This window comes from Anolis sagrei, chromosome 10 (genome assembly GCF_037176765.1).
Source record: "Anolis sagrei isolate rAnoSag1 chromosome 10, rAnoSag1.mat, whole genome shotgun sequence".
Classification (NCBI taxonomy): Eukaryota; Metazoa; Chordata; class Lepidosauria; order Squamata; family Dactyloidae; genus Anolis; species Anolis sagrei.
Window position 1 is genome coordinate 19,714,294 of NC_090030.1, and position 71,939 is coordinate 19,786,232.

Sequence of the window (71,939 nt, forward strand, 5' to 3'; positions counted from 1 at the left end):
ATTTTTGGGAAACACTCAAGGCCTGTACAGTACCGTGGCCAGGATATTGATTCGGGGGGTGGGGGGGGGGGGTTGAGTTTGATGGGGGGGGGGGCTGAGTCTGAGTGAGAGAGGATCTACCCTAGCAAACCTTTTGTATCATCCCAATACCGCCATGCCTATGGGAGATATTCAGCATGGTGATCAGGTCATGATATGAATAAACATAACAGTTTAAATAATGTACCAGTAAGGCCTTCTCATGGACCACCCTGGGAATTTCGGGTGGGGGGGGGGCTGAAGCCCCTCAAGCTCCCCCCCCCCCCGGGCTATGGGCCTGGGCCTGTAGAAGGTTTTGCCATTTCCTTTCAGAGCAGATTAACAGAAATGGAGAGAGACAGAAGGGCAGGAAGGAGAGCCTGAATCCCGCTGCCCCAGACTCCCTTGCATTTGCTTTCTCTCCCGTCCACTGAAGGCACTCCCCATCCAGCCCAAAAATGAAAAGAAAGACAGAAAGCACAACAGTTTGACACCAGATGACAAACAGGAGAAGGAAATGACCATGTCGTCTTCCAAAAGCTGTATTTGGAAAGTGTAATTTCTTTTTGGGTTAGAAAAAAAAAAAAACCAAGAAAGTTTTCCTGACCAATTCATATTTAACAATTTTTAAAATACAATTTTGTCCATGTACATTGCCATTTGCTTTTTTTAAAAAGGGGGAAAAGTGTGTGTGTGTGTGTGTCTGTGAAGACATTTTCAAAACAAAAAGAAAAGAAAAAAACATGAATGTACACACATTAACATTTTGTTTGGCACTCTTGATCTTTTAAAAAACATTTTGTTAATATTGATCATGTTTTGTACAAAACTGTAAACTATTTTCGAGTTCGTTTTTTTAAACATTCGCTCATTGTCAACTTCCAAAAACTGTTACTTTTAAAGCAACAGGATCACGAAAAAGCCAACGGAAAATAATAATAATAATAATAATAATAATAATAATAATAATAATAATAATAAATAGGAGACAGTTTTTGAAAGTACACCCGTGGCACGATTGGTGGGCCACGCTTCCTGCCTCAGCAGCCGCTTCCCTTTCAAGCAAAAGCAGGGCCAAATTGGCGGCTCCATCGCAGGAAGTGGCTGCCGGGGGAACAGGAAGTGCCTCCCCGCCAATCGCATTTTCACACCTGTAGAGTAGACAAAGATGGCTCTTTAGGTTATTTTTATTTCTATTTTTTTTCTTCTTTTTTTTGTCGCTTGCCTTTTTTTTATACAAAAAATCTACACCTAAATCACTTTGCTAGAAACATTCTTTCCTTTTTTTCTGGTTTGTACACTTTTTAAAGCAGGATCTGATTTTGTGGAGGAGAAGAAGAAGAAGTAGAAGAGACAAAGATCCAGGACTTAATTTCATGCAGAAAAATGCAAATCAAAGAAATAGAACCGAAAAGGGGGGGCATCCTCCCTGCTCCCCCCCTCCCCAAATTTGGAAACACTGTACAAGATGCAAAGTAACCGCTCAGAGGAGGTCAGAAATGATTCGCAGCAGTTCGTTCTGCAACATCAGTCTGTTTTGGGTCAGGGGCTTCCAGGGGCCAGTTCCACATCTGTCCCGGTTTTGTGTCTGAAGCGCTTTCCCCCCTTTGACCGACCCACAGACCAAGAGCAGCGTTGACGCCTCACCTTCTGACTTGAGCAATAGCTGCCCGTTTGACCCACAAGAAAGACTTGGAAGGAAAACTCCCAAGGAACTCAGCTTTTGCCAGCACCATTTGCTGGAGCCTTTTGGCCATCCTGAGCGAAAGAAACCAAAGCCAAGCCACCAGAAAGATGCTGATAGGTTTATATGGGGCCGGCCTCGCTCTGTGCAAATGGGCCCTGTCCTTGCACCCTGAAACCCTTGACCTGACCAGCCTCAAAGAAGGAGGGTCATTCCCCACATTTTGGACTGGGTTAAATGAAGAGCATCCCACCTTGACAAAGTTCAGCTGGGTCAGAGCACAGGAGGAGGGGAGAAACTGGCGCCCCAAAGCCAACTTCCACTGAGCTTTGTGATCTTGTGAAGATGGGTGGGTTGTGCAAAGCGAAGGGGAGGCTCTTCTTCTCCCTGCATCCACAAAAAGTCCTTGTTCCTCTGGAGAAGAAAAGGGAGAAGAATCCTGCTCATGTGCTCCCATGATAGCCTTTGCCTGACTTTATGCTGTATAGCTAATAGCACTCTCCTTTGGATCGTTGTGGAGGCCAGAGGGCTTTGCCAGCCATGCAATTACCTAAACTGCCCCCAGATCTGCCCTTGATGCCATTTCTGTACTGCTGGAGGTGGGAGGGCCAGGGCAGACCCCTCACACAGTTCCCACCGCTGAACACACTTCTTCGCTGTGAATAAAATGCTGAAAAAGCGAGTTTGGGGAGGTAGTGCTGGGAGGCAATGCCATGCGTTGACGTCGCCAGACTGGAGCCAGCCGCTCTCCTTTGCACGTTTCCCGGGTTTGCAGGAGGAGGAATTTGGCAGAAAAGGCAAGAAGCGCCTGTGGGGCATATGATGGGGAAAGAGCAAGGGCAAGAAAGACACTTCCAGGGACTGAACCGAGAATCTTTTGGCTGTCAAGGAGGTCTGCCTCTCTGCTGCCAAACCACCGCTCGCAGTCCTGTAATGAGCTCCTTGCTTTTCGGCCCGAGAAGATGCTCCGGAGAACAATGAAGGCCTGAGGCCAGCCTCTCTCCTTCTCCTTTAACCATGCCTCGCAGTCAGTCAGTAGACAAAGACTGGGTGAGCAGAGACCGGCGTTACTTCAATCTCTTGGTCTTCCATTCCAGCTACCTCCCATAGCAGTCTTTCCAATATGCTACGAACTATATGGCACCACAAACGGGGTGCTATCTCCTCCTGTAGTGTTTCTTAAGGAACTAAAGTGACCCACAGAATGTCTTGCTTCCTGCCATTGCTCTCAAAGAGCTGATGCCTTCCTCCAATTGCCCAGCATCTGGAGGCCTCCACCAATGCCATTGAGCTCCATGTCCACTGCTGAAGACAGCCAGGTACATCTATTTGCCCCGCACATCCGGAACATCTCCCATTTAGTGAATATGTAGGTTTCTCAGTGTTGCCCTGCCCCTGAAAGCATAACATTGCCTTCATGCACCATTTTGGCATTCCCCCTGGCCTGGCATTTTATCCGCACGCTTATTCCAATGTGTTCACCCATCTCTGAGGAGGTTTGTAGTGCCTCAAGGTGGAGGGATGGATTGGATGGTGTCCCCAGTGCATAGAAGTCCCTGAGTGGTGGTGGCGGCGGTGGCTGCGTTTTGTGCCAGCAAAAGAAAATAGAGCATGTGTGTGCACTGTGCTGCCCTGAGATTCCCAGCATGCTCAGCCTGCCATGATGAAAACACAAGGGGCCCAGCCTCTCCTCTCCAATCACCTGACCTTTGCCCCCTTTACCCCCGTGTTGCCTCTGTGAAGAAGCAGTGCCAGAGGAGCAGCAGGCAGCCCTAGCCTGGCTTGAGGAGAAGGTGCAGTGCCCAAGGAGCAAGGAAACAGAGCGGGTCCTCCTGGAAAAGGATGAGGCACCTGCACTCTTGGCCAGGCTCGGCCAGTAAGAGCCACAACTGCTGCTGGACTGGCAAGACATTGGCCAAGCAAATGTTTGACAGAAGCTTTGGGCAAAATAAATGGGGTGCACTTTGGTAGAGGCAGCAAGTGAGCGGAAGCTTCCTCCAGCAGAAGGGTTTCACTGAGGTCTCTGTGAACGCAGGTGGCAGAAGGGGACCCTGCCTTTGGCACTGAGTCGATTGCCTGCCTCCTGACAGGATCGACGCTCTTATTCCACTCCCTCTCCTTAGTCCAAGATGGCAGTAGGGATGAGCGTGTTTGGAGATATATGAAAGCATGGATCTTCTTTGCCTTTATGTGCAAAAGGGTCAGGAGAGGGAAGAAAGGCAGAAGGCAGGCATCGGGGCTCGGTATGCTTTGGACCCATCAGCTTTCTGAGTGAGGAAGCTGAATGTGAGGAACATGTTCTCTTCATTGCAACCTCTGACCAGCAGGCTGTGTAGTCCAGGATTGGTTACCAGCCCTCCGCCTCTAGAAAGCAGCTGCTGAGATTTTGTCCCTTCCTCCGAATAATAAATTCCTCCAACATCTTACTGGGTCTGATCAGCAGAATGTTTGCTTCTGAAAAGTGAGCCACTGAGAAAGAGAGAAAGAGGGTTCAAGAGGGAGAGAGGAAGCAATCTTCCTGCCAGGCAAATGGACTCTGGAAAAAGCTGTCCTCCACACAAGGGTTGAAAAGCATTGGACATAAAGAGCTTGTTCCCAACCTGTTGCCTTGCATCTGTTGGCTGAGGAGGCTAGCTCTAGTTCTCGTCCTTTGGCACCAAGGAGGGTTGGAGGAGGCAAGGGGAACGCTGGAGAGGAGGCAGCAAGCCTTGATGGAGGCACAAAGTGCTGGTGAGCGACAGCAGACAAGGGCTGTAAGGGTCCCTCAGTGTGACTGCGGCACGGCACTCCTCAGTTCTTTCGCACACGGTGCTTGCAGAAAGGCGGGTATTTTAGGTCAGAGCGGCTGAAGCTAAAGGCAGGTGTGCTATGGCTCCCAAAACCGCTGACAGTTCCCAAAGTGCTGCTTTGGCTTTCCTCTGCCTCATGAGGCCTCCTGGATGTTTACAAGACTCTGGATCTCACACGATCTTGCCAGAAGATGGGGAAGAGGCCTGTCATCAAGGTGAGCAATTCTGGTGCGTACAAAACACACCTGTTGTCCCTTTGCTGAAGGCGCTGGCTATAGGATGTCCCTCAGGTGCCGGGCACAAAGTGTCTTTCTTGGCATGCCCAAGTCTTTGTGGGGCTCTCCTTCCCGGACAACCCTGTGATAGGCCCTTCGCTTTTCCCTTTCTATCCCCTTTCCATCCCTTCCCTTTCCTTCCTCTTCCCGTTGCATTTGTCTGCCTGAACCTCTCTGAGACTGGAGGCTCCCTGCATTTTTGAGACTCCCACCACAAATACACACACAGGACTCCCCACACCCCACACCCCTATTAGCAGTTATACCTCACAGAGAGAGAGAGAAAGAGAAAGAGGGAGGGAGAGACTCTTCTTATAAAAGACATAACAAGCCCACTCTTTCCCTGGAAACAAGCTCACACACACGTCGACACACGGGTTCAGACATTCACACCAGAAAAAAGGGAGACAGCTCTGAATGCCCAGAGGCCAGAAAAGGCAGCTTCCAAATGTGCCTTTGACTCTGGATTTCCCCCCAACCCACCCACCCCCCAAGTCATTGTTCCCTGTTTCTGCCCAGACGGATGATGCAGAATGGACATTTCATGGTTTTTAGACAGACTCTTGTATACATTTGAGGCAGAAAGAGGGATTAAAGAAACGAAGCTCATGCAAGATGGGAATGTTGGCCAAACTTTCCAAAGAAGAAATGGGACAGGGAGACAAATAGGAAGCAGATAAAATGACACCAAGGAGTGGGAAGTGAGGGAGTCAAAGGGTGGTCACTGAGCCCCCACCACCATCACACTCCTGGGACATCTTGCGTCAGCTGCAAAGATGCATGTTTTTGAAAGGAAAAGCCACCCCCCCCCCACCTCCCATGAAGCATTTCAAGCAAAGACTTAAAAAAGAGGGAGAGGGGATACCCCACACTGATCCCTGAAAGCCAGTCCCCCCTCCACAAACCCATGTTACCTCACACCGAAGCTGTGTGTACATCATGTGCCAAAAACAGGAGCAATGGAGAAGAGAAAGACAACCAAAGATGGGGCAGCGGCGTGAGGGGAAGGGAGTGAGAACCAAGCAATTGCCGTAATTAAGAGAAAAACCCAAACCCCGAAGACTGCAGCACTCCTGCGGTGTTGTCATAGTCTGAGTGTCTTTCCCCTTCTCCTCTGCAGCCGACAGGTGTGTCAATTCACATAGTACAACCAGTACACCAGGTTGAAGAACCCGAAGGTGATGGGGAAAATGAACCGCGACCACTTGTCAATGGTGCTGACATCAGCCAGGTCTGGGATCTTGAGCTTCAGCTTTGACGACCGCCGGCGCAGGCGGCAGTTGGCACGGTTGCGGATGGCAGAGGCGGTGTGGTGGTGGTGGGCGGCTAGTGGGCCGTGGCGGTCCAAGGCCGGGTGGTGGCCGAAGCCATCTCGCGGGGGCAGCGGCTTCCGGAACTGGATCCCTGACCCTTCGTAGGACATTACAGAGTTCCGCGAGTCTCCCACCGCGCTCATCATGTCTGCCGCCAGGAGCTCATTGTTCATCTCCAGCGTGCTGAGGAGGATGTTGCCATACGGGTCGACCTGGAAGGTGAGAAGCAGTGCTCAGCTCAGTGTGAAGGCCTTCCCTGCCCCTAGGTCATCCGAGGGGCAGATGTTCTCCTTCCACTAAGGACAGATCCCTGGGAGATGCACAAGGAAAGCTTTGGGGGCCCCTAACACACCCTCAAGCAGAAGGGCTTACCGACTCTAAACAGACAGAGGTCCCCCAATTCTGCAATGGGGCAATTGGGGAGAGGGGAAGGCAGACACCTCCCTCCCTGCCTAGGCTCTCACCCGCTTCTCCTCGTATCGGTGCCTCTCATTGTTGGCCTTGCTGATGCGCTCGCTCTGCTTCTTCTGCTGGCGAGGGCCTCGGCCAAAGAAGATGTAGTTGACAAAGGCGTATTCCAGGAGCGCCAGGAACACGAAGACGAAGCAGCCCATGAGATAGACATCGATGGCTTTGACGTAGGGGATCTTGGGGAGGGTCTCCCGCAGGTGGGTGTTGATGGTAGTCATGGTGAGCACCGTAGTCACCCCTACAAGGAGAAGGATCCACCACGGCGGTTAGCTCCTTGCTCAACACATGCACACAATGAGATGGATCAGTGAATGTAAAATATGGTGGCTTGTGTGCTTGAGTTTCTTTGTGCAGGATATAAAATGGACAGTCATAGTACAAAGAGGCCATTTGGCCTCTTTGGTAATAGACAGAACTGGGTAACGACATAGGCTCTGTAGGCAGGTCTGCCCTTTGACATCTAGTACATGTACAAAGATACTCAAAAGTCCTGAGCCATTCTGCTTTGCCACCCACCTGATCCATCTAATGGAAATGAAAGGCAGCAGAGGCTCAAGACCAGGCATCCTCAAACTGTGGCCCTCCAGCTGTTTGGGCCTCCAACTCCCAGAATTCCTGGCCAGTGAACAAGCTGGCAAGGGCTTCTGGGAGTTGGAGGCCAAAACAGCTGGAGGGCCACAGTTTGAGGATGCCTGCTCAAGACACTTTGTGAAAATGGCTCAGTGGAGCTGGGATCCTGTGTGTCTGTCTGCCACTCTGGGCCAGAGTGAAGAGGGAGGGGCAAGAAGACAGTTCCATCTTGTCTCCTGCATATGTCATCGGTTGGGGACCCTTCCCCCCAGGACAAACTGCTGCTCTGGGCCAGAGTGAAGAGAGAGGGGGCAAGAAGACAGTTCTACCTTGTCTCCTGTGCTATGCTAATAATATAATGTAATGTAATATAATATATTGTATATACATATAATATTATAATGTAATACAATATATTACTACTAATAATATGCTATTATAATTATACATTCTATATTACATGTAATATTACTAATAATATTACAATATAATGGTATAGTACAATATAGTAATATATAATACTGATATTGCACTATGCTAATAATATAATATATTGTATGTATATATATCTTGTAAGCCGCTCTGAGTCCCCTTTGGGGTGAGAAGGGCGGCATATAAATGTTGTAAATCAGGGATCCTCGAACTTTTTAAATAGAGGGCCAGGTCCCAGTTCATCAAACTGTTAGAGGGCTGGATTATAATTTGAAAAAACATGAATGAATTCTTATGCACACTGCACCTTTCTTATTTGGATTGCAAAAAAACACTTTAAAACAACACAATAATTAAAATGAAGAACAATGTTAACAAATATAAACTTATTAGTATTTCAATGGGAAGTGTGGGCCTGCTTTTGGCTGATGAGATAGGATTGTTGTTGTTGTTGTGTGCTTTCAAGTCATTTCAGACTTAGGTTGACCCTGAGCGAGGGCCAGATAAATGACCTTGAGGGGCCGTATCCGGCCCCTGGGCCTTAGTTTGAGGACCCCTGTTGTAAATAAATAAATTTTGCAACATAACTACAGAACTATGGAAGCCTCTGGATACTTTTGGCCCTTGTTTAAAGTCTTCCTTGACCAAGGGACAGAAGGAGAGCAAGCTATGCAGTTCCCTTGCTCACAGAGATGCCTTTCTCAGCTGACCATGGGGCTCCTTCAGCCCCACATGGATGCTATGGCATGTTGTGGGACTGAACCCATTCAAGGGGAACCCCTGGTGGAGTAGTGGGTTAAACCCTTGTGCCGGCAGAACTGCTGACTGAAGGTTGGTGGTTTGAATCTGGGAAGTGGTGTGAGCTTCCATCTGTCAGCTCCAGCTTCCCTTGCGGGGACATGAGTGAAGCCTCCCACAGGATGGTAAAACATCCAGGCATCCCCTGGGCAACATCCTTGCAGATGGCCAATTCTCTCACACCAGAAGTGACTTGCAGTTTCTCAAGTCACTCCTGACATGGGGAAAAAATCTCATTCAAAGAACAGCATTCCCTTTCTCTCTCTGACCCTTAGCCATGTAGACAAAAGACTCACCTAGTGCGACCCGGGCAGCAGAGGCGTCGTAATTGATCCAGAAAGAGACCCAAGAGAGGATGGTGATGAGGACTGAGGGCATGTACGTCTGCAAGATGAAGTATCCGATGTTTCTCTTGATCCGGAAACTGAGGGATAATCGAAGGTAGGAGCCTGACAATGAGAGGACAACAAAACAACAGTGCATTTAGAAAAACCGGAAGTGCTAGCAGGTGGCAGCCCCAACAGACGCCACCTCAGTGCTCTAAAGACAACCAATGTGGAGAAAGCATATATGGGCCAGTGGGCACCATCTCCAAAGAAAGGTCTTTCCCACCCAGTGCTTTGGCAAGCCAGGACCCCTTTCAATGGGACCCCAACACCAGACCCCCTTCTCAGTCAGGCCAGCAAGAGGGCAGGAGCCTTTCTTCTTTGCGATAACACAGTCTTCGTTTTCTCCTACTGCCTTCTGCCTTATTAGTGTTAATTGCTTGTTCTAGTGAATCCTGCCTTCTCATGATGTGTCCAAAGCACAGCTCTGGCCTGGAGCCATATGTGTGTGTGGAGCAGAGGGGAGGGGGCAACCATCCCTCTGTGTGGCCAACCATCTCCAGATAGGATTCTGGGATTCACATCCAAGTGAGGAAGGGCTCTCTCAGCAGCAGCCCCTTGGCCGAGACCCCCAGCCCCAAGGGTAACTTAGGGAACCTGCTCAGGGACTCCAGGCTGACCTGTGGTGAAGACGACTTCCCTGGTGACCAGCCTCTGCTCAATGATGGTGAACTGGGGCAGCTCCAGATCCTTCATCCCAGTCACAGCCGAGTTGTTTCCTTGCCAGAAGAATACAATGTCATCAACCGTGTAGCCATCTGGATGGAAGGAGAGGAGGACATGGTCAGGTCTCAGCTGAGGGCTGAGGCAGGGATCATTGCATTATTAGACCTGGTAGCCCTGAGTCAAGCGGGGTCAAGGGGAGAGCTACTGCACCTGCAATGAGGACTAAGAGGGCAGCCCCTGGAGGGTTGGCACTCATGCTTCTGGTGGGTACGGAGGGTGCTGGGACAAAGGGAAGGGGCTGCCTCTGTATGGGAAAGCTCCCTACGCTCCAGAAGGTGCATGTGTGGTGCACCTGAGAGTCTTGGTTTGTGGCGGCGGTGTGTGTTTGTGGGGGTAATCTGTGTTGGGGAATTTATTTATTTATTTATGACATTTATATCCCACCCTTCTCACTCTGAAGGGAACTCAGAGAGGCTTACAAGTTATATGTTCATACAATATATGCTGTTTTTAGCATAGCACAATATTAGTATTAGGTATTACTATATTGTACTACACCACTATACTGCAATATTATTAGTAATATTACATGTAATTTATAATATAGAATTATTATATTGAATTATTATTCATATTATATTGTATTACAATATTATGATCAACATTATATGTGCATACAATTTATTATAATTATTAGCATAGCACAATATTGGTATTATATATTATATATACAACTATAGAATTAATAATATAGTATGAATAATAATAATAAAATATTATGAATATAATATAATAAATAATATATTATTAATAATTAATAATATATTAATAATATAGTATATATGTCATAGTATATAGTATATATGTCAATATGTTATTTTGTTAGGCGCAAAATAACCCAAATGTAGCTGCATGGATATTTTTACCTTTTACCTCTTTTAGAAGATGAGATTTAGCAAGCTAGTTAGCTCCAAGACCTTTTCTATCAAGCATGTATTTCTTTTACTTTCATAAATACTTTTTGAACCTAAAGTTATGACTCTGCAATCTTGATTCATCCTAAGATATAGAAGGCTATCCTATTTCACCACACGTAAGTTTCTGCTGGTCATGAAACTTACTTCTGGTATTCTGCTATATTTATGGTGGAATCACCCCAACTGGAGGTTATTTTAGGCCCTTGGTGTCACAATGGGTTAAACACTTGTGCTGGCAGGGCTGGTTTGAATCCAGGGAGTGGGCTGAGCTCCCATCTGTCAGCTCCAGCTTCCCATGCAGGAACATGAGAGAAGCCTCCCACATGGGAATATATCAATCTGGGCGTCCCCTGTGCAATGTCCTTGCAGATGGCCAATTCTCTCACACCAGAAGCAACTTGCAGATTCTCAAGTTGCTTTTGACATGGAAAAAAAATTGAACCTAACAGCTCAGATTCACCACCAATCTGGCCAGAATGGTACCACCAGCCACTGGGAAGGTTGTGTACAGAGGCAACGTGCCACCCAGATCCAGCTGCCTGATTTGCAGCCTTATCAACTTCACTTCTGGAAGGAAGAAATCCAATTCTGAAAAGAAGCAAAGGCTGGAAGTGCCTTGGTGTGTGTGTCTAACTTCCCAGCCGCCTCCCTGTTTTATTGGAGGAAGCCTGTTTTCCCAAAAAGGTATAACAGGAATGGCTTCCACGTCATCCAGGTGATGAATTCACTGCAAGGTTTCATCAGCTCCTTGCTCAGCATTGAAGGCGCTGTCCTAGGTCCTGAATCCACAACTTCAAAGACTAGAATGGCTGGAATAAGACTCAGTAGTACCATGCATTGGCCCTTTTGGGTCTAAATTCACCTTACTGAAATGGAAACCAACAGCCTCTGTGTGCGTTTGTGTTTGGCAGGGAGTGCTTTGTGTTCAGACATTGTGGGTCCAGCTCTTGGGGGTCAGAGCCAGGAATGGCCTTTGTATATTCTGTCTGGGGCTCAGTCCCATCGAAAGCAGAGCAGAAAAGGAAGGAAGGGAGAAGAAGGATGGTATGCCTGCCATCCTTTGGGTCCAGCCCAAACCCAACCCAAGCCACCCCACTGAGGGAAGCCCCACAGCAAGCACAACTGCTGGACAGATGGGCAGAATAGTGGGCTGGTACGCACAGCTCTCGATCTCCAGGGTGCAGTTCTGCTGGTCGAGGGGGTACCTCCTCAGGTCCATCATGCAAGCAGCCGTGGTGGTGATTCTGGAAAAGGAGAGGACGGGAGAAGCCGAATCAGCATGATGATGGGCTGCTGTTGCTATGACAACCAGAGCACAGGACTGTAGGAAAGCATGTGTGTGTGTGTGTGTGTCTTGGGAGGATGTAAGTGCTGCGCTCGCCTCAACATCAACTGCGTGGCTTAAATCGTTCGTGACTCACTGCAGCCAGCTCCGAATCTCTGGGAAGAGGGCTCTCCTCTTGTGTGTGCATGCGTGTGCAGGGGATGGAAGGGGCTGCACATGGGAAGCGGGGAAGTAGAGGGACAATCTGTGTGGCTGATGCAGGGAGTAAAAAGGAAGGAAGGAAGAAAAGGAAGGAAAGAAGAAAAGGAAAGAAGGAAGGAAGGAAGGGAAGGAAGAAAAGGAAGGAAAGAAGGAAGGAAAGAAAGAAGGAGGAGGAAGGAAGAAAATGAAGGAAGGAAGGAAGGAAGGAAGGAAGGGAGGGAGGGAGGGAGGGAGGGAGGGAGGAAGGAAGGAAGGGAAGGGAAGGGAAGGGAAGGGAAGGGAAGGGAAGGGAAGGGAAGGAAGGAAGGAAGGAAGGAAGGAAGGAAGGAAGGGAAGGAAGGAAGGAAGGAAGGAAGGAAGGAAGGAAGGAAGGGAAAGAAGGAAGAAAAAGAGGGAGGGAGGGAGGGAGGGAGGGAGGGAGGGGGGGGGGAAGGAAGGATGAAAAGGAAGGAAAAAAAGAAGGAAGGAAGAAAAGGGAGAAAGGAAGAAAAAGCAGGAAGGAAGGAAGGAAGGAAGGAAGGAAGGAAGGAAGGAAGAAAAGAAGAGAAGGAAGGATGGATGGATGGATGAAGAAGGAAAGAAGGAAGGAAAGAAGCAAGTAAAGAATGAAGGAAGGAAAGAAAGAAAGAAGGAAGAAAATGAAGGAAGGAAATGAAGGAAGCAAATGAAGGATGAAAAAGGGAAGGGAAGGTAGGAAAACATCCATGGCTCCCCAGCCTTTTTGGGCTTTGAGGAAAGAACCAGTTTAGTTGAACAGCTTGAAGCAAAATGTGTGGTTTGCTGTTGTTTGCAGCAGAGATTTTAGGACTGTAACACACATTTTCTGCACGTTGACTGCTATCCAAGTGTAGACCACTTCTCCATATGCCGCTATGGTATAGGCGACCCACAAATCACCAACCGTAGATTATATAAACAAGTTATATAATCCCCAATTCATCAGCACAGAAGAGACAATTACGAATTCATGAATAGCAAGTAAGGAATTCATGAATGCCGAAATGGCAAATGCCACAGTACACATCAAGCGCTGAATTAACACACCGAAAGGGGGCCAGTGCCAATCCTTGACACCCATTGCACTCCGGAAACGGCAACAATAGCAGCAGCTGAGTCCCAATTGCAGAGAGGGGGGCAGAGTGGGAGGGGGCTGTTGGGTCTGAAGAGATTTGTGGCAGCTTTGCAGGAGCCTCCTGCTGCTTTGGCCTCTGTCCATGGTGCTGGACTGCAGTGGACAATGAATGACCAGGTTCCAGAGTTGCATGACCTTTCACCCTCCCTTTGAGGCCTAGAAGAAGCCCCCCAATAATAAGATTCCTGAAGAAAGGGGGCTCTTTGTTCCTTATCATTTGGGAGCCAGAGCCGGGAGCCCTTTCACTAAAAACAACCTGAAAGGAGGTAGCCCTATGCGCTTACATGCTCTCTGTGAGAATGAGTGCAACTCAGAGCAATATTCCTTGGAGGGAATATCTGAGGCCACTTGGCCTGCGAGGAGCTGCACGTGTTCAGGTGCATGAGCAGCCCCCCTTCCCACGTTGTGCGCATGCACGGGAGGGGAGCCATGGGCACATGTCCACTTTTTTTCAATTAGCGAACCATAAGGCATTCATCAAGCAGCGCATTTTTCCCCCTGATGCAGTGCAACCAGCCAACTGTTAAGAGGGAAGCTTTGCCTTCCCCAGGGCCAAAGAAGGAGGGAGATCTCAAGCAGGAAGGGGAGCTCTTGGGGTGAAGGGAGGGGGGGTTCCTTATGAAGGAGGGATGGGAGCAACCTGGAGGGGCGGCGCTTGTCTCTTTAAGAACGCGTGAGCTAAATTTATCCCTCTGCTGCCTGTGACGGTTGTAGGGAGCCTTGAGGAGTGCCGGGCTCCTGCCTGACAGGCTATAAATAGACCCAGTGCTACAGCAAAGGGAACACACACTCACTCACTCACTCACAGTTGAGTGGGGGGTGTATGGTCTGCCCTTCTGCTGCTGTGGCTTTTCACATTTTTGCCAAGGCCTGCTTTGCACACAGTCGCCAGGCTCCCTCTGCTGCTCACTGCTTCCTATTTTGGACCCTGTCCCTGCAGACAGGACAGGAACCCAGTGGGTGGCACCTTCCAGGACACTTCCAACCCTCTGAGGGTGGGGGAGGCAAAAAGGTGGCTGCAAATGGCCCCGGCACGTGAAGGAACTGCAGTGTGACGTGCAAAAATACTTTAATGGCATTTCCCCAGTCAAATGTGTTGTTGAAGGCTTTCATGGCTAGAATCACTGCGTTGCTGTGAGTTTTCCGAGCTGCATGGCCATGTTCCCGAAGCATTCTCTCCTGACATTTCACCCACATCTATGGCAGGCATCCTCTGTTGGAAACTAGGCAAGTGGCTTTTATATATATGTGGAATTTGGTTGTTGTAGTTTTTTTCAGGCTATATGGCCATGGTCTAGAGGCATTCTCTCCTGACATTTTGCCTGCATCTATGGCAAGCATCCTCAGAGGTAGTGAGGTCTCACAACAGACCTCACAACCTCTGAGGATGCCTGCCATAGATGCAGGTGAAACGTAAGGAGAGAATGCTTCTGGAACATGGCCATGTAGCTTGGAAAACACACAACAACCCTATTGTTATAGTCTTTGACAGTTATAGTCTCACTACCTCTGAGGATGCTTGCCATAGATGCAGGTGAAACGTCAGGAAAAAATGCCTCTAGACCATGGCCATATAGCCCGAAAAAACCTGTATCAACCAAGTGATTCCGGCCATGAAAGCCTTCGACAATATATGTGGAATGTCCAGACTGGGAGAAAGAACTCTTGTCTGCTTGAGGCAAGTGTGAATGTTGCAAATGGCCACTTTGATTACCATTTAATGGCCTTGTAGCTTCAAAGCCTGGCTGGTTGCTGCCTGATTTTTTAAAATACTAATAGCCAAATTGTGCTCGCTTTCATGGTTTCCTCCTTTCTATTGAAATTGTCCACCTGCTTATGGATTTCAGTCGCTTCTCTATGTGTTCTGACATGTTGACTGTTAGAGTGGTCCAGCATTTCTGTGTTCTCAAATAATATGCTGTGCCAGACCCGTAGCCAGGATTTTGATTGGGGGGGGGGGGGGGGGCTGAGTTTGATGGGGGGGGGCTGAGTCTGAGTGAAAGAGGGTCTATCCTAGCAAACCTTTTGTATCGTTACCCCAATACCCCCATGCATATGAGATATATCAAGCATGGAGATCAGATCAGATCTAAGGAAGTAATGCTACCCCTCTATTCTGCTTTGGTTAGACCACACCTGGAATACTGTGTCCAATTCTGGGCGCCACAATTCAAGAGAGATATTGACAAGCTGGAATGTGTCCAGAGGAGGGCGACTAAAATGATCAAGGGTCTGGAGAACAAGCCCTATGAGGAGCGGCTTAGGGAACTGGGCATGTTTAGCCTGAAGAAGAGAAGGCTGAGAGGAGATATGATAGCCATGTATAAATATGTGAGAGGAAGCCACAGGGAGGAGGGAGCAAGCTTGTTTTCTGCTTCCTTGGAGACTAGGACGCGGAACAATGGCTTCAAACTACAAGAGAGGAGATTCCATCTGAACATGAGGAAGAACTTCCTGACTGTGAGAGCCGTTCAGCAGTGGAACTCTCTGCCCCGGAATGTGGTGGAGGCTCCTTCTTTGGAAGCTTTTAAACAGAGGCCGGATGGCCATTTGTCAGGGGTGATTTGAATGCAATATTCCTGCTTCTTGGCAGGGGGTTGGACTGGATGGCCCATGAGGTCTCTTCCAACTCTTTGATTCTATGATTCTATGATTCTATGATTCTATGATATGAACAAACATAACAGTTTAAATAATGTATCAGTAAGGCCTTTTTGCAGACCACCATGAGAATTTGGGGGGGGGGTGAAGCCCCCCAAGCCCTCCAAGCCCCCCCCCCCCCCCCCCCGGCTACATGCTTGTGCTGTGCCCAAGTTGGTTCATAAGGTGCTCTGCTTTGGCTGACTTCTACTGTATTCCATGCAGCGGTGGACAAGTCTACATAGGGACCACCAAATACAGCTTTGCCCAAACACGAATCAAGGAACATGAAAGGCACTGCAGACTAATTCAACCAGAGAAGTCAGCCATAGCAGAGCATCTAATGAACCAACCATTGGGGCAGTGCAATGAGGCAAAATGGTGTCCTGAGATGGTTTTTAAGCAACTTTTAATCTGAATATAAGTGTTTGTATGGTTTTATGTCCCTGCATTGAATGTTGTGCTCCGCCCTGAGTCCCTTGCGGGGTGAGAAGGGTGGAATATAAATGTTTTAAATAAATAAAATAAATAAATAACCTGGACACAGCATATTATTTGAGAACACAGAAATGCTGGACCACTCTCACAACCACCATGTCAGACTACACAGAGAAGCTATTGAAACCCACAAGCATGTGGACAATTTCAACAGAAAGGAGGAAACCATGAAAATGAACACCATCTGGCTACAAGTATTAAAAAAACTCTAAAATCAGAGTCAACAAAGGATTCCCCCAGGGAAGAAGCTGCCAGGCTTTGAAGCTGCAAGGCCATTAAATGCTAATCAAGGTGGTCAATTGTAACATTCATACTTGCTTCAAGCAGACAAGAGTTTTCTCCCACCCTGGACATTATTCCACATATATATAAACCCCACTTGCCTAGTTTCCAACAGACCGCACAACCTCTAAGGATGCCCACCATGGGCAAAACGTTAGGAAACAATGCTTTTGGAACATGGCAATACAGCCTTGAAAACTCACAGAAACCCATTTCCCCAGTCCCTTTGTAGCCTGGGATCTTCCTGCTTTGCTCAGCACAAGAACAGTAAAGAAAGAACAAAACTCATGACACGAAACAAACACACTTCCCAACAAAGGATTCCCTCAAGCAGGAAGCAGCCAAGCCTTGAAGCTGCAAGACTTTTCAATGCTAATCAAGGTGGCCAATTGCAGAGTTCACAATTGTCTCAAAGAGACAGGAGTTCTTTCTTCCACCCTGGACATTCCACAGATATATAAATACCCCCCATTTGCAGGGCCGTAGCCAGAAAAAAAATTCGAGAGGGGTTGAAATTTTTTTGGGGGGGTTGTAATTTTCACGGGGGGGGGGGGAGGGGTTGAAACCTGCCTCCTAGCTCACGCTGAAGCAAAGAGCACAGCAGGGGGCAGAGCAGCCTTCAATAGCCTGCAACTCCGCCCCTGTCAACCACCTCCACCAAGTCTGGCCTCCTTAATGAGAGCATTCAACACCCCCCCCCCAAACTTGGTTGCTTCGCTACATTGGCTATTGCTGCAAGTAATGATAGAGTGAATAAATTGTCAATATTTGCCTGAGATAGTGCTTGAAGTTCTGGAGGGACTCTTAATTTTTTGCATCTCATAGACTTAGCATGAGGATTTGGTTAACCTGTTAAAATTCTTGAGTAAACCAGGTTTTTTTTTAATCTGAAACATTTCAGGGGGGGGTTGAACCCCTAAAACTACCCCCTCGCTACAGGCCTGCCCACTTGCCTAGTTTCCAACAGACCTCACAACCTCTGAGGATGCCTGCCATAGATGTGGGCAAAATGGCAGGAGAGAATGCTTCTGGAGCATGGCCATACAGTCAGGAAAATTCACGGCAACCCATTTCCCCAGTCCATCTGTAGTCTGGAATCTTCCTGCCTTGCCCAGCCCAAGAAGATCCCCAGCAAAGAATGGTTGCAGTACCGTGAAGGCTTGACCTGGCTCTCAGTGGCTTCTGGCTAGTAGGAAAAGGAGTGTACCCACCCACAGGATGCTCTGGGTCCCTCCTGGCTGGCGACCCCCCCCCCCCCCCCCACACACACACATGAATCTGCTGCCCTCTGATAAATGTGGTGTTGAAATAAAAGAAGGACACCTCAGAAGCAGGACAAATGCCTGTTTGATGTGCTGGCATAGGCAGTTTCCTGGGGAGAGGAGGATGCCCTGCAGCATCTAGTGTTTATTCCCAGCAAAGGCCATTTTCTTTCCATGACCATTGTTCCCCCATCTCTTCCTTCAGCCAAGCTCCTCTCCCTCCTGGAAGGAAGGCACCAAAATGGGAAAGCTAGGAGAAAAGGGTCTGCATGGGGATTAGCACCACTACCCTCCTGGCACAGGGAATCTTGTGCCCCTGAGATGCCCAGTGCTTTGTGGACAGAGTCCTCTGCTGCCATCTTATAGGCCGAAAATGGATGGGAAAATGCCACACTTCAAGGCTTGCCTGTTAAACACCAGGTGACCACACAACATGTGCTTCTTCCTCTCTATATCTGACATCCATCTCTTTCTCACACACAAACAAACCCATCCTGTTGCACTTGGTGTGGCTTTGGTGCCAAGTGGGCAAAACACAAAAGCAAAACTACAACTGCTTCTCATTCACCATGATTTCCTCAGCCTAAACTATCTTTCTGAAGTCCTGAGGTTCTCCTCGTGTGGGTGATTCTTTTACAGACGCCATTCTCACATGAACTGGCCCCAGTCCCAAGCTACCAGTATTAAAAAAAACCCTCTAAAATCAGGCCAAACAAAGGTTTCCCCCAGGCAGAAACCAGCCAGGCTTTCAAACTACAAGAAAGGAGATTCCATCTGAACATGAGAAAGAACTTCCTGACTGTGAGAGCCGTTCAGCAGTGGAACTCTCTGCCCCGGAGGGAGTGTGGTGGAGGCTCCTTCTTTGGAAGCTTTTAAACAGAGGCTGGATGGCCATCTGTCAGGGGTGTTTTGAATGCAATATTCCTGCTTCTTGGCAGGGGGTTGGACTGGATGGCCCATGAGGTCTCTTCCAACTCTTTGATTTTATGATTCTATGAAGCTGCCAGGCCATTAAATACTAATCAAGGTGACCATTTGCAACATTCACATTATTACCTGTGGAATAATGTCTAGGGTGGGAGAAAATGAAAATGAACAAAATCTGGCTACCAGTATTTTTTTTTAAAAAACCTCTAAAATCAGGACAGTAAATAAAGAGCAAGACTCAAAAAGCAAGGGAATTCCAGATAATCAATCAGAGCCAGCTAACACCTCCAAACAAAGGATTCCCCCAGGCTGCAACCAGCCAGGCTTTGAAGCTGCCAGGCCATTAAATACTAATCAAGGTGACCATTTGCAACATTCACATTATTGCCTGTGGAATAATGTCTAGGGTTTGAGAAAATGAAAACGAACAAAATCTGTATATTTTAAAAACTCTAAAATCAGGACAGTAAATAAAGAGCAAGATTCAAAAAACACAGGAATTCCAATGGCTTCAAACTACAAGAAAGGAGATTCCATATGAACATGAGGAAGAACTTCCTGACTGTGAGAGCTGTTCAGCAGTGGCACTCTCTGCCCCGGAGTGTGGTGGAGGCTCCTTGTTTGGAGGCTTTTAAGCAGAGGCTGGATGGTCATCTGTCAGGGGTGCTTTGAATGCAATATTCCTGCTTCTTGGCAGGGGTTAGACTTGAGGTCTCCTCCAACTCTATGATTCTATGATTCTTTCCAGGCAATATCAATCAGAGCCAGCTAACACCTCCAAACAAAGGATTTTCCCAGGAAGCAAGCAGCCAGACTTTGAAGCTGCAAAGCCATTAAATGCTAACCAAACTGGCCATTTGCAGCATTCAGACTTGCTTCAAGCAGACAACAGTTCTTTCTTCCACCCTGGACATTTTACCACAGGTATATAAACCCCACTTGCCTAGTTTCCAACAGACCTCACAACCTCTGAGGATGCCTGCCATAGATGTGGGCGAAACATCAGGAGAAAATGCTTCTGGAACATGGCCCATCTACACCCAGAGGGCTTCCACCCTTTATCGCACGCACCCCTTTGTCACCCCCATTCTGTATTCTCCCCTCAAACCCTTGGAGGGCAAATATGTACTATCTTCCTCCCATTTCAACTCCCAAACAATAAAAACCGCTCTTCCACCAAACAGTCTATATTTAGTCTTGTAACATTATTATTCTGCAACTCTGAGTAGTCATAGTCCTCTGGGTAACAGTTCTGCCACAAACAGGCACACAGCGCAAGTGACTCAAAGCCTTGGATTTGTGAAATGGAGCTCTCTGTGCCTGGGAAAGCCCTCCCAAAATGGCCAGAGCATTGGCAAAGGTTTCCATTCTGCCACTTTCTACAAGGTTGCAAGACTCAGAAGGTAGACAAAGGGAAGGGATTGAGACCAAAGTTGCAGGAGAACCACCAAATAGGAAAGCCACAGCTGGCTCTCTGCATATGTTCTGATGTGCCACTCAGAGGTTATCACAAATAATATATCGTCGAAGGCTTTCATGGCTGGAATCACAAGGTTCTTGTAGGTTTCTTCGGGCTATAGAGAGGTGATGCTCACTACTATAAATATTGCAAAATTACGTTTATTTTTTCTCGAAGTTGACACCCCACTCAAGTTATGGTCAGGCTTTTGGCAAATTTGACACACCAAGCTCAAAAGGTTGCCCATCACTGGTCTAGAGGCATTCTCTCCTGAAGTTTCGCCTGCATCTATGGCAAGCATCCTCAGAGGTAGTGAGGCAAGCATCTTCACTACCTCTGAGGATGCTTGCCATAGATGCAGGCGAAACGTCAGGAGAAATGCCTCTAGAACATGGCTCTATAGCCCGAAAAAACCTACAAGAACCAAATAATATATCAATTCTAAATTCTGCTAGGAATGGAGAAACAAACTTAGCATTTGGACTGGATCTGGAATGACTTTGAGAGCAGCAAGAGCCATTCAGAGTCAGCCATTCAGAGTCAGGCTCCAGAAAAATCATATTAAGACCAGAAAGGGAAATGAACACAACCACTTTCTGGGATACAATATGGTATTCAGACCCCAAAAGTCTGCCGTCGGCTCATGCCTCCCTTGCTACAGAGAGCCGGCTGCACTCCCAGCCTACCAGTATTGAAAAAATCTGGCTACCGGTATTTAAAAACCTCTAAAATCAGGATAGTAAATAAACAGCAGGACTCCAAAAGCAGGGGAATTCCAGACAATTAATCAGAGCCAACTAACACCTCCACCAGCGCTGGACTCACCGCAGGCCGTAGAGGACCGTCCCATCCGGGTGCAGCCGGATCATGCGGTTCTTGACCGTCACCCCATGCAGGAAGGACTTCTTGTCATTCAGGAAGTAGGTGTCCGGGAGCCACAGCTGGTCGGCTACGCGGTTGTCCAGCGTCAGGTTGAGAGGCAGGTCGCTGTAGGCCAAGCGTTTGTCTCGCCAGCTTTGCTGGAAGTACATGGTGATGGTGTAGTCCTGCCGGGCAGAAAGGGAAAGCGGAGGGAGTTACACAACTAAGGCGTGACCCAAGTCCAAACTGGGCCTACCTATTTATTTATTTATTTCAGATATTTGTACCCCACCCTTCTCAACCTCCCCACCCCAGGGGTGGGGGGACTCAGGGCGGCTTCCAGCCGGCAACAATTCGATGCCTCCAATGTACACATAATAAAATCTATATAAATAAAAATGTAATGTTCGTTTGTGGGATTAACACAACTGAAAAACCACTGGACCAATTGACACCAAATTTGGACACAAGACACCTAATAACCCGATGTATGTCCTTCACTCAAAAAATATGATTTTGTCATTTGGAAGTTGTAGTTGCTGGGATTTATAGTTCACCTATAATTGAAGAGCATTCTGAACCCCACCAACTATGGAATTGAACCAAACGTGGCACACAGGACTCCCCTGACCAACAGAAAATACTGGAAGTGTTTGGTGGGCATTGACCTTGAGTTTGGGAGTTGTAGTTCACCTACATCCAGAGACTACCATGGACTCAAAAAATGATGGATCTGGACCAAATTTGGCATGAATATTCCATATGCCCAAATATGAATACAGATGGAGTTTGGGGAAAATAGACCTTGACATTTGAGAGTTGTAGTTACTGGGATTTATAGTTCACCTACAATCAAAGGGCGTTCTGAACCAGACCAACTACAGAATTGGGCCAAACCTCCCACACAGAACCCTATGACCAACAGAAAATACTCAAGGCTATCCAGCCCAATTCCCTTCACTAGGGCAAGAAAATGTAATCAAAGCCCTCCTGACAAAGAGCCATCCAGCCAGAGATATAGATAGATATGATTCACACACAGAGAGAGAGATAGTATCATAAATTTGAAAGGGACCCCTGAAGAAGGAAAATTATATGTTGCATGTTCCAGGTTGGGCAAACCAGACAATCTCCACATCAACACTGACAAAGAAACAGCAAGAAATACTGTTTACCCACAAGCATAAAGACATGACATATATTAGAAACCAACACTTTCTCATTACTTTATTTTCCAGATCAACAGAATGGGCCACAGCAACGCGTGGCAAGGGATAGCTAGTACATAACAAAATTCAATAATTACATACATTTAAAACATTAAAGGAGCCTTCTAATCAAGGTGAAAGAAGAAAGCGCAAAAGCCGGGTTGCAGCTAAACGTCAAAAAAACCAAGATTATGGCAACAAGAATGATTGACAACTGGAAAATAGAGGGAGAAACCGTGGAGGCCGTGACAGACTTTGTATTTCTAGGTGCAAAGATTACTGCAGATGCAGACTGTGGCCAGGAAATCAGAAGACGCTTACTTCTTGGGAGGAGAGCAATGTCCAGTCTCGATAAAATAGTAAAGAGTAGAGACATCAGACTGGCAACAAAGATCCGCCTAGTCAAAGCCATGGTATTCCCTGTAGTCACCTACGGATGTGAGAGCTGGACCTTAGGGAAGGCTGAGCGAAGGAAGATCGATGCTTTTGAGCTGTGGTGTTGGAGGAAAGTGCTGAGAGTGCCTTGGACTGCGAGAAGATCCAACCAGTCCATCCTCCAGGAAATAAAGCCCGACTGCTCACTGGAGGGAAAGATACTGGAGACAAAGTTGAAGTACTTTGGCCACATCATGAGGAGACGGGAAAGCCTAGAGAAGACAATGATGCTGGGGAAAGTGGAAGGCAAAAGGAAGAGGGGCCGACCAAGGGCAAGATGGATGGATGGCATCCTTGAGGTGACTGGACTGACCTTGAGGGAGCTGGGGGTGGTGGCGGCCGACAGGGAGCTCTGGCGTGGGCTGGTCCATGAGGTCACGAAGAGTCGGAGACGACTGAACGAATGAACAACAACAACAAAAACATTAAATCACACTAATCAATTAAAATCTGTTTCTGTTTCAGTAACAGCCTGGTGGCCTTATCTGAGCCGAATTCTGTAATTAGAGACTCCATCAAGCATGTCCATAGTCCATTTCCATAGCGATTGTCATCATTGTCACTGTCATTGTCAACAAGATTACTCGAAGGCCTGGTCCCACATCCACGTTTTTAACTTCTTTCTAAAGGCCCACTTATGCATAGGCCGTGATCTCTCTTTTACGGGTGAACCCAGAAGGTGGTGGAATCTGCCTGTTTGCTTTATTCTGCCAAAGCTTGTTGCAGAGAGATAGTCATTGAATAATAGAGTTGGAAGAGATCCCATGAGCTATCTAGTTTAACCCACTGCCGTACAGGAAAAGCACAATCAAAACAGCCCTGACAGATGTACATACAACTTCGGTTTAAAAGCTCCCAAGGAAGGAGCTTCCACCAGACTCTGAGGCAGAGAGTCCCACTGCTGAACAACTCTTCTCACAGTCAGGAAGTTCTTCCTAATGTTCAGGTGGTCAACTCCCCTGTTTAAGGAGCTCCATTGGCTGCTGTTTATTTTCCGGTCCCAATTCAAGGTGCAGGTACGTACCTGCAAAGCCCTGAATGGTTTGGGACCTGCCTACCTTCGTGATCACATTTCCTTTTATAAACCTACATGATCCCTTCGATCTTCAGGAGAGGCCCATCTCGCGCTCCCGCCTCTATCGCAAGTGCGATTTGTGGGGACGAGGGAGAGGGCCAACGCAAAATACTGGAAGGGTATCTGAGCACTGATGGGGTTGGGGGGCATTTAAGATTCCCCCTGGCACTTCCAAGCCATTAAATGCTAATCAAGGTGGTCAGTTGAAACATTCACACCTAGCTCCAGCAGACAAAAGTCCTTTGTCTCACTCTGGTCATTCCACAGATATACAAACCCATTTTCCTACTTCCAACAGACCTCACTACCTCTGAGGATGCTTGCCATAGATGCAAGTGAAACGTCAGGAGAAAATGCCTCTAGAACATGGCCATATAGCCTGGAAAAACCTACAACAACCCAATAGACATGTACATTAAAACAAATTAAAAACAATAAAACATTAAAAAAAACAATTTTAAATTCACGTCATCCGAGGACATAGTCATTATTGCATATAAGTCTACTTTACTTATTGCATAGCACTATTGGCCAAAAGCTTGGCCCCAGAGCCATGTTTTTACTTGGTCAGGAGGGAGGAGGCTGACCTGATTTTGCTGAGGAGTTCCACAGCTGAGGGGCCACCACTGAGAAGGCCCTGTTCCTCGTCCCCACAAACCACGCCTGTGAAGGAGGTGGGATTGAGAGCAGGGCCTCCCCAAACAATTTTAATCTCTGAGATGGTTCATAGAGGGAGATACGTTCGGACAGGTAAGCAGGGCCGGAACCATTCAGGGCTTTATAGGCTAAAGTCAGCAATTTGAATTGTGCTCTGTAGCAGATGGGCAACCAGTGGAGCTGGCGTAAGAGAAGGGATGTCCTCTCTCTGTACACTGGCTGCCACACGTTGGACCACTTGAAGCTTCTGAACAGTCTTCAATGGCAGCCCATCTTGTACCCATTCTGAGAGACCCAAAATACTCAGCATGTCCAGTTACAAACTCTGCTGGAGACTGGTTCAATTTTAATTGAACTAGTCTCCCTCTTTTCCAGAAAGAGGGGCAATCACCAGGGATTCTATCTATAACCCACCACTTTTGGGTTTTGGCCTCCAGGCTGAATCTTCTCATGTTTTCTGTGAGATGGGGGACAAAGAGTTCCTAGAGCCTACCTGATGAAGGTACAATGGCACTGCTGATCCCAGCCTCGTTCTCAACCAGAAGAAGCTGAAAGGCAGCAATTATAAAACTTGGGCTCGGAATATGGAAATGTACTTAACTACAACAGAGCCCCCGGTGGCATAGAGGGTTAAACCACGGAGCTGCTGAACTTGCTGACCAAAAGGTCAGTGGTTCAAATCCAGGCAGTGGAGTGAGCTCCCGCTGTTAGCCCCAGCTTCTGCCAACCTAGGTCAAGGTATTCCCCTGACATTGTCCAGTCATGTCTGACTCTGGGGGGTGGTGCACATCTCCATTTCTAGGCCAAAGAGCCGGCATTGTTCATAGACACCTCCAAGACCATGTGGCTGGCATGACTGCATGGAGTGCCATTACCTTCCCGTTGGAGCGGTACCTGCTGATCTACTCACATTTGCATGTTTTCAAACTGCTAGGTTGGCAGAAGCGGGGCTGACAGATTCGAACCTGCGACTCTTCGGTCAACAAGTTTAGTAGCTCAGTGGTTTAACCCACTGCGCCACCGGGGGCTCCTGCCAACCTAGCAGTTTGAAAACATGCGAATGTGAGTAGATCACATTGAGTCGCCGAAAGGCTGAGAAAAGCAGTATACAAATACAGTAAATACAAATATAGTAAATAAATAAATAATAGATCAATAGGTACTGTTTCGGCGGGAAGTTAACGGTGCTCCATGCAGTCATGCAGGCCACATGAACTAGGAGGTATCTATGGACAATGCCGGCTCTTCGGCTTAGAAATGGAGATGAGCACCACCCCCTAGAGTCAGACACGACTAGACTAATGACAATGGGAAACCTTTTCTTTACTCTACTGCCTGGCAGTAGACACCGCCTTAATTTATCACATTTGGGATTTAAGCAATGCTTGTTTGCAATATGGGACAAGTTAATTATTGTTTATTTATACCCCGCCACCAGGCCCGTGGCCAGGATTTTGATTCGGTAGGGGCTGAGTTTGATTGGGGGGGGGGGCTGAGGATCTACCCTAGCAAACCTTTTGTATTGTTATCCCAATACCCCCATGCATATGGGATATATTGAGTATGGTGATCAGATCATGATATAAATAAACATAACAGTTTAAATAATGTACCTGTAAGGCCTTCTCATGGACCACCCTGAGAATTTGGGGGGGGGGGGGCTGAAGCCCCTCAAGCCCCCCCCCCCCCCCCACCAGCTACATGCCTGCCCACCACCATCTCCCCTCAGGGATTCAGGGCGTTTAACATGAGGCCAAGCCCGACAAATACAATAAACAAATGAAATACATACAGCAAAATAATAATTCGAATTAAAATTAAATTAAAATAATATACCACCATAAAAATAACAATAACATAAAAACAATAAAGGAAAGATCAACACAGTGGGATATAACATCAGATATGAAATGGAATAATAGTTACGGACAAGCAGAAGCGCCCAAATATTGTGCAGATTATGATTGCAAAATTAAAGAGCTCTCAGTTTTTGAATGAATAGATTAACACGTTTATGCCTATAGAACTATTCTTCAACCTCCTGGACAATCTGTCTCAGAACCCTGGAAACTTGGACTGTTTATGGCCAATCTTCCAAAGTATTCCTCTTCAAATATGGATGCTCCAAGAGACAAAGGGGCTATAACTATTGAAATACCAATGGCTAAACTATTGGGCTATTAGCAGAGGCCGACATCATGGAGACTGCCTATGAACGATTGAAGGCCTCAAAGCACAGAAGAATTTGATTGCCCAGATGAAAAGAATCTGCAGCCAATGATTCCTTGCTCTCCAAGATCATTCAGCATCATAAAGGCTTTTTTTGTGTTAGGAACGATTTGAGAAACTGCAAGTCGCTTCAGGTGTGAGAGAATTGCCTGTCCGCAAGGACGTTGGATGCCTGGAAGTTTTATCATCCTGTGGGAGGTTTCTCTCATGTCCCTATATGAGAAGCTGGAGCTGACAGGCAGGAGCTCACCCCACTCCTTGGATTCAAACCACTGATCTTTCAGTCAGCAGTCCTGCTGGCACAAGGGTTTAACAAGGGTGTCTCCACCACAAAAGGCTAAGAATCATAGAATCAAAGAGTTGGAAGAGACGTCATGGGCCATCCAGTCCAACCCCCTGCCAAGAAGCAGGAATATTGCATTCAAATCACCCCTGACAGATGATCATCCAGCCTCTGTTTAAAAGCTTCCAAAGAAGGAGCCTCCACCACACTCCGGGGCAGAGAGTTCCACTGCTGAATGGCTCTCACAGTCAGGAAGTTCTTTCTCATGTTCAGATGGAATCTCCTTTCTTGTACTTTGAAGCCATTGTTCCGCGTCCTAGTCTCCAAGGAAGCAGAAAACAAGCTTGCTCCCCCCTCCCCGTGGCTTCCTCTCACATATTTATACATGGCTATCATATCTCCTCTCAGCCTTCTCTTCTTCAGGCTAAACATGCCCAGCTCCTTAAGCCGCTCCTCATAGGGCTTGTTCTCCAGACCCTTGATCAACAGAGGCCAGCAAACAACTAACCCTGGCCATCTAAGATTTTAGCTCCGAAGGCAGTGAAAAGAGCAGCCAGGTATTGAAAAGCAGTTGCCGATCACAAACCAAGGCTATCAGACAATGACCAATCACAGCGAATAGACCAGGCAGAAGCTTGGAGGCAAAAATTCAACCAGCAAGAACCTGATCCCATTTGATGGAGGAGCCATGGTTTGATCAAGTAAGGAACAGCCTGCCGATTCTTCCACAGATTGGACAGAAAGCATGTCTGCAAAAACCACTTGTGTTTACAAAAGGAGGGATTGGGGGGGGGGTTGTCTTTGCTCCTGGGGCCAAAGGACTAGAAAGGGTGGTCCCAGGCATATCAGCTCTGGTTTGAGGGGCACACATTGGCACAGGAGCCAGGCACCTTTCCCAGTGGTGTCTCCATCCACTGACGCACTGTAGGGCCGGGTTTGCTTTCGTTTGCAGGTTTTAATTGCCAGAATGAGGTTTCAGCACAGGACAGATTAGTCAATCTTGCTCCTGCTGCTCTTCAGTGGGAAGCACTGGGTGGCCAGCCTGTAATGTGGGCCTGAAAACATGCCATAGCATTGGATGACTGGCCAGCAAGCAATAGTGTTCCTTTCTGAAATGGGCACAAGGTGCCAGTCTCTCAACCCCCTCCTCTCCCCACTTGTGTGTGGCTGCCAGACACCAAGGTCCCCCTGCTTTGGAGGTGCAGAAGGGGCATCTGAGACCCCCCACTTCTCTTCAGTTTGTGTGGGAGAGAGGGCCCCCCTTCCCATTCCTCTATAACAGTGTTTCTCAACCCAAATGTTGGCACACAAAGGCATGGGCATTACTTGTCCCCGGGGCCAAGTGGCCCTCGGAAATGTCAAAAACCGGACCCTAAACTCTAGAGCAGTGTTTCTCAACCTTCCTAATGCAGCCACCCCTTAATACAGTTCCTCATGTTGTGGTGACCCCCCAACCATAAAATTATTTTCGTTGCCACTTCATAACTCTAATTTTGCTACTGTTATGAATTCTAATGTAAATATCTGATATGAAAGATATATTTACATTCCCTGGACCAAATTTGGCACAAAAATCCAATACAACCAAATCTGAGCACTGATGGGGTTGGGGGGGGGGGGGTGTCATTTGGGAGTTGTAGTTGCTGGGATTTATAGTTCACCTACAATCAAAGAGCATTCTGAACTCCACCAGCAATGGAATTGGACCAAACTTGGCACACAGAACTCCAATGACCAACACAAAATACTGGAAGGGTTTGGTGAGCATTGACCTTGAGTTTTGGAGTTCTAGTTCACCTACATCCAGAGGGTACTGTGGACTCAAACAATGATGGATCTGGACCAAACTTGACACGAATACTCATTATGCCTAAATGTGTACACTGGTGGAGTTTGGGATTAATAGACCTTGACATTTGGGAGTTGTAGTTGCTGGGATTTATAGTTCACCTACAATAAAAGAAGATTCTGAACCCCACCAACAATAGAATTGGGCCAAACTTCACACAGAACCTCCATGACCAACAGATGATTCTATATTTTCTGATGGTTTTTGGTGACCCCTCTGACACTCTCTTTCGAACCCCTCCCCCCGGGTTGAGAAAGGCTGCTCTATAATGAAGTGCAGAGGGACTTTGAAATGATGTTTAGAAAGATCAGGCGCAGAACTATAACCAAGTCCCTGGCGAAACCTGGCCCTTGCTCTCCTTCAGCCCCTTTGATGCAGAGAGGGAGGCCAGGACCCTCCCCCCCCCCCCCCCCCCGCCCCACATACACAACTAGGATTGCAGCCATAACCAATACAGCAGGAGAAGCAGGGAGCTGTTCAGCACTGAGCAGCCCCATGATCTGTGCTTGGATTCAGCCTTCCATTCCTACTGTTTGGATTGCTCTTTGGGGTTTTCACTCCCTCCTGGAGTTTGCTATGCTGCAATGTCGACTTTTTCGGCTGATTCCCATTTCAGATTCTTGTTGTGCTTAACAACAACAACAACTACTACTACTACTACTACTACTACTACTACTACTTTATTTTTGTATCCCACCTCCATCTCCCCAAAGGGACTCAGGGTGGCCTATATGGAGACAAGCCCGATCAGACATAGATAAAAAACACAGTGCAATAAAATGTATAAAACAACATCATAAGCAATATCAAACAACATCAGAAACAACCAATAGCCTGAACAGTAATAAATACTAAACTTGGAGGGCAGGTGCTTTCTCCATCTCCTCCTCCAAGATGTCTGAGACCCAAGAGAAATATAAGGTGAGGATCTCCAACTCTGTCAGATTGTTGGACTTCTAAAAGGTGACTAAAATGATCAAGTGGCAAGAGAACAAGCCCTAAGAGGAGAGGCTAAAAGAGCTGGGCATATTTAGCCTGCAGAAGAGAAGACTGAGAGGAGACATGATGAGGGCCATGTATAAATAGGAGTATAATGTTTATATCCAGGGAAGGTATGCTACTCATTCTCTATTTTGCCTTGGTTAGATCACACCTGGAATATTATGTCCAGTTCTGAGCACCACAATTGAAGAGAGATATTGACAAGCTGGAATGTGTCCAGAGGAGGGCGACTAAAATGATCAAGGGAGAACAAGCCCTATGAGGAGCGGTTTAAAGAGCTGGGCATGTTTAGCCTGAAGAAGAGAAGGCTGAGAGGAGACATGATAGCCATGTATAAATACATGAGAGGCAGTCATAGGGAAGAGGGAACAGGCTTGTTTTCTGCTGCCCTGGAGACTAGGACACAATGGAGCAATGGCTTCAAACTAAAGGAAAGAAAGGAGATTCCACCTGAACATGAGGAAGAACTTCTTAACTGTGAGAGCTGTTCAGCAGTAGAACTCTCTGCCCCGGAGTGTGGTGGAGGCTCCTTCTTTGGAGGCTTTAAAACAGATCCTGGATGGCCATCTGTCAGGGGTGTTTTGAATGTGATTTTTCTGCTTCTTCGCAGAGGGTTGGACTGGATGGCCCATGGGGTCTCTTCCAACTCAATGATTCTATGATTCTTTTAGCCAACTAAAACCAACCATTTGGGTCTTGTTCCCTTTACATTTCAGCTGAGCAAAAATCACTAAGTGCCTAGCTTCTCCATGGAGAGGTCCTGGGAGCTGGGTGGCAGCGTTATTCACATCTTCCCTTTTACTTGTGTAGCTTCTGCTACTGGCTTTTGCCTCCCTGGACAAAAATCTCTTTTCCAAATCTGCTTAGAAATAGCAGGCACAACATGCTACCTTGCTTTATGCAGGCAGGCTGTTCTGAACGAACTGGTCATGGATATTTTTGTGTGTTTGGGTGAGGAGAGATACAGTGCTAGGAAGAGCCACCAACCTGCACAAATCATGCTGACCCTCCTCCTGCTACCACCAACCAACATGGCTGATTTGCAATATATATATTTTAATTAAATATCTTATATATATATGCCCCCGGTACAGTGGGTTAAGATGCTAATCTGCTGAATTTGCTGACTGAAAGTTTCAAATTCAGGAAGTGGGGTGAGCTCTCACTGTTAGCCCCAGCTTCTGCCAACCTAGCAGTTTGAGAACATGAAAATGTGAGTAGATCAATAGGTACCGCTCCAGAAGAAAGGTAACAGCGCTCCATGAAGTCATGCCAGCCACATGACCTTGGAGGTGTCTACGGACAACGCCGGCTCTTAAGCTTAGAAATGGAGATGAGCACCACTCCACAGAGTTGGACATCACTAAACTTAATGTCAAGGGGACATCTTTACCTTTTCAAATATACTACATTATATGAACTGCATTATATTACTCAACTGACCATATAATGCATTGTAGATGGGTCCCAAGACTCTGGAAACAAGGGTTCGATTGGGTGACACTCTCTCAGCCTCAGAAATCTTCTTGAAAGGTTCACTTTAGAGTCACCTTTACCTTTACTATAAATTCTTATAAATTATATATTATATTCTTTGTACAAATAGAAACAATAGTGCTAATGCAACAAAACTACAAGGCATCAATGAAATCCAACACAGTAGATGCAATTTTAATACATTATGACAAATTGCAACACAAACTCTCAAACCATCCTATGCTGCAAGAACTTAACACAAAGACGCAGCTCAAGATCCTCCTACAATGGAGCCACAACTCCCCAGAGAGAGAGAGAGAGTTTCTCACTGATGGCTGCACAGCCTTTGCATTGAATGCACAAGTGAACCGAGAGAACCCAACGTGAATGGACGCACAACCAAATCTGCACACGCCTCGTCACATCCGCACACATGAGGCACCGCAGGCCCAGCTGGGCTCCCACAGCCTTCTGCTTAATGCAGCCGTTCCCCATTTGGACGGAAAGGTCATGCTGCTTCCCTGAGGGAACTTACATGTGCGTAAGACCTCACCATAACTCTGGCCACATGTGGTAGGGATGGAAAAAGTGGATTTCCAGTTTTAAAATACTGCTATGGACTGATAGGTTGGCTGAAACAGGCCTGTGGCCTGATCCCACATGGCTCTTTCTGGTGATCCACCCTTCGACTGCTAAAGGCCCATTGAAGAAACTGAGCAGATTGTGTGTAATGTGGCTGAAGCACCTTTGGAAGAGAGGTTTGTGCAAATGGCGTTGGCGCTGGCGAGACCCTCCAAATTCTTGCTCGATATCAGCGTTTCCAAAACAGGGGCAGTGAAACACCTCTAGGAGCTACAGCAAGGCACCTTGGCCAGAAAAAACTGCCACACAATCAAAAATTGTGGCGCAGCTGGCTGAGTGTCAGCTGCATTAAGATCACTCTGACCAATGGAGAAGGAAATTGAAATATACATACTCGGTAGCATTAAAGGAGAACTGGTTAAAGACCTTCCATAGGTGGTATATGACCGCTCATAAGCTGAGTTTAATGTATAGAAAATATCCAAATGTATGCTGGAAATGTAAAAAACAAACAGGAACCTATTTCCACATGTGGTGGACGTGCCCAGAAACTTCCAAATACTGGCGGACTATACAAGAAGAAACCGAAAAAAATCCTAAAAAGAAAGATTCCACGCAATCCAGAGTACTTCATCCTAGGCCTTACAGATAATGAATTAAATCTAAATAATAATGAGGACGTCCTGTTCACGTATATAATTACTGCAGCACGTATAATATTTGCGAAACACTGGAAGGAGGAGCAGATCCCAACTGTAGATCAATGGTTAGAAAAACTATTAGATATAAGGGATATGGATAAATTGACATATCTCCCGAGGAACAGCTCTGGTAGTCCAGTGAAACAAACAGACTGGACATGTTTGGAGGATTATGAGAAGAGTAAAATTGATAGATTATAAGAAAACTAACTAACTAACTAAATAAATAAATAAAATCTGAAAAGGGGAGAGTCACATATGGCAGAAAAAGAAATGGAAGGATCCAAAATTAACTAGGGGTCTCTCCCTGAAGTTAAAGAAAATTAGAAGACACCGTTTTATGACCGTTTGGAAACAAAAAGGAAGTCATCTTTTAACCTGTTTTGTCTTATATGCAAGTGTGTTGGGGTGATAGTTAGTGTAGTGTGTAGAGGTATGTATGTTTTGGTGTAGATGTGATACCTGTTGAAATTGTACCCTCCCCCCCTCCCCTTCCCTCCTCCTCTCCTCCTGTCTTTTTAATGTATTTTGAAAACTTAATAAAGATCATTTTTTAAAAAAGATCACTCTGACCAAAAGGTCATAAGTTCGAAACCAGCCTGGGTTGGAGTGGGTTTCCAACCAATTGTGTGTAGCCTGTTGTTGACCGTTGCAACTCGAAAGACAGTTGCATCTGTCAAGTAGGAAAATTAGGTACCACCTTAAAGTGTGGGGAGGCTAAATTAACTGATTTATGAGGCCATAAAGAAGACTCCTGCAAAGCATTCCAGCGGGGAAGCATGCGGGGAATGCGGAAGTGCTTCATTAGAGTCGCAGATGGACGATGAAAGCGACAGCTCCCCTGGTGGCCAGAAAAAAGTTAAATAGCCTCTGTGTATGTCTGTATATGTTTGTATGTCAAAAATTGGCATTGAATGTTTGCCATATATGTGTACACTGTAATCCACCCTGAGTCCCCTGCGGGGTGAGAAGGGCGGAATATAAAAGCTGTAAATAAATAAATAAATAAAAATGGAAGTGACACCTTTCTGTGAAATGTCTCTCCCCAGAATCTTGTAGAAGGCCTGTGGAGGGGCCATTGGGGGGGGGGGGAGCAAGTCTGACAACCAGGCAACAGGGACCAAAGCCCACCCTTTCTGCCTTTCTCAGAAGATGTCATAGTCCAGAATCACCTCTGACTTTAAATGGCACACTAGCTGGGTAAAATCAGCAAGCAGTTTATTTAGGAATATATGTAGCCGAAGCAGTAAAAAGTAATCCACAGTAAAAAGTAATCCAATTGATATAAAAGAAGACAGGAACAAAGAGACCAAGGAAATCCATGAAACTAGGCACTTGAATCCATGAACAATACAGAAGCATATTCCATCGGCTAAGCATGAGCTAGGCAGACCTTGGTGCTGGAAACTTGGCATTAATCCAGTGTTGCTTCAACTAAAGCAATTGTCCCTCTCAAGGCATTTATAAACCCTTCCCTGACTCCAAAACTGCTAGGAATGGATTCTTCATCAGTTTTGGTTTACTATCTAACTTCTGTTGAAGTCCAGCTGAGCGTCTTGATTGCTGTCTCTGTTTACTTCTTTTCCTATTCAAGATCTTGCTTCCCTCATTAACTCCTTTACCTGGTACCTCAGAATCAACTTCATTCTCAAAGAACTGACTAGATAACTGCGGCAAAAAGCCTTTTGCAAGCCTGGGGCCTTGAGAATTTATTTATTTATGTATTTATGATATTTCTATCCTGCCTTTCTCAAACCCGAAAGTAACTCAAGGCAGCTTACAACCCGGCAGCTATTTGACGCCGTAACAATATACAGTATAAAATTTAAAACATTTAAAACAAATTTATACAATTATACAATAAAACCATTGAAAAACATATAAAACGAATGCCTTCATGGTTCATCTCATTGTCCAAAAACATCGTCTGAACCATTCGACAATTAAGTTCCATGTAGATCCATGTTTGTCTATTGCACTGTGTTTCCAAAGGCTTGTTCGAAGGCTTGTATTTTCCTCTGAATGGTCAGGAGGGAGAGGGCTGATCTAATATCCCTAGGGAGGGAGTTCAACAGTTGAGGAGCCACCACTAAGAAGGCCCTGACTCACATCCCTGCCAGGCATGCCTGTGAAGAAGATGGACTGAGAACAGGGCCTCCCCAGCCAATTTTAAGCTCCTAGATGGTTCATAAGGAGGGATACATTCGGACAGGTAAGCTGGGATGGAACTGTTTAGGGCTTTATAGGTTAAAGCCAGCACTTTGAATTGTGCCTGGAAGCAAACTAGCAGCCAGTGGAGCTGACATAACAGAGAAATTGTATGCTCCCTGAGTGCCGCTCCAGTGAGCAACCTGGCTGCCGCCCGCTGAACCATTTGAAGTTTCCAAACAGTCTTCAAAGGAAACCCCACATAGAACACATTGCAGTAGTCTATACGGGATGTAACCAGTGGCCAAGTCAGACTTCCCAAGGTACGGGCGCAACTGGCGCAACTCAGGCCTCTCTGGCCTCACATCCCCAGACACAGAAGGCAAATCAACATACCCATTCTCAACATCAACATGAACACCATTCCCATCATGAATATTGACATGAACATTAGACACAATCACAGGCTGAACAGCCTAGCATACAGCAAGAGACAGATATGGGATGACTGCACAGGATGGCATTTCACAGGATGGCCACATGTCTGTCGCATCTGCTATCCTGACTCCATCCCTGGATGAGGTGTTTTGGGCACAGGAGGCAAGAGAAGGAAGGATCTCCTACCCGCCACCCCTTGTCAATGCAAACAATGGCCAGAAAGATTGTGGAGGACAGTGGGGTTTCATCTGGACCAGCCTAAGAAAGAGGAATCAAGACCTTCTGAAACTCATCAATCCAAGAGGATCCGATTCATCCCCCTTGAGATCCCAAGCATAGTAGCTTTATGGGGATGGGGCAGGGGTTCAATTGGGCCCAAAGAAAAGGGGTTGCTCTGTGCTGCTCCTTGTTGGACCTCCATTTGTTGAATAAGCCAGATCATTTGGAAGCCCCAGAGCACAAAATCCAGCTTCTGGGCACTTTCCCCTCACAATCCCCCTCACAATCCCCCCACCTAGCCCCCCTGGATTGTCATTTCGCCACTACTTACCATGTTGACTTCAGAGATCTGATCAATGCTTGAGATGTGGATGCTCATTCCCACTGTAACAGGGTTGCCTGAAAGATAAGGAGGCAGGATTAATTCCAGTATATGCATAATTATGCATGTGCATAATGAGCCTATAAAGCAGTGTTTCTCAACCTGGGGGTCGGAACCCCTGGAGGGGTCACGAGGCAGTGTCAGAGGGGTCACCAAAGACCATCCGAAAACAGTATTTTCTATTGGTCATGGGGGTTCTGTGTGGGAAGTCTGGTCCAATTCTATCACTCTTTGGATTCAGAATGTTCCTTGATTGTGGGTGAACTATAAATCCCAACAACTACAACTCCCAAATGTCAAGGTCTCTTTTCCCCAAACTCCACCAGGGTTCACATTTGGGCATATTAAGTATTCATGCCAAGTTTGGTCCAGATCGATCACTGTTTGAGTCCACAGTGCTCTCTGGATGTAGGTGAACTACAAATCCCAAACTCATGGTCCACCAAACTCACCAAACCCTTCCAGTATTTTCTGTTGGTCTTGGGAGTTCTGTGTGCCAAGTGGTTCAATTCCATCATTGGTGGAGTTCAGAATGCTCTTTGATTGTAGGTGAACTATAAATCCCAGCAAGTAAAATTCCCAAATCACAAAACCAATCCCACCCAACCACACCAGTATTCTAACTTGGGTGTATTGGGTATTTGTGCCAAAGTGATCCAGTGAATGAAAATACATCCTGTATATCAGATATTTACATTATGATTCATAACAGTAGCAAAATGACAATTATGAATAATGTTAAGGTTGGGGGTCACCACAACATAAGGAACTGTAATAAGGGGTCGCAGCACTACGAAGGCTGAGAAACACTGCTATAAAGACTATAAAGCTCTAAATGATTCTGGCAGAGGTTTCCTGTCCGAACATATCTCCTCCTACAAACCACCGCAGAGATTTAGATCTTCTGGGGAGACCCTGCTCTCGGTCCCACCTCCTTCGCAAGCACAACTGGTGGAGACAAGAAACAGGATCTTCTCAGTGGTGGCCCCTCAGCTGTGGAACTCCCTCCCTAGTGACATTGGATCAGCCCCTCCCTCCTAGCCTTCAGAAGGAGAGTAATAACCTGGCTCTGGGACCAGGCCTTTGAAGAAGCAATGCAATAATCTATATAAATAAAAATGTAATGTTCGTTTGTGGGATTAACAGAACTCAAAAAGTACTGCACAAATTGACACCAAATTTGGACACAAGACACCTAACAACCCAATGTATGTCCTTCACTCAAAAAATTGATTTTATCATTTGGGAGTTGTAGTTGCTGGGATTTATAGTTCACTTACAATCAAAAAACATTCTGAACCCCACCAACGATGGAATTGAACCAAACTTGGCACACAGTTCTCCCATGACCAACAGAAAATACTGGAAGGGTTTGATGGGCAGTGTCCTTTGGTTTTGGAGTTGTAGTTCACCTACATCCAGAGAGCACTGTGGACTCAAACAATGATGGATCTGGACCAAACTTGACATGAATACTCCATATGCCCAAATGTGAACACTGGTGGAGTTTGGGGAGTATAGACCTTGACATTTGTGAGTTGCAGTTGCTGGGATTTATAGTTCACCTACACTCAAAGAGCATTCTGAACCCCACTAACAATTGAATTGGACCAAACTTCCCACACAGAACCCCCATGACCAACAGAACTGTGTTTTCTGATGGTTTTTGGCGACCCCTCTGACACTCCCTGGTGACCCCCACAGGGGTCCCGACCCCCAGGTCGAGAACCACTGCTCTACACGAATACTCAATATGCTCAAATGTGAACACTGGTGGAGTTTGGGGGAAATAGAATCTTGACATTTGGGAGTTGTAGTTGATGGGATTTATAGTTCACCTACAATCACAGAGCATTCTGAACCCCACCAACGATAGAATTGGGCCAAACCTCCCACACAGAACCCCCATGTGGGCCATAGCAACGTGTGGCAGGCGACGACTAGTATAATATAATTAGAATATGTGCAATGACTACAGAATGGACTCAGACTACTATTTTTCGATGGCGTAATTTTAATATTGAATGCAATTTTTACATTTTTAAAATATGGATTCATTTTAATTCAATGGCTTTTAAGCTTAATGTTGTATGTGTTTAAGGCATTGAATAATTGCCATATGTAAGCTGCATTGAGTCCACTTTGGGGTAGAGAAAGGCGGGGTCCAAATAGGATAACTAAAGAATAAATACATAAATACATAAATACATAAATAACTAGGGTTTTCAAAAAGTTTTGATACATGCTTCTTAGATGATAAAGGTTTTGGGGAATCAGAGCTCTTAGGCTCAGAAATAACCCTCAGTTGGGGTGATTCCACCATAAATATAGCAAAGTTCCAGAAGCAAACTTCATGACCAGGAGAAACTTGCATGTGATGAGCTAGGATACGCTTCTATTCCTTAGGATGGCACAGGATTGCAGAGTCAGAACTTTAGGTTCAAAAATATTTATTGAAGTAAAACAAATACATTCTACATAGAAAAGGTCTTGGAGCTAACCAGCTTATTAAATGTCATTTTCTAAAGAGATAAAAGGGTACCAATTCAAGGTACCCAATTCAAGGGCCCAATTCAAGGTGCTGGTGCTAACCTACAAAGCCCTAAACGGTTCCGGCCCAAAATACCTTGAGTACCGCATCTCGGCCTACGAGCCCACGAGGACCTTGAGATCATCCGGGGAGGCCCTTCTCTCGGTCCCGCCTGCCTCACAGGCACGCTTGGCGGGGACTAGAGAGCGGGCCTTCTCGGTGGTGGCCCCCCGGCTGTGGAACTCCCTCCCTGCTGAAATTAGACAGGCGCCTTCCCTCTTGGCCTTCCGCAAGGGCCTGAAAACCTGGCTCTTTGAAAAGGCCTTCAATTAAGTGCTATGCTTTGGAATGACCACCGGAATGGACTATGACTACGAGATTGATTATGACCCAAACAAGACGAAGCGGATTTTTAGTTTAATTAGCTGTGTGTTAGTAAGATGTGTGTTATGGCTCTGAATTTATTGTAATTGTTGTCTTTATGTTCTATGTTCTGTACACCGCCACGAGTCGCCTTCGGGCTGAGAGTGGCGGTTAATAAGTGCAAATAATAAATAAATAAATAAATAAATAAAAAGTGGAAAAAATCAGTGCAGCTACATTTTGCCTAGAGAGAGAGGCAAAATGCGTCCTCACTAGAAGGAAGGAAAGGCAGAAGAGACAATGGTGGTGAATGGACACATGGCCAGCCCAGGGCAATAAAAATACCTTTAAAAAGGAAGTTCCCTCACAGAGATTCCATTGCTTCATCTCCAAAGGGGGAGGAGACATTGGAAAGGAGGAAGAGTTAAAACAAACCTCTGAGGATTCCTGCCATAGATGGAGGCAAAACGTCAGGAGAGAATCACAGAATCATAGAGTTGGAAGGGACCTCTTGGGGCATCCAGTCCAACCCCCTGCCAAGAAGCAGGAAAATTGCATTCAAAGCATCCCCGACAGATGGCCATCCAACCTCTGTTTAAAAGCTACCAAAGAAGGAGCCTTTATCACACTCAGGGGCAGAGAGTTCCACTGCTGAATGGCTCTCACTGTCAGGAAGTTCTTCCTAATGTTCAGATGGAATCTCTTTTCTTGTAGTTTGAAGCCATTGTTCCATGTCCTAGTCTCCAGGGCAGCAGATATATAGATATATACAAGATATATATAGATACAATACATTATATTATTAGCATAGTATAATATCAGTGTTATATATTACTATATTGTATTATTTATTTATTTATTTATTGACGGTGTTTATATGCCGCCCTTCTCACCCCGAAGGGGACTCAGAGTGGCTTACAAGATATATTTTAAAACAATATATTATATTATTAGCATAGTACAATATCAGTATTATATATTACTATATTGCACTATACCATTATATTGTAATATTATTAGTAATCTTACATGTAATGTCAATATATAATTATTATTTTAATATTGTATTATTATTAATAGTATTATATTGTATTACATTATAAAATTATAAATATTATATGTATATACAATATACTATATTATTAGTAATATTAATACTAGACCATTATATTGTAATATTAATATATTAGTAATATATTAATACTAGACCATTATATTGTAATATTATTAGTACTACATGTAATATAAAATATATATTATAATATCATATTATTAGAAGTATTATATTGTATTACATTATAATATTATAAATATTGTATGTATATAGAATATATTGTATTGTCTTACATTATATTATATTATATTATATTATTATATTATATTATTAGCATAGGTTCCTAGTGTGCTTTCTTAGACACAGCCATGCAATCTGATGGAGGGCGCACCTAGCAGTGAGAGTAATATAAGCCCCTGTTTGGCTTCCTGTGTGATGCATACTAGATTACTAGGTATAAGGCCTGCAAGAGTTTGGGGGGGAAAAATAACTGAAGTGCAATGGGAACGAAGATGGTGACGCTGAAGCTCTGTGCTGTGAACTAATGAACCTCCAGCCCCAGCCTGAGGACTTTCGAGTCTTGCCGCCACAAAGTGTTCTTTCCTTTACATTACAACAAAAAGCTTTTTACTCTAACAGTCCATCTCACGCTTCCAGGACCATGTGGTGGACATAATTCCTTAAAGCTCAGACTTACACAAAGTGACTAGATTCAAAGTCATCTTGGGATATCAGGATGTGAAATACAGGGATGTGGTAGGACCATAACAGACGAAATGAGAGAAGCCAAAGCTTTTGTAGACTTTGGTGGACTCTAGAGCAGGACTGGGCAAACTTGGGCCCTCCAGGTGATTTGGACTTCAGCTCCTACAATTCCTAACAGCCTCGGGCTCTTTCCTTAGTCTAGAAAACTCTACAGAGTAGGAAGGGACCTCCAGAGGGCATCCAGTCCAACCTCAGGCACCACTCAACACCCCTCCTGACAGGCTGTCCAGAAGGGGACTTCACCTTACTCCCAGGCAGTATATATGACTCTTTAGAGGTGGGAGGGACCTCCTGAGGGCATCCAGTCCAACCCCTCTCCCGAAGAAGACTTGACTCCCAAGCAGTCCAGATGACTCTACTAGGGCTGGGCGGTTTCGTTTCGTTAATTCGTAATTCGTTAAAAATTCGTTATTTTTTTGTTAACGGAGCGATAACGAACCATTCCGGAGCAACTTAAAAACGAAACGAATTTTTCAATTCGTTTCGTAAATGCTTCGTATTTCGTTATGTATTCGTTTCGTTATTGGTTTGAGGTCGTTTTGTTATTATTTCCGCATGTCTGGGGCAAGTTTTATAGTTTTTTTTTTGTTTAATTAGTGAAAAAAATTATAATATCACACCAACAGTCAACAACAGAGGGAGAGGGAAGCTTCAGAAGTTTTTTTAGCGTATTGCGCGATCGCGTCCGCCATTAACGAATCGATTCGTTATTGTTTCGTTATTGTTTCATTATTGTTTTGTAATTTTTTACCATTTACGAAATTTCGTAAATATCGAACTTTTTAAAAAAAAAATCGGAATTCTTTTAAATATCGAAACGCAAAAAACCCCAAAAAACGAATCGATTTTAGAAACAAATTTTTCCGTTGTTACCCAGGCCTAGACTCTACAGAGTTGGGAGGAACCCCAGAGGGCATCCAGTCCAATCCCTCTCCTGAAGGAGACTTGACTCTCAAGCAGTCTATATGACTTTATAGAGTTGGAAGGGACCTCCAGAGACCATCCAGTCCAATCCTTCACCTGAAAGAGACTTGACCTGACTCTCAAGTAGTCTTGATGACTCTATAGCATTGGAAGGGACCTCTAGAGGGCATCCAATCCAACCCCTCTCCCAAAGGAGACTTGACTTGACTCTCAAGTAATCTATATGACTTTATAGAGTTGGAAGGGACCTCCAGAGGGCATCCAGTCCAACCCCTCTCCCGAAGGAGACTTGATTCTCAAGTAGTCTAGATGACTCTATAGCATTGGAAGGAACCTCCAGAGGGCATCTAGAGTCTTCTAGACTAAGGTTAAGCAGCTGAGGGGAAAAAGGAAGGGGGCTGAGACTGTTAGGAATTGTAGGAGCTGAAGTCCAAAACACCTGAAGGGCCCAAGTTTGCCCATGACTGGTATAGAGCATTCAGCTCCCATCAAGCAAAAGCAATATAGTGTGGCTGTAAAGAATTCTTGAGCTCAAGGAAGCAAGAATGAAGAGGCAACCTACCCTCCCTGCAGCCAAAAGCATACTCTATGTATGTGAGTGCACACAATGCTGCACAATAGCCTCACCTGGCTCACAGGGTTGTTGCCAAAAGAAAATAAACATGTGCAATGGAATGAATGAAGAAACACGTGGCTGTGACAAAGAGACTCAGTGTCCTTTTAGGACAAATTAGAGAGATGGGCCAAAACTAACAAAATGAAGTTCAACAGTGACAAATGCAAGATACTCCACTTAGGCAGAAAAAAAGGAAATGGGGGACACGTGGCTCGAGAGCAGTACGTGTGAGAAAAGATCTTGGGGTCCTCATGGACAACAAGTTACACATGAGCCAACAATGTGATGCAGTGGCAAAAAGAGCCAATGGGATTTTGGCCTGCATCAATAGGAGTGTAATGTCTATATCCAGGGAAGTCATGCTACCCCTCTATTCTGCCTTGGTTAGACCACACCTGGAATGTTGTGTCTAATTCTGTGCACCACAATTGAAGAGAGACATTGACAAGCTGGAATGTGTCTGGAGGAGGATGACTAAAAGGATCAAGGGTCTGGAGAACAAGCCCTATGAGGAGCAGCTTAAAGAGCTGGGCATGTTTAGCCTGAAGAAGATCTCATGTGCCATCCAGTCCAGCCCCCTGCCAAGAAGCAATTTTGCAATTTTCCTGCTTCTTGGCAGGGGGTTGGACTGGATGGCCCATGAGATCTCTTCCAACTCTATGATTCAATGATTTCTCAACCTGGACATTAGCAAGGCCTGCTCTTTATGGGAAGCGCCCTCCCCCCCAAAAAAAGCACCATCTGCCTTGCCCTATATGTCATTCTAGAGCAGCATTTCTCAACCTGGGGATTGGAAACCCTGGGGGATTGCGAGGGGGTGTCAGAAGGGTCACCAAAGACCATCAGAAAACACAGCATTTTCTGCTGGTCACAAGGGTTCTCTGTGTGAAGTTGGCCCAGTTCCATCATTGGTGGGGTTCGGAATCTTTGATTGTAGGTGAACTATAAATCCCAGCAACTACAACTCCCAAATGTCAAGGTCTATTTCCCCCAAACTCCATCACTGTTCACATGTGGGCATATTGAGTATTCATGCCAAGTTTGGCCCAGATCCATCATTGTTTGAGTTGACAGTGCTCTTTGGATGTAGGAGAACTACAATTCCAAAACTCAAGACCAATGCCCACCAAACCCTTCCAGTATTTTCTGTTGGCCATGGGAGTTCTGTGTGCCAAGTTCGGTTCAATTCCATTGCTGGTGGAGTTCAGAATGCTCTTTGATTGTAGGTGAACTATAAATCCCAGCAACTACAACTCCAAATGTCAAGATCTATTTTCCCCAAACTCCACTAGTGTTCACATTTAGGCATATTGGGTATTTGTGCCAAGTTTGGTCCGGATCCACCATTGTTTGAGTCCACAGTGCTCTCTGATTGTAGGTGAACTACAACTCCCAAAATCAAGGTCAATTCACACAAACCTTTCCAGTACTGTCTGTCTTTGATTGTAGGTGAACTATAAATCCTAGAAACTAGAACTCCCAAATGCCAAGGTTTATTTTCTCCGAACTCCACTAGTGTTCACATTTAGGCATATTGAGTATTTGTGCCAAGTTTGGTCTGGATCCACCATTGTTTGAGTCCACAGTGCTCTCTGAATGTAGGTGAACTACAACTCCCAAAATCAGTGCATACAAACCTTACAGTACATTCTGTTGTTCATGGGAGTTTGGTGTGCCAAGTTTGGTTTAATTCCATCATTGGTGGGGTTCAGAATGCTCTTTGATTGTAGGTGAACTATAAATCCCGGCAACTACAACTCCCAAATGACAAAATCAACCCCCCCCCCCCCAAACCCCAGCAGTATTCAAATTTGGGTATGTGTACCAAATTTGGTCCAGTGAATGAAAATACATCCTGCATATCAAATATTTACATTACGGTTCATAATTGTAGCAAAATTACAGTTATGAAGTAGCAACGAAAATAATGTTATGGTTGGGGGTCACCACAACATAAGGAACTGTATTAAGTGGTTGTGGTATTAGGAAGATTGAGAAGCACTGTTTTAGGATGTCCCATTTCAGTTTTAAACCTGAGCACATTTTCCACGAAGGGCGCCTGACTAAATGCATCAGGGCTCATTGCAGAGCAGATGTGTCTCCTGCAGTAGCATCTTTCCAGCTATGCCAGCAGCAGAAGACCAGAAGTCTCCCTTCCAAGTAGCAGTAAATCTCTCCAAGGCTGCACCTCGGGAAGTTAATATGTCTTTCCCATGGCTCTGTGCATCTTATGTGCATGCAAACTCACACACAATTAGTAAATCAATTGAAGCTGGATAGATAGCAGAACATCAGTAAAACCCTGGACCATCAGATCTGACTAAAGAGCTCCATCACTTTTGCACCTCACAGTTAATTCAGGTATTTTCTAGTGCTGGGCAAGATAAGAAAAAAAAATATGAGGATGGTTGGCAGACAAGATGGGTCCCTGGAAGCCCTCCTGTCCAATCTGCCACTCCTCTTTAATGGTTGGAGGGAAACCCCATTGAAGGGGGCAGAGGAACACCTGATGTGGCCCACTTGGCCAGCCAGCCAGGGAAAGCACCTGACCCAAATGCATTGACTGGCTTTAGCCCAGATGAGTCCTCTCCTCCTCCCCTGTTCACGGCATCGCCATAATATCATAGAACAGCATCAACCTAAAAAAGGAGAACGGCTCATGCTTCATATGTCTCAAAGGAACTCCAGGGAGGTATTCCCTGCCTTTGTGAAATTTTAATGACGAAACCACACTTTGCAGGTGGCCTTTGTTTACATTTCTGCCTGAGCACATTGTTCTGGATCGGTGCACCAGAGGTTGGGTATGGCTGGGAGGAACTCTCAATGCTCCTGTGCGGGACCTCCCAGCACCACCAAAGACCACCAGAGGCAGAACAGGACCCTCCTGGCCCAGGGGCAAGTGGGGAAGGAGTGCATGTGTATGGGGCTGGAGACGAGTGCCGTGGCCCTCTTTATGCGCCTGCCAACTCCAACAAGGCTGGGTCACAGAGGGCCAAGCAGTGGCTCGGGAGGGAGGTCAGCAGATATTGCAGCCAGACATCACCAAGGCTTGTTCTTTATGGGAAGGGCATCCCACAAAACCATCTGCCTTGCCCTAGAGCAACACTGAACCCCTTGGGACAATTGTAAGGGGGTGTCAGAGGGGTCACCAAAGACCATCAGAAAACACAGCATTTTCTGTTGGCCATGGGGGTTCTTCCTATTGGTTGTGGGAGTTTTGTGTGCCACGTTTGGTTTATTTCCATCGCTGGTGGGATTCAGAATCTTCTTTGATTGTAGATGAACTATAAATCCCAGCAACTACCTCTCCCAAATGTCAAGGTCTATTTTCCCCAAACTCCACCAGTGTTCACATTTCAGCATATTGAGTATCCATGCCAAGTTTGGTCCAGATTCATCATTGTTTGAGTCCACAGTGCTCTTTGGATGTAAGTGGACTACAATTTCTGCTGGCAATGGGGGTTCTCTGTGTGAAGTTGGACCAATTCTATCATTGGTGGGGTTCAGGATCCTCTTTGTAAGTGAACTATAAATCCCAGCAACTACAACTCCCAAATGTCAAGGTCTATTTTCCCCAACCTCATTCAGTGTTCACATTTGAGTATTCGTGCCAAGTTTGGTCCAAATTCACCATTGTTTGAGTCCACAGTGATCTCTGGATGTAGGTGAACTACAACTCCCAAAATCAAGGTCAATGCCCACCAAACCATTCCAGGATTTTGTGTTGGTCATGGGAGTTCTGTGTGCCAAGTTTGGTTCAATTCCATTGTTGCTGGAGTTCAGAATGCTCTTTGATTGTAGGTGGACTAAAAATCCCAGCAACTACAACTCCCAAATGACAAAATCAATCCCTCCCAAGCTCATCAGTATTCAAATTTGGGTGTATTGGGTAGTTGTGCCAAATTTGTTCCAGTGAATGAAAATACATCCTGCATATCAAACATTTACATTATGATTAATAACAGTAGCAAAATTATGGTTATGATGTAGCAACAAATATAATTTTATAGTTGGGGGTCACCACAACATGCATTATGGAGTCGCAGCATTAGGAAAGTTGAGTAACACTGTTCTAGAGTTTACAGTCCAGTCTTTCCAAAGGCCACTTGGCTCCAGGGACAAGTAAGGCCCATCTCTCTGTGTGCCATCATTTGGGTCTCACACTCTTTGCCCACCTTCATGCTGACTGGACGTTACAGGCACAGAACTACCAGGATGATAGACCTTTTGGATCAAGATGCTAAGGATAAGGATATTCCTCTCCTCCCCACCCCCATTCCAAATAAAATTATCATTACCATCTATAGATGGATATCTAACTGCACTTGTGGGCACTCTTCACATGCCAAAAGTCCATGGCAAGAGGCTCATGTGGAGGGTGAACCCATGCAAGAGGCTTGTGGCAACAAAAGAGTTGTCCTCTTTTTGGAGTGCATGATGCAGGTGAAGGCATTCCACAGATATAGAGCCAGCCCAGTCCCAAGAGGGCCATATAGCCTTCTCAGGAAGATGTCTCCAGTGAAATTGCTCCATCGTGTACTTGATGTCCCTTCAAAGGTTAAAAGACGATCACTGAGATGATAGTGGAACACTGGATGGCCTCCTTCAAGCATCAGAAGATCCACAAAAAGGACGGAGCACGGCTGCTAACAAGGATTCGTGCGCCACACATCCTTCTGAGGACTTTGTTCCTGGGTCTCTCGCCATCTTTCCTGCGCACCTGAGTACATAATCCAGCTTCTTTGAACCCTTTTTTACGTTTTGATGCTCCAAAAATAGTCAGAGGATGTCACATGAGGCTCTGATCCCAACAGTGTGGGCTGAGGACATGACTTCCAAGGAGCTGGGCTAGCATTGGGCACTGCAGCCAGCATTGCACTGGGACGTGGCAATTGGTCACTCAGCACTTCTGACATGTCCACTAAACCATCTGGTACGGTCTATTAATACTTTGAGGTCCCTTCCATGTGGAGTCACCATGTATTTGTGCCTCTTGAGTATTTTTGCCTCCTTGAATGCAGAACTTAACATGTGGCCGGGTTCAGTTCTAGGTTTTCCAACCATTAGCAGCCTGTTTTGTAGGTTAGTGGCTGGGTCTTCAAGTTTGCTCTTGCTTCAGTCACGCTCAGAGGCGGCCCTAGGTAATTTTCAAGTGTAAGCAAACAGTATTTTGGTGCCCCCCCCCCCCCCAACCAACCAACCAATCACTGATATATTTTCTGTTCGTCGTGGGAGTTCTGTGTGCCATATTTGGTTCAATTCCATCATTAGTGGAGTTCAGAATGCTCTTTGATTGTAGGTGAACTATACATCCCAGTAACTACAACTCGCATATGTCAAGGTCTATTTTCATAGAATCATAGAATCAAAGAATCAAAGAGTTGGAAGAGACCTCATGGGCCATCCAGTCCAACCCCCTGCCAAGAAGCAGGAATATTGCATTCAAATCACCCCTGACAGATGGCCATCCAGCCTCTGTTTAAAAGCTTCCAAAGAAGGAGCCTCCACTACACTCCGGGGCAGAGAGTTCCACTGCTGAACGGCTCTCACAGTCAGGAAGTTCTTCCTTATGTTCAGATGGAATCTCCTCTCTTGTAGTTTGAAGCCATTGTTCCGCGTCCTAGTCTCCAGGGAAGCAGAAAACAAGCTTGCTCCTTCCTCCCTGTGGCTTCCTCTCACATATTTATACATGGCTATCATATCCCCTCTCAGCCTTCTCTTCTTCAGGCTAAACATGCCCAGCTCCTTAAGCCGCTCCTCATAGGGCTTGTTCTCCAGACTTTTTATCATTTTAGTCACTCTCCTCTGGACACATTCCAGCCCCTGGGCAAAATGAACTATACTGCAAATGCTTACTTTGCGTAATGGTTGAGCCGCCCCTGGTCACGCTGCACACCCCAAGACTCACTGGACCTCCCTTCTCCCTTGGCCATCAATGGCGCTGGCCTGTGGAACTTAAAAGGAGGGAGGGCAGAGAGGGACCTGATCCAGACTCCTGGCCAAGGCCAAGCTGTCACTTTTGGTCCTTGAGAAATCCATACTGGCTCCCTGGCTGGCAATGTCTTTCTCTAAATGCTCACAGAACAACTGCCTAAATTATCATGTCTTGTAGATGTACTCCAAAAAAGAACATCATGCTGACCAGTTGGCACCGGCCCAAGCTCTTCTTGAAGGTGCAGCAATTGTTCTCCCACCCCTCCACCTTGGAGGCCTCAAGACCAAGAACTTCCAGAAACAACAGAAAGGGCCTATGGATCATCCCTGAGCATTTAGGACAGGCATGGGCAAACTATAACTTGGGGGCCACATAATGGGCCAGAGCAGGGTGGGCAAGGTGGGAGGGGGGATTTCTCCCCAAGTCCTCTCCCCTCCCTTTCCCCCCTTTCTCTTCTCTTTCGGAAGCAGAAAGTGAAGCAAAGACGGGAAATGTTTGGATACCAAAAGGGTTGGCCTTGGTCAGGGTGAGATGGTGCACGGGAGAGAAAAGGTGTATCCATTAGACCCTGTATTGCCTACTCCTGATATATAATCCTAGAATCCTAGAGCTGGAGGAGACCCCCAAGGGCCATCCAGTCCAACCCACTGCTGTTGTATGTCAGCCTGTTCAGCCTGTGATTGTGTCTGATGTTCATGTTGGCAATTATGTTTATTATTTATTTATTTATTTACTATATTCAGAGGTGGCCCTAGGTAATCTTCAATAGTAAGCAAACAGTATTTTGGTGCCCCCCCCTCCCCCACGATATATATTTTCTGTTCGTCGTGGGAGTTCTGTGTGCTATATTTGGTTCAATTTCATCATTGGTGGAGTTCAGAATGCTCTTTGATTGTAGGTGAACTATACATCCCAGTAACTACAACTCGCATATGTCAAGGTCTATTTTCCCCAAGAGGACCTCAAGAGCGCCCCTAGGCAACATCAACTATACTGCAAATGCTTACTTTGTGTAATGGGTGGAGCCACCCTGACTATATTTATATACCGCCCCTCTCAGCCCGAAAGGTGACTCGGAGCAGTTTACAAATGGCAACAATTCAATGCCTCAACAGTCATAACAATTAAAAAGTAAAACAATCATAAAATACTATTAAAAACATTAACATACAATATAAAAATATAAAACCGTACAATCTTTAAAACTTGATACATGAACATCAACATGTTCATGTTGATGTTCATGATGGGAACAGGGATGGTGGTCCTGATGATGGGTCTGGAGATGAGGGTTTGCTTTGGCCTGAGTTAAGTTCAGAAGATAGGCCTGAGCTGGCTCAGGAAGATTCACAAGGCCACATTCCTGGGAGAGACCTTTCACCGCTTTTCTCAGAACAACTGTCTGAAAATGATGCTGAGATTGATTTGCCAGGTGTAAGAGTTAATGAGGGAGAGGACAGAGAAACCTTGGACAGAAAGCAAAGTTTCGGTAAACAGAGACAGAGCTTTCAGAGACTGAGACAATCAGTTCGTCTACAGCAAAAGAAAGATAACAAACTGTTGTCTGGTGGGAAAGTCAAGAAAGATGCTTTCCTTTCAATTTTGGGTTCTGGAAAAGGTTTATAATGATTCATGGGAGTGAGTTGCCTCATTTGAGTCAACATTGTTATTTTATCACAGTCTTGCTTTCAAGTGCTCTGAGTTTCATGTATCAAGTTTTTGCCAAGCTTAAGTTTTGCCTATGGGATTTTCCTGCTGTTTTGCTTCATGGTTTCAAGTGCCTTGTTTCATGGATTGCTATGTACTTGTAGATTTTGTTTCCCTTTAAAGCTTATGGACTATTTTGGATTTTGGACTTTTACTGCTTTGCCTACATATATTCTACAATAAACTACTTGCTAATTTTACCAAGCAGGCGTGGTATTTAAGGTCAGAGGTGTTTCTGTTCTGGTGTATAATACCTGCCATGCAAGAAGGCACAATCAAAGCACTCCTAATAGACAGCCTCTGTTGAAAAACCTCCATCACACTCCGAAGCAGCCTATGTCATTCTCCAACATTTCTTATTCTCAGGAAGTTCTTTCTAATCTTTTCAGTCAAATATCTTTCCCTGCCATTTGAAACCATTGCTCCCTTGTGGCCTGCTCTCTAGAGCAGCAGAAAATCAGTTTTTCCCTCCCTCCTCATCAATGGGACACCCTTTAAAATCTTAAAACATAGTTCTCATGTTCCCTCTCTACCTGGATGGATGGAGGGGACGAAGGAAGGAAGGAAGGAAGGAAGGAAGGAAGGAAGGGAGGGAGGAAGGAAGAAAGGAAGGAAGGGGGGAAGGGAGGGAGAGAGGGAGGGAGGACAAAGAGAGGGAAGGAGTGTGAGAAGAGGGAAGGAAAGAAGAAAGGACAAAAGGGTGGAAGGAAAGGGAAGAGGGAAGGAGAAAGAGGGAAGGGAGGGAGGGAGGGAGGGAGGGAGGGAGGGAGGGGGAAAGAGGAAGGGAAGAGAGAGAAAATGAAGGGAGGGAGGAAGAAAAGGATGGAAAAAAGGAAGGAAGGAGAAAGGAAGAGAGGGAGGGAGAGAAAAAGGAAGGAGGGAGGGAGGGAAAGAAGGAAGGAAGAACGGAAAAGGATGGAATTGAAGGAAAGAGAAAAAGAGGGAGGGAAGGAAGGAAGGGAAGGAGGAAGGAAAGAAAGAAGAAGGAAAGGAGGGAGGAAGAAAATGACGGAAGGAAGGAAAGAAGGAAGGAAAGGTGGGAGAGAAGAGGGAAGGAGTGAAGGACAAAAGGGTGGGAGGGAAGAGAACAGGAAGGGAGAAAGAGGGAGAGAAGGAAGAAAGGGAAGGTGGAAGGAAAGAGAGAAGGAATGAAGAATAGGATGGTGAGAGGGGGGGCTGAGAAAAGAGCCCAAGGGGCCACATCTGTCCCCTAGGCCTGGATTTTCCCATACCTGCTTTAGGGGCTCCCCTGGGGCCTCTTCACCATACTTGGGCTACAGTTCCTTGGTCAAAATTCTACATCTCTTCAGAAGAGCATTGTGGACCACTAACTGAGCCATGCTGGGATTCCTCTGTGCAATCCTAACCCTTCCCCACAACCAGCCCCTCTGCTCAGAAAGCATCTGAATGGCTCAAAGCGAGAGTTGCGATTCCCCTAAGGCCTGACCTCCTTTTGGAAAGATTGGGACCTCCTTCCCCTCTCCCTCCCTCCCTCCCTTTCCATGGGGTGGGGGCATTTACGGAGGATAAACCCGCATTCCTGTGGGTGCCTCAGGGCTCAAGGGTGCCTTGCCTTTCTTGCCTTGTCTTGCCTTGGGGAAGCAAGCTGCTCCGCCGGAGGCCCTTGTCTTGTTTGCTCCAGGAGCACCTGGCACAGGTTCCTGCACGAAGGGCTTCCCATCTCCCAAGTCCCTTCTCCTGCTTCTTCCTCAGGATCATCAAGGACTATAGGGCTTCCCTCCACCCTAAGCTGGTTCTGAGCTACTTCCAGTCCTCTGCCTGCCCACCTCCCTGGCTCATGTCCCCCCCCCCCCCACACCTGTCCTCCTTCCATGGTCCCTTACTGCAGCACAGTCTATCATTGCTATAAGTTTGGCAAAGCAGGAATACAGGAATCAAGGGGCAAATGAGCAGCTCCCAGCCAAAGGGTGGCAGTGCAGCGCGTGTGTGCGCATATGTCAAGGGTATCCCAGGACAGCTGGAAAGAAGGGAACTGCCGTCAACAATGACACATTACGAAGGCACACATCTTGCCTAAAAAGCAGAAGCCAGGAAAAAGTCACAATATCCCAAGCTACAATCACAATCCAAATGGGGCCATCTCCACCCATCCTCACTTCAATGGCTGCTCTCCTGTCATGTTAAGTAGCCTCCAGAATCATCTCCAGGCTCAGGGTAAATATTTCAGCCATTACTTGGAATTGCTAGCACTCAAGAAAAATTACATATACCACAAATATACAGAATTACAATAACCGCTTTGAGTTGCCTAAGGGCTGAGAAAAGCAGTATATAAGTGAAATAAATAAATAAATTACACTGGGACATGGTTGAGTCCCTCCACCACCAGGTTTTTAGATTCAAGTGGAAGAGTATGAAATGAGGATGGGAGACATGGTGAGTCCATGGGGTGGGTTGGGGGAGGAAGGATTGAGATCTGAAAGAGGGAAAATGGGGGCACAAGAACTGGGAAGCAGGGAAAGAAATGAACCACATTGAAGGTGAAGGCCACTTGCGCAAGTTGAAGCCAGTGGCAGAAATGGCCACTGCAGTGCCTGCACAGTGGTGGCACCATCATAAGCAGAAGCAACCCCAACTCTGACCTCTTCACTGGTGATACCCTTGCCCCCTAAACTGAGAACCCCAGAGAAAGCATACATTGGAAGCAGGAGCCACATACCTCCAAAGTCTGGGCGGAGGCGCACATCGTAGCCTTTCAGCAGCTTGTCCACGATCTCTTTCACCACCGAAATGTTCCCAGTGGAAGGGCTGGAAGGAGAGAAGAGAGCGGCACAGCCAGGTTAACACCATTGTGCCTTCTCTCACATAAGCCCCGCACCCACCCTGTCCCTATGCCCCATGGCAGCCTCCCCACTCTGTCTGTCACAGGACTAGCCTCATAGAAGGACACAGGAGAGTCTTGGGTGGGGTGGGGGGGTCTTGTTTTTTTTGTGTCAGGAGTGACTTGAGAAACTGTAAGTCACTTCTAGTGTGAGAAAATTGGCCGTCTATAAGAACATTGCCCAGGGGACACCCGAATGTTTAATGTTTTACCATCCTGTGGGAGGCTTCTCTCATGTCCCAGTATGGGAAGCTAGAGCTCAACAGACAGGAGCTTACCCCACTCCCTGGATTCGAACCGCCAACCTTTCAGGTGGACCAGTTCAGCCAGCACAAGGGTTTAACCCATTGCACCACGCGGGGTTCCAGGGGGGTTCCTGTGAGAAGAAGCAACCAAAGAGCATGGCAGAGCGGCTTCCTCAGCCTCCATCAACCATATCTCATGTGGAGGGAGAGACAAAACCTGGTACCCTACTTGTGGTCACTAGGGTTTGTTGTTCAGACATGCATCAGGCGCCACTTGGTGTGTGGGGGGGCCTCTCCCTCTCTCCCAACAAGCACGCAGGCAGCCCTTCTCCTCCTCCACCTTCTCCTCCTCCTCCTGCAGGCCCAGGCCCATTCTCCTCCAAGCCCTTCTAGCCATTCATAGAATCATAGAATCCTAGAGTTGGAAGAGACCTCATGGGTCATCCAGTCCAACCCCCAGCCAAGAAGCAGGAATATTGCATTCAAAGCATCCCCGACAGATAGCCATCCAGCCTCTGTTTAAAAGCTTCCAAAGAAGGAGCCTCCACTACACTCTGAGGCAGAGAGTTCCACTACTGAATGGCTCTCACAGTCAGCAAGTTCTTCCTAATGTTCAGGTAGAATCTCCTTTCTTGTAGTTTGAAGCCATAGTTTCCGTGTCCTAGTCTCCAAGGCAGCACAAAACAAGCTTGCCCCCCCCCCCCCCATGACTTCCTCTCCCATATTTATACATGGCTATCATGTCTCCTCTCATCCTTATCTTCTTCAGACTAAACATGCCCAGCTCTTGAAGTCGCTCCTCATAGGGCTTGTTCTCCAGATCGTTTTAGTCATCCTCCTCTGGACACATTCCAGCTTGTCCATATCTCTCTTCAATTGTGGTGCCCAGACTTGGACTCAATATTCCAGGTGTGGTCTAACCAAGGTAGAATAGAGGGGGAGCATGACTTTCCTAGATCTAGACACTATGCTCCTATGGATGCAGGGCAAAATCCCATCGGCTTTTTTTTTGCCGCCACATCACCTTGTTGGCTCATGTTTAACTTGCTGTCCACGAGGACTCCAAGATCATTCACACACAAACAGGGTCCTATGTATTGTCAAAGGCTTTCATGGCCAGAATCAATGGGTTGTTGTGAGTTTTCCGGGCTGTACAGCCATGTTCCAGAAGCATTCCCTCCTGCCGTTTCACCTACATCTATGGCAAACATCCTCTGATGTTGTGAGGTCTGTTGGAAACTAGGAAAATGGGGTTTATATATTTGTGAAATAATGTCCAGGGTGGGAGAAAGAACTTTTGTCATTCCCCCAAGCAGTGAGAAGCCAGACCTTGAAACTGCTGGGCCATTAAATGCTAATCAAGGTGTTTTTTGTGTGTGAGAGTGTCAGGAAGCAACGCGAGAAACTTGGTTTTCTTGTTTCGGCGTTTTGAAAATTGAGGTGTGCATTACACTTGAGTAAATACAGATATAAACAAGTGCCGGGCAAGGCTGTGGCTTCTTTCTGGGTATCTTTTTTTTTTTCATGTCAGGAGCGACTTCAGAAACTGCAAGTCGCTTCTGGTGTGAGAGAATTGGCCATCTGCAAGGACATTGCCCAGGAGACGCCTGGATATTTTGACGTTTTACCATCTTTGTGGGAAGCTTCTCTCATGTCCCCGCATGGGGAGCTGGAGCTGACAGAGGGAGCTCATCGGCGCTCTCCCTGTTTTTGAACCTGCTACCTGTCGGTCTTCAGGAGGGCAAGTGTTTAACCCATTGCGCCACCGGGGATTCTGCTAATTGAGGTGGCCAATTGAAACATTCACACCTACTGTGCCAGCTCCACTGGCTGCCAGTTCAGTTCCGAGCACAATTCAAGGTGCTGGTTTTGACCTACAAAACCCTGTACGGTTCCGGTCCACTGTATCTGTCCGAACGTATCTCCCTCTACATCCCACCCCGGAGTCTGAAATCATCTGGGGAGGCCCTGCTCTCGACCCCACCACTGTCACAAGTGAGGTTGGTGGGGATGAGGAGCAGGGCCTTCTTGGTGGTGGCCCCTCACTGTCGGGAGAAATTAAGGCATCAACATCCCTCATCTCCTTCAGGAGGAAAGTAAAGACGTGGTTGTGGGACCAGGCCTTTGGGCAATCTGACAACTAGATGAGGACAATCAAACGACTAGGACTGACAGGACTGACAATGTGGAATTGGAATTTGGACTATGAGATAGCGAACGCTGACCGTCTATGAGGAGTAATTGGGTTTGTATTGTTTTATTGGTTTTATGGCTGTAATGCGGGAATTGTTGTTTAACTGTACAACTGTTCAACTGTTTAATTGATGTTATTTTGTTTTACTATTGTTATGTGATGCTGGCATCGAATTGTGCCTTTGTCAGCCGCCCTGAGTCGCCTTCGGGGTGAGAAGGGCGAGGTATAAGAAACCGAAATAAATAAATAAATATGGCCATGTTCTAGAGCAGTGTTTCTCAACCTGGGGGTCGGGACCCCTGAGGGGGTCGCGAGGAGGTGTCAGAGAAGTCACCAAAGACCATAAGAAAACACAGTATTTTCTGATGGTCATGGGGATTCCATGTGGGAAGTTTGAGCCAATTTTATTGTTGGTGGAGTTCAGAATGTTCTTTGATTGTAATGAACTACAAATCCCAGCAACTACAACTCCCAAATGTCAAGATCTATTTTCCCCAGAATCCACCAGTGTTCACATTTGGGCATATTGAGTACTCGTGCCAAGTTTGGTCCAGATAAACCATTGCATGAGTCCACAGTGCTCTTTGGATATAGGTGAACTACAACTCCCAAAGTCAAGGTCAATGCCCATCAAACCCTTCCAGTGTTTTCCATTGGTCATGGGAGCCAAGTTTGGTTCAAATCCATCGCTGGTGGAGTTCAGAATGCTCTTTGATTGTAGGTGAACTATAAATCCCAAATTACAAAATCAATCCTCTCCCAACCCCACTAGCATTCACATTTGGGCGTATTGGGTGTTTGTGCCCAGTTTGGTCCAGTGAATGAAAATGCATCCTGCATGTCAGATATTTACATTATGATTTATAACAGTAGTAAAATGACTGTTATGAAGTAGCAACCAAAATAATATTATGGTTGGGGGTCACCACAACATGAGGTACTGTACTAAGGGGTCACAGCATTAGGAAGGTTGAGAACCACTATTCTAGAGGCATTCCTTCCTGACGTTTCGCCTGCATCTATGACAAGCATCCTGAGAGGTAGGAAGGTCTGATTTACAACAACCCAGTGATTCCAGCCATGAAAGCCTTTGACAATTGAACAGACAAGAGTTCTTTCTCCTACCCTGTCATATAAACCCCATTTTCCTAGTTTCCAACAGACCTCACAACCTCTGAGGAGGCCTGCCTACCTTCAGGAGAGAGAATGTATCTGGAACATGGCCATACAGCTTGGAAAACTCACAACAAACAACCCAAAGAGGGTCCTGATGTGGGTGAAGGGAGCCAGGCCAGGGGTTGCCCTTTGCACCTCAGTGTTTTCCAAGGAAGGCAGGACCCAGCCGTCCAAAGTCTGTGGGAAAGGGGCATCCTAGACTCTCAGATTCTCAACCTGGAGCCAGACAGAGAAGGGAAGGGCTCTGCTTCTGGGCGCCTTTGGGGGGAACCCCTGCCCTACTGGCTATTAGTCAAAGGAGGGCCAATTGGGGAGGGGGGATCTCCAGTCCACGAAGCCCCCCATCCCACGGGATCACCCCCTCCTCTGCCCTGCAAAGCCAAACCACAGAGCCGCGGATGGGAGCGATAGACATACACACAGAGCGAGGCGCAGACCCTCCCTCATGCGGCGACGGAGGGTGGGGATGGGGGGGGGGTTCAGGGCCTTCCTCTTCGCTCCCCCGACGGCGCTGCCCCTGAGGGTGGGGGGGGGGCAGTCCAAACGACCTGGGAAGGGTGTGTGGGGCTTTCGGACAGAGTCGCGAGAGGGGACTCTCTGCGCTTGGCGAAAGGGGGGGGGGCAGCGAGATAGGACCCTTTCAACCCCCTCCTCTCATTCTCCCTTCGTGGGGATCCCACAGGGACTTGAGGAGAGGGTGGGGGGCTATGCGAGCTGGGAAAGGGGGGGGAGGTGTGTGGGGCTTTCGGACAACCCGGACTCCTCTTCGTCGCGATAAGGGACTCTCTGCGCTTGGTGAGGTGGGGGGGGGGGGCAGCGAGATAGGACCCTTTCAACCCCCTCCTCTCATTTTCTGTTAGTGGGGATCCCACAGGGACTTGAGGAGAGGGTGGGGGGCTATGCGAGCTGGGAAAGGGGGGGAAGGTGTGTGGGGCTTTCGGACAGCCCAGACTCCTCTTCGTCGCGAGAGGGGACTCTCTGCGCTTGGCGAAGGAGGGGGGGGGCTGCGAGATAGGACCCTTTCAACCCCCTCCTCTCATTCTCTCTTCGTGGGGACTTGAAGAGAGGGTGGGAGGCTCATTCTCCCTTCGTGGAGATCCCACAGGGACTTGAGGAGAAGGTATGGGGCTATGGTGCGGCGCCCTTTCTCTATTGGGGGGCAGTGGGTTGCTGGGGGAGGCTGTGCCCCCCCTTCACCACCCACAGCAACGCAACGCGGTTGAGGATGTAGGCATGGCGCCCGCTCCGCCGAGGAACCAAGCAATGCGGGAGGAGGAGGAGGAAGAAGGCAGCGACGAAGCCCCCCTTTCCCTTCCCTCAGGGCGAGCCCCCCTTTCCTTCCCGCTCCCCCCCCCCCCTTTTACCGCCTACCTTTGAGCACCGCAGACGAGACACAGAGCCGCTAAAGCCGAGACGAGTCCACTCAGCCTCTCTGCCTGGAGTCTCCACATTGCCACCGCCAGAACGGAGGGGGAGGGGGAGGGGAGGGGGAAGGGGGAGGGGGAGGGGCGGCCCTCTCTCTCTCTCTCTCTCTGGATCCAAAGGGAGGGGGCTCCGGGGTGGGCTCTGAGACTGGAGGCAGGAGTGGGGTGGGGGGCGACTGCAGGGGGGCTTCAAAGGGGAGGGGGGAGATCTGCGCTGACGGCTCACCGGCCCCCTCCTCCTCCTCCTCTTCTTCCTCCTCCTCCTCCTCCTCCCCCTCCTCCTCCTCCTCCTCTTCCTCGTGGGGAGCCCTGGCCCCTCGGTGGTGGTGGTGGCTGCTGCTGCTGTCTCCCCCGCTGTTGCTGTTGCTGCTGCTGCCGCCTCCTCCGCCTGGCCCTCCGCCTGAGCCTTCGCGGGGCCTCCAGCAGCATCCTCCTCCTCCTCGGCCCTCAGCGCCGCCGCCGCATCCTCCTCCCCTCCCCTCCCCTCCCTCCCTCCCCCGAGAGACCCCCTCTTCCTGGGGAAGGAGAAGAAGAAGGAGGAAGAGAAGATGAAGAAGGAGGACCAAGGAGCCCGAGACCAGCGACGCCCGACGTTGCGCTGCGGAGGAACCGGGGCCGCGCGCGGGAGACACAGAGGGAGGGAGGGAGGGGCGAGCAAGGGAGGCAGGGAGGGAGGGGAGGCGCACTCAGGGAGGGAGGGAGGGAAAGAAGGAGCCCAATCTGCTGCCTCGCCGCCGCTCGACGGCGCTCTTCCGAGGGAGGACGGAGAAGGAGGCAGAGGAGGGCTCCCTCTCCGCCCCTCCCTCCCTCGCTCCCTCTCTCGAAATCTATTTTTAGAGCGGAGACCCGGCCCTCAGGTTCGGAGGCGAGGGGAGGGGCCCCGAGCGGCCCTTGAGAGTGAAATCAAGGCCCCCTCCTTTCCTACAACCGGGAGGGGCCGGTCGCGGGCCACGAGAAGGGTTTCTAAGGGGTGGGGTGAGGCCGAAGGGCAGCTCCGGGGAGCGGGAGGGAGGGCAATGCCTTTGGAGGGGAGGAAGAGGGGCAAGGGAAGAGATTCCGCCCCAACGTTGGGCTCCGTTCGACGGCGGGACGGGCGCTCCTTCCTTCCTTCTTTCTTTCCTTCCTTCTAATTTCCTTCCTTCTCCCTTCCTTCCTTCCTTCCTTTCTTTCCTTCCTTCCTCCCTCCCTCCTTCCCTCCCTCCCTCCTCCCTTCCTTTTCCTCCCTCCCTCCCTCCCTCCTTCCTTCATTCTTTTTCCTTCCTTCCTTCTTTTCTGCCTATCTTCCTTCCCCCTTTCTTTCTTTCTTTCCTTCCTTCCTCCCTCCCTCCATCCCTTCCTTCCCTTCCTCTTTTCCTTCCTTCTTTCTTTCTTTCCTTCCTCCCTCCCTCCCTTCCTTCCCTTCCTCCTTTCCTTCCTTCTTTCTTTCCATCCTTCTTCCCTCCCTCCCTTCCCTTCCTCCTTTCCTTCCTTCCTTCATTCCTTCTTCTCGTCCCCCTTATTTCTTTTTTCCTCTTTCTTTTATTCCTTCCTCCCTCCCTCCCTCCCTCCCTCTCTTACGTCCTTTCCTTCCTCCTTTCCTTCCTTCCTTCCTTTCCTTTCTTCCCTTCCTTCTCTCCTCCCCCCTCCCTTCCTTCCCTTCCTCCTTTCCCTCCTTCTTTCCTTCTTTCTTTCCATCCTTTCTTTCTCCTTCCCTCCCTCCCTTCCCTTCCTCCTTTCCCTCCTTCTTTCCTTCTTTCTTTCCATCCTTTCTTCCTTTCTCCCTTTCCTTTCTCCCTCCCTCCCTTCCTTCCTTTCCTCCTTTCCTTCCTTCTTTCCTTCTTTCTTTACATCCTCCCTCCCCTTTCTCCCTTCCTTCCTTCTTTCCTTATTTCCTTCCTTTCCTTCCTTCCCTTCCTTCTTCCCTTCCTTCTCTCCTCCCTCCCTCCCATCCTTCCTTCCACCAGTGGCTGGGCGGGCCTCTTTCAGGAGTGCTTGAGTCGGCCCCGCGACTCAATGGTCTCTGTGCCCCCCCCCCCCCCCCCCGCGCGGCCTGGCCCTCAAACGCCACGTTTACATCCAATGCTTTTCCCAGGCCTTTTGCAAGACAACTCAGAAGCAGTTCCTGCCATAACGGGAGAGAGGGGGGGGGCAGTGATCAGCAAAGAGGAAGGAGGAATTGGAGGGGGGGTGAAATTGGGAGATGCCTCCTCCCTTTCCCCTCCTTCCCCTCTTCCTTTTCCTCCTCAGTGGTCCATTTGCAGGACCTCCATCCATTTGATGCTGCGTCGCCTAGCAACGGTCCGGGCTGCTCAGGCACTGATGCTGTGCGGGAGGGAGGGAGGGAGGCGGGGGGGGGGGGGCTGCAGGCTTCTCCTCCGTTGAAGCCGCCTTTCCCCTTCAACCGGGTGCTTCCGCCGCTGCCTCGACCTCGGAGAGGCTCCGGAGCCAGGAGACAGGCCTTGGCTTCGTTATGGATCCCTTTCTTTGCCTCTGGGCGATCCGTTTCAACAGGTCGGAGGAAGGACGTCGGGATTTACGACGAGGAAGGCTTTCAAGTCGGGAATCACTAGGTTGCTGTGAGTTTTCCGGCTGCAGAAGCATTCTCTCCTGACGTTTCGCCCGCATCTATGCTAGGCATCCTCAGAGGTTGTGAGATCTCTTGGAAACAAGGCAAGTGGGGTTGTTATATCTGTGGAAAGTCCAGGGTGGGAGAAAGAACTCTTGTTTGCTTGAATGCTGCAATTGATCACATTGATTAAAATTGAAAAGTGGTTTGTTGTGAGTTTTCCAGAATGTATGGCCATGCTCCAGAAACATTCTCTCCTGACATTTCACCCATATCACACACCAAAACAAAACAAAAAAAAAACCTTGATTAGCATTTAATGGCCCAGCAGTTTCAAGGTCTGGCTTCTTACTGCTTGGGGTAATGACAAGAGTTCTTTCTTCCACACTGGACATTATACCACAGGTATAACAATCCCACTTGCCTAGTTTCCAACAACCTCACAACCTCTGAGAATGCCTGCTATAGATGTGGGTGAAACATCAGGAGAGAATGCTGCCTCAAACAGACAAGTGTTCTTTTTCCCACCCTCGACATTATTCCACAGATATATAAACCCAATTTTCCTAGTTTCCAACAGGCCTCACAGCCTCTGAGGAAGCCTGCCATAGATGGGGTGAAATGTCAGGAGAGAATGCTGCCAGACAAGACTTCTTTCTCCCACCCTGGACATTATTCCACAGGTATATAAATCCAATTTTCCTAGTTTCCAAGAGACCTCACAACCTCTGAGGATGCCTGCCATAGATGGGGTGAAACGTCAGGAGAGAATGCTGCCAGACAAGAGTTCTTTCTCCCACCCTGGACATTATTCCACAGGTATATAAACCCAATTTTCCTAGTTTCCAAGAGACCTCATAACCTCTGAGGAAGCCTGCCATAGATGGGGTGAAATGTCAGGAGAGAATGCTGCCAGACAAGACTTCTTTCTCCCACCCTGGACATTATTCCACAGGTATATAATCCTCGCTTGCCTAGTTTCCAACAGACCTCACAACCTCTGAGGATGCCTGCTATAGACGTGGGTGAAACATCAGGAGAGAATGCTGCCGGACAAGACTTCTTTCTCCCACCCTGGACATTATTCCACAGGTATATAATCCTCGCTTGCCTAGTTTCCAACAGACCTCATAACCTCTGAGGATGCCTGCCATAGATGGGGGTGAAACGTCAGGAGAGAATGCTGCCAGACAAGAGTTCTTTCTCCCACCCTGGACATTATTCCACAGGTATATAAACCCAATTTTCCTAGTTTCCAACAGGCCTCACGACCTCTGAGGATACCTGCCATAGATGGGATGAAACGTCAGGAAAGAATGCTGCCAGACAAGAGTTCTTTCTCCCACCCTGGACATTATTCCACAGGTATATAAACCCAATTTTCCTAGTTTCCAAGAGACCTCACAACCTCTGAGGATGCCTGCCATAGATGCAGGTGAAACGTCAGGAGAAAATAATGCCTCCCCTCCCTCCAAAAGGCATTTCTTGGAAGCAGGACAAAAGCTAAGCATGAGCTCACCAATGCTGTTCTGACTGCACTAACAGGAGCTCCTATTGAAGAAGGAGCAGATGAGTGTCATCAGGATACCTCATTTGGTTTTGAGGTTCCAAACAGGACTGTGTAATGGGCATGGCACTAACAAATGGACCGAGGCCTGTGCAATGGCCAAACGGCAGGAGCTGCAATGTTTTATTGCCATGCCATAAAAGTCAATGCCCTTGTTCTGCGGGAAAGGAAACCTTCTAGTTCCTGGGGATCAGTGTTGGGGGTCAGTGTTTTATGACTGGGTACAATTAGTGTATGGGTCATATATATAAATAGGAGTCCCCGGTGGCACAGTGGGTTAAACCCCTGTGCGGGCAGGACTGAAGACCGACAGGTCAAAGGTTTGAATCCGGGGAGTGCGTGGATGAGCTCCCTCTGACAGCTCCAGCTCTTCACGCGGGGACATGAGAGAAGCCTCCCATAAGGATGATAAAACATCAAAACATTCGGGTGTCCCCTGGGCAACGTCCTTGCAGATGGCCAATTCTCTCACACCAGAAGCGACTTGCAGTTTCTCAGGTTGCTCCTGACACACACACACACACACACACACACACACACACACACACTAGCTGTACCCGCCATGCCTTGAATGGCCAACCTTCCCTCCCTCTTTCTCTCCCCCTTTCTTTTCTTTCCTTCCTACATTCCCTCTTTCCTTCCTTCCTCCTCTTTTTTTCTTTCATTCTCTCCTTCCTTCCTTCCTTCCTTCCTTCCTTCCTTCCTTCCTTCCTTCTCTTCCTCTTCCCTTCCTCTTTCTCCCCTTCCTTCCCTACCTATTCTTGGACTGCAGCTCCCAGCAGTCCTCCTGATCAATCTATTTACCCACCTACTTATCTATCTCTATCTAATCTATTTATCTTATCTATCTGGAGGATTGCTGGGAGCTGCAGTCCAGCAATAGGAAATTGGAAATATGCATGGATTGGGTTGCTCTCAAAGAAATCTAAGCTTGGAAGTAGTGCATTTGGATCATCCTCCTCTCCTAAATGGCCTGGTCTAGGAGATGCTGGGAGCTGTAGTCCAGAAGTCAGTGTGGATATGCTATTGTGTGTTTTGTTTGCAAGGGGGAGTCATTTTTCGCATGCACAGTAGCATCTTTCTGCTTTTTTTGGCTTTTTAAGTCCTTTCTGTGGTGTTTTTCAGTGTTTTTATGACTGATGGAACTCATTGACCTGATAGGTGTATTGTCCAAATTTCGTGTCAATTCATCCAGTGGTTTTTGAGTTACGTTAATCCCACAAACGAATGTTAAATTTTTATTTATATAGATACTAGCCGTCCCCTGCCATGCTTTGCTGTGGCCCAGTCTGTGTATTTGTAATTTGTGTGTGTATATATTTGTGTATATGTGTGTTTGCGTATATGTGTGTGTAGTTTTGCGCATGCATTGGAATGTAATTTTTGTTTTTTGGCTTTTAAAGTCTCTTCTGCTGTGTTTTTCAGTGTTTTTATGAGTGATGGTCACTCATTGGCCTGATAGGTGTCTTGTGTCCAAATTTGGTGTCAATTCGTCCAGTGGTTTTTGAGTTATGTTAATCCCACAAAAGAACATTACATTTTTCTTTATATAGATACTAGCTGCCCCCTGCCATGCGTTGCTATGGCCCAGTCTGTGTATATGTGTTTTATGTGTATATATATTCGTGTATATATGTGTTTGCATCTCTGTGTGTGTGTGTGTGTGTGTGTGTGTGTGTATATGTTTGTGCATGCGTTGTAATGTATTATTTTTTGCTTTTTAAGTCTCGTCTGCTGTGTTTTTCAGTTTTTTTTATGACTGATGGTCACTCGTGAGCTTGATAGATGTATTGTGTCCGAATTTGGTGTCAGTTTGTCCAGTGGTTTTTGAGTTGTGTTAATCCCACAAGCAAACATTACATTTTTATTTATATAGCTATGGCCTTAGAGCAGTCATGGGCCAACTTGGGTCCTCCAAGTGTTTTGGACTTCAACTCCCACCATTCCTAACAGTCTCAGATCCTTCCCTTTCCCCCTTCAGCAGCTTAAGCTTACCCTTGCCTGCCTTAGACTAACGTTTCTTTGAGTCTGAACAATAAATGTTTTGGTATCAGCATAGCTTTTGTGTTTGGTCTATGAGAATTCCTTTGAGAGGAGCCCTGGGGGTCTTTGGGTGGCACGTGGCTTCCTAAGAGGAGCTGCCCCATTCCCTCCCTCCGCTGTTTCCCTGGTGCACCATGTGTGACCACTTTGCCCACCAAACGCATCCCAGGAGACGAACACGTGGGCAGCTTGGCTGTGATGGAAGTCGGTGAGCTGTTCTTGTCACATTTTTAGTTATTCATCTTTCTCCAGAAGGGAAAACAAAAACACATGCTCACAATACCCTTTTCAACCCTTGTGCCGGCAGGACTCAAGACCAACAGGCCCGAGGTTTGAATCTGGGAAGAGCGTGGATGAGCTCCCTCTCTCAGCTCCAGCTCCCTATGTGGGGACATGAGAGAAGCCTCTCGCAAGGATGGTAAAACATCAAAAACATTTGGGAATGCCCTGGGCAATGTCTTTGCAGACTGCCAATTATCTCACACCAGAAACAACTTGCAGTTTCTCAAGCCGCTCCTGACATGAAAAAAGATACCCAGAAAGAAGCCACAGCCTTGCCTGGCACTGGTTTATATCTGTATTTACTCAAGTCTAATGCACCACTGAATCTAATGCACACCTCAATTTCCAAAACCCTGAAACCAAAAAAGTATTTGCTGCTGAATGTAATGCACAGTGGCAAAAATCGCACTCTTTGTAATTAGGCAAAATAAGAAAGAAAGAAAGAAAGAAAGAAAGGAGGGAGGGAGGGAGGGAGGGAGGGAGGGAGGGAAGGAAGGAAGGAAGGAAGGAAGGAAGGAAGGAAGGAAGGAAGAAAGAAAAAATAGCACATTATTGTCGCTGGCAGGTTAGAATGCATTCATTATAAACAATTGTGTTAGAACAACAAAGCTTCTAGTGATAGAAAGGAAAAACTTGGGGTGCACCTCTATAGAATGAACCCACTTTAACTGCCTCAGTTTAATGTTATGGAACCTGCGGGCTGCAGTTTGACAAGGCCTTGAGCATTCTCTACCCAAACTATAAATCCAAGGATTGCATAACATTGAGTCCTGGCCATTGATAAGAGATGAGATCCCTCAAAGAGGAGCTCCGGATGTAGCTTCTGAAGCAGCTTCCCCTTTGGCTTTGGCTTTGGCTCAGCACTACGATTACTGTATGATGCAGATCTAATGTGCACCCCAGTTTTGGCAAGGTCATTTGTTGGGTTTCATCCCTGGACTGCGGAAGTCTCTTGTGTCATCAAGATTCCAGTCCTCAATGAGTAGCTAGACTAGAGATAGAATTAGGCTGAGGGATTCCTTCCCCCACATTCCTATGCATGTTTTACTCTTCCTCCTTGCCACTGTCTCCTCCCCCTTTGGTGATGTAGGAATGGATTCTCTGTGAGGGAACTTCCTTTTTAAAGGTATTTTTATTGCTCTGGGCTGGCCATGTGGCCATTTGCCACTTCTACATTCTCTTCTGCTTTTCTTTCTACCTATGAGGATGCACATTTTGCCTCTCTGGTGGGAATCAGAACTCAAAAATAACCTTGACTTGGGGTGATTCCACCATAAATATAGCAGAACGATAGAAGTAAACTTCATAACCAGCAGAAACATATGTGTGGTGAGCCAGGATAAGCTTCCATTCAACAGGATGGCTTTCAGAGTCACAACTTTAGGTTCAAAATATTTATTGACATAAAAGGAAATCCATTCTAGATATAAAAGTAAGCTAACTAGCTTACTAAGCTCATCTTCTAAGGAAGGTAAAAAGGTAAAATATCCATGCAGCTACACTTTGCCTGGTTAGACCACACCTGGAATAGTATGTCCAATTCTGGGTACCACAATTGAAGAGAGATATTGACAAGCTGGAATGTGTCCAGAGGAGGGCGACTAAAATGATCAAGGGTCTGAAGAACAAGCCCTATGAGGAGCGGCTTAAGGAGCTGGGCATGTTTAGCCTGAAGAAGAGAAGGTTGAGAGGAGATATGATACCCATGTATAAATACGTGAGAGGAAGCCACAGGGAGGAGGGAGCAAGCTTGTTTTCTGCTTCCTTGGAGACTAGGACGCGGAACAATGGCTTCAAACTACAAGAAAGGAGATTCCATCTGAATATTAGGAGGAACTTCCTGACTGTGAGAGCCGTTCAGCAGTGGAACTCTCTGCCCCCGAGTGTGGTGGAGGCTCCTTCTTTGGAGGCTTTTAAATAGAGGCTGGATGGCCATCTGTCGGGAGTGCTTTGAATGCAATATTCCTGCTTCTTGGCAAAATGGGGTTGGATTGGATGGCCCATGAGGTCTCTTCCAACTCTTTGATTCTATGATTCTGTAAAAGGCAAAATGTGTCCTCACTGGAAGGGAGACAAAGGCAGAGAGAGAGAGTAGTGGAGAATCACTACATGGTTAAGCCAGGGCAATAAAAATATCTTTAAAGACGAACTTATTTCATCCCTCACAGAGATTCCATTGCTACATCTTCAAAGGGGGAGGAGATAGTGGCAAGCAAGAAGAGTTAAAATAACGCCCCTTCTGGGATAAACATGTATAGGAATGTGGGAGGAGGAATCCCTCACTCTAATCCTATGTCTAGTCGAGCTACTCATTGAGGACTGGAGACTTGATGACACAAGAGACTTGTGCAGTTCACGGATGAAATGCAACACTCTCTATAGGCAAAATTTAGCTGCATGGACTTTTCACCCTTTTACCCTAGTTAGCACCAAGACCTTTTCTATCAAGAATGTATTTCTTTTACTTCAATAAAGACTTTTGAACTTTAAGTTCTGACTCTGAAATCCTGATCCATCCTAAGAAATTGAAGCTTATCCCAGCTCATCACATGTAAGTTTCTGCTGGTTCTGAAGTTTACTTCTGGTACTCCACTATATTTATGGTGGAGTCTCCCCAAAGAAAGGGTTATTTTTGAGCCTAACAGCTCAGACTTCCCAACATAAACAATTGTGTTAGAACACAATTGGAAAGGAAAAGTTTGGAGTGATGGAAAGGAAAAACTTGAGGTGCATCTCTGCTGTAGAATGGACCCACTTTAACTGCCTCAGTTCAATGCTATGGAATCCTATGCTCAGTGCATGGAGAGGAGGGGAGGATCCCACCTTTCAGGAGTTCAGACCTGGCAAGGCCCCTTCCTGCTTGGCAAGGGAGATGCTCAGGAGGAAGAGACTCAGCAGGCAATATAAGGTAAAGGTAAAGGTTTCTCCTTGACATTAAGTTGTGTCCGACTCTGGGGATGATGCTCATTTCCATTCCTAAGCCAAAGAGCTGGCATTGTCCGCAGACACCTCCAAGGTCATGTGGCTGGCATGACTGCATGAAGCACCATTACCTTCTCGCTAGAGTGGTACCTATTAATCTACTCATATTTGCATGTTTTTGAACTGCTAGGTTGTCAGAAGCTGGGGCTATAGAGGGAGCTCACCCTGCTCCCCAGATTCAAACCACGAATCTTTTGGTCAGCAAATTCAACAGCTCAGCAGTTTAACCCACTGCACCACTGGGGGCTCTACTGGTAATATATAATAATATTTTTTTCGTGTCAGGAGCGACTTGAAAAACTGCAAGTTACTTCTGGTGTCAGAAAATTGGCTGCCTGCAAGGACGTTGCCCAGAGGATGCCCGGATGTTTTACCATCCTGTGGGAGGCTTCTCTCATGTCCCCACATGGGAAGCTAAAGCTGACATATGGGAGTTCACCCCTTCCTCGGATTCAAACCTCTGCCCTGTTGGTCTTGAGTCCTACCGGCACAAGGGTTTAACCCAGGGGTCCTCAAACTAAGGCTCAGGGGCCAGATATGGCCCTCAAAGGTCATTTACCTGGCCCTCACTCAGGGTCAACCTAAGTCTGAAATGACTTGAAAGCACACAACAACAATAACAATTCTATCTCATCAGCCAAGCTCACACTTCCCATTGAAATACTAATAAGTATATATTTGTTAAAATTGTTCTTCATTTTAATTATTTATTGTTTTTAAGTGCTTTTTTTTTTGCACTACAAATAAGATATGTTCAGTGTGCATAGGAATTTGTGCTGGTACGGCTGTACCAGGAGCTCCAACTTTATTTTCTTTCTGTTATCTGTTTTGCAGTCATAGGGCAGGCCTCCTGTCCATCATAATTAAGCTTTGGTTCCGCCCCTTGTTCAGGGCTCTGGGCGGGAAAGGAGCCATTTTTAGGCAGTTTCACATAAGGAAGTAAAACTATAGGATGTAGACCAGCTCATCCCGTAGAAAAGCTTCCTTTCTCATTAACCATCCAGGGAAAAAGGAGCTTCCAGGGAAAAGGAAATTCCAGGAGAAAGGTTCCAAAAGCTCTGGCTGAGAGCTCACAACTTCTCAGCCTCACAGCATCAGAGGGAACAGCCCTTAAGTTTCTAAGAATTCTTGAAGGGAGAACAGCATTACAGATCCACGGAACTCCAGCTGAAATATCTTCAAGTCTCGGCTGGTAGGTCTACTCGATACCCAGATGCATTTGGAGTCGGTAGTAGGTTCCACACCGATGAGGCATAGATAGAAAGCAGCCTGGGAGAGGTTTAAAAGGGTTTTTCCTACAGAGAAAGTTTAGTTAATCAAAGTCAGGTACCAGCCCATTGAGGACTAGGCTAAGAAAGCCTTGAAGTGTTGTTTGAACCATTGAAGATTTGTTGTTTGTTCCATAATAAAGACTTTGTTGCATCAACAAAGACTCTAAAGACCATCACTTCTGAAAAATCCCTGAGAACCTCTCTTTGAGGCCCCCTAGCTTCCCACTGGGCTTAAAGTATACGTCCTATAGAAAAGTACAGCTGTTACAGGCCCAGTGCACGACAGAACAGGATTCATTCATGTTTTTTTCAAATTAAAATCTGGCTCGCCAACAGTTTGAGGGACTATGACCTGGCCCTCTGTTTACAAAGTTTGAGGACCCCTGGTTTAACCCATTGTGCTACTGGGGGCTCCTATATAATAATAATAATAATAATATTTTATTTTATTTATTTATTTACTTTATTTCTATACCGCTTTTCTCAGCCCTTAGGCGACTCAAAGCGGTTTACATAATACAGATTATCACAAGACTATATCAAAGCAAATTAAAAGACATTATGCATTCTACATAACACTCAATATCAAAAACAATCATTATCCTAATCATAGCGCCTCAACAACAAATCAGAATCCTTCTCATAATCCTTGTTCCATATTCCTATGTTCGATTGCACCGTGTTCCTATATTCCATTGCACTGATTAGCCAAATGCTTGTTCGAAGAGCCAGGTCTTCACCTTCCTCCGGAACGCCAACAGCGAGGGGGCCTGTCTGATGTCTGCAGGTAGGGCATTCCACAGCCGAGGGGCCACCACTGAGAAGGCCTTGTCATCCCCCGCCAGGCGCGCCTGCGATGCAGGCGGGACCGAAAGCAGGGCCTCCCCAGACGATCTTAATGTCCTGGTCGGTTCATAGGCGGAGATGCGTTCGGAGAGGTAAGTAGGGCCGGAACCGTTTAGGGCTTTATAGGTTAACGCCAGCACTTTGAATTGTGCCTGGTAGCAAATTGGCAGCAGTGGAGCTGGCGCAACAGAGGAGTGGTGTGCTCCCTGAGTGCCACTCCTGTTAGTAACCTGGCTGCCGAGCACTGGACCATTTGAAGCTTCCGAACAGTCTTCAAGGGCAACCCCACGTAGAGAGCGTTGCAGTAGTCTAAACAGGATGTAACCAGAGCGTGGACCACCGTGGTCAATAATAATAATAATAATAATAATAACAACAACAACTACAACAACAACAATAATAACAATAATAATAATAATAATAATAATAATACTTCATTTATGTCCTGCCCTCTCTCCCCGTAGGGACTCAAGGCAGTTTACAACTAATTGGCAAACATTCAGTGCCATAATTTGCTGGACAAAGAACAAAATAACCAAAACCACCCAAGTCCCACAAAACAGATCAACATCCACATTAAAATAATAACGATATTCCCCCAATTGAGGGATAACGACCAAATTACGAAGGCACAGGGACCAATTCTCCATCCCCCCAGTCCCAGAAGGCCTCAAAGCAACCCTCCTGGAGGTCCCATGCATTCTGGTTCCCTCAAACAATCCAGTCTGGCTCAAAATGAAACACCAGTTCATGGACAGGGCCCTTTGGGGCTCTTTGGTTCGGCTTGGGTGCCCTTGGGAAGCCTTGTGATTGGAGGAAGCTGGCTCCATCCTTCAATCCCTGGGAGGCCTGCATGATCTTTCCTGCCTCCAGGCAGCATCTGTACTCCTCCTCTTCTCTTTGTGAGTTTTTTGTCCTCCTTGCAGCCTCTGCAGGACCCGCTCTGGCCATTGGAGGGAAGCAGAGCCTCAAGAACGAAGGTAGAGAAGGAGAGAAAGGGAGCCAGAAAGGCTGGGCACAAGGGGGTCCAGAGGCAAATTGCTTGGATGCCCTGTTCCTGCAGAAGGAAAGCTGCAAGTGGATGTCACCAGTCTGGACAGAGAGAAACCTGGGGTTTGCACCTGGGATGGGGAGCTGCCACATGCCAGAGGTTCTCCGCAAGGCATGGTTGCTTCCTTCTGTTGGCATGACTTCTGCAAGGCCCCTCTACCCTGACCCAGAGGCTGCCTCCCAAAGCTGTTCAGAACATGCCTGGGGCTGAAGAGAGGGTTCCCTTGTTGCAAATTCCCCTTGCTGTCTGCTGAAGCCCAGAGACCCTGTCTAGGCCCCTTGTCTATGGTTGGAGAAGGCCTTTCCACTCCCAGAGCAGGAATAATAGAATCATAGAGTTGGAAGAGACCTCATGGGCCATCCAGTCCAACCCCCTGCCAAGAAGCAGGAATATTGCATTCAAAGCACCCCTGACAGATGGCCATCCAGCCTCTGTTTAAAACAGTGGTTCTCAACCTTCCTAATGCCGTGACCCCTTAATACAGTCCCTCATGGTTGTGGTGACCCCCAACCATAATATTATTTTTGTTGCTACTTTATAACAGTCATTTTACTACTGTTATAAATCATAATGTAAATATCTGACATGCAGGATGCATTTTCATTCACTGGACCAAACTGGGCACAAACACCCAATACGCCCAAATGTGAATGCTAGTGGGGTTGGGGGAGGATTGATTTTGTAATTTGGGAGCTGTAGTTGCTGGGATTTATAGTTCACTTATAATCAAAGAGCATTCTGAACTCCATCAGCGATGGATTTGAACCGAACTTGGCTCCCATGACCAAAGGAAAACACTGGAAGGGTTTGATGGGCATTGACCTTGACTTTGGGAGTTGTAGTTCACCTATCTCCAGAGAGCACTGTGGACTCATGCAATGGTTTATCTGGACCAAATTGGCACGAGTACTCAATATGCCCAAATGTGAACACTGGTGGATTCTGGGGAAAATAGATCTTGACATTTGGGAGTTGTAGTTGCTAGGATTTGTAGTTCATTACAATCAAAGAACATTCTGAACTCCACCAACAATAAAATTGGCTCAAACTTCCCACATGGAATCCCCACGACCATCAGAAAATACTGTGTTTTCTTATGGTCTTTGGCGACCCCTCTGACACCCCCTCGCGACCCCCTCAAGGGTCCCGACCCCCAGGTTGAGAAACACTGGTTTAAAAGCTTCCAAAGAGGGAGCCTCCACCACACTCTGAGGCAGAGAGTTCCACTGCTGAGCGGCCTGTTGGGAGGATGTGACCCATGTCCTTTTGGGGGTGCCACTCCCATTGTCTGTCTGAATTTATTTATTTATGTATTTCTCGCATTTCTATGCCATCCTTCTCAACCCCCGAAGGGGGACTCAGTATAGAATCATAGAATCAAAGAGTTGGAAGAGACCTCATGGGCCATCCAGTCCAACCCCATTCTGCCAAGAAGCAGGAATATTGCATTCAAATCACCCCTGACAGATGGCCATCCAGCCTCTGTTTCAAAGCTTCCAAAGAAGGAGCCTCTACCACACTCCGGGGCAGAGAGTTCCACTGCTGAACGGCTCTCACAGTCAGGAAGTTCTTCCTCATATTCAGATGGAATCTCCTTTCTTGTAGTTTGGAGCCATTGTTCCATGTCCTAGTCTCCAGGGAAGCAGAAAACAAGCTTGCTCCCTCCTCCCTGTGGCTTCCTCTCACATATTTACACATGGCTATCATATCTCCTCTCAGCCTTCTCTTCTTCAGGCTAAACATGCCCAGCTCCTTAAGCCGCTCCTCATAGGGCTTGTTCTCGAGACCCTTGATCTCGATGGCTTGCAATGGGCCCCATTCCGAAGCCATTACATAACAAATTACAAATTAAGAACCACAATTAAACATAAAAGCATAATTAACAATACAAGGTATTGTGGTAAGGAACAGAAGGAGCGTTGACTTGCTGATGTAAGTTTTAGTTGCCGATGGAAGCTTCTTCTTCT

General features: G+C 46.9%; 1 protein-coding gene across 1 annotated transcript; it reads right to left on the reverse strand.

The window, feature by feature from the left end:
- Window positions 1-544: 544 nt before the first annotated feature.
- Window positions 545-57,535, reverse strand: LOC132762930 (gamma-aminobutyric acid receptor subunit beta-4). The gene is made up of 9 exons (XM_060756181.2): window positions 57,333-57,535; window positions 52,185-52,273; window positions 35,560-35,627; window positions 20,891-21,111; window positions 11,541-11,623; window positions 9,357-9,494; window positions 8,647-8,799; window positions 6,544-6,788; window positions 545-6,291 (listed from the first exon to the last, which is right to left on the reverse strand). Exons 1-9 carry the CDS (start codon window positions 57,410-57,412, stop codon window positions 5,899-5,901), a joined length of 1,470 nt encoding a protein of 489 aa, XP_060612164.1. The 5' UTR covers window positions 57,413-57,535; the 3' UTR covers window positions 545-5,898.
- Window positions 57,536-71,939: the final 14,404 nt, after the last annotated feature.

Excerpts from the sequence above, each read along its gene's own strand:
- LOC132762930 (XM_060756181.2), bottom strand. The coding sequence starts at position 57,412 with ATGTGGAGACTCCAGGCAGAGAGGCTGAGTGGACTCGTCTCGGCTTTA. Across the intron at positions 35,628-52,184 it reads CCTCCGCCCAGACTTTGGAG|GCAACCCTGTTACAGTGGGA; the intron begins GTATGTGGCTCC and ends CTTATCTTTCAG. Across the intron at positions 21,112-35,559 it reads AGATCTCTGAAGTCAACATG|GACTACACCATCACCATGTA; the intron begins GTAAGTAGTGGC and ends TCTGCCCGGCAG.